The sequence below is a fragment of the Arachis stenosperma genome, chromosome 9 (genome assembly GCF_014773155.1).
Source record: "Arachis stenosperma cultivar V10309 chromosome 9, arast.V10309.gnm1.PFL2, whole genome shotgun sequence".
NCBI classification, from domain to species: Eukaryota; Viridiplantae; Streptophyta; class Magnoliopsida; order Fabales; family Fabaceae; genus Arachis; species Arachis stenosperma.
In genome coordinates, this window is record NC_080385.1 from 151,841,877 (window position 1) to 151,913,965 (window position 72,089).

The following is a 72,089-nucleotide window of genomic DNA, read 5'->3' on the forward strand; positions in this document are numbered from 1 at the left end:
CCTAAGAATTAACACAAAACCCTAATTCCCTCGTACCCAACTCTAGCCGCCATTAACATTTTTCTTATCACACATACAACAGTAAAAAGAAGGAAATAAGAGAAAGGGGAGAACGGAGAGGAAGACATGGAAACAGAGAAGAAAGAAAGAAAGAAAAAAGAAAAAGGGGGGAGAGACGGGGATCGGGGAAGTTAGGGAATGGAGGAGAGCCGAAGAGAACAGGAGACGCCGCGTTTTGTTCCGTTGACATCTTTGCGGAGGTCCTTGCCGGCGTTGTCTTCGTCACAAGTGTGTCACTACCAACTGCCACTGCGCCACCGTTGCGTCGTGTCGCCGCCGCAGAGTCCATCATCATTGCTGGTCATCGTGCCATCAACGTGTCCAGCTTGCCACCAGTCGCTGCCATTGCACACCAGAAGAGGAGAGAGAGTGAGTTCGAGTAGAGAGAGACACAAAGTGGGAGAAAGTGCACACGGTGCAGGATGGCGTTGCTGTTGCCGCCGTTAGAGTTGCCGCGAAGAAGAGGAGGAAGGGGTGTTGCTTCATGCGTCACCGTCGAGTTTGGAGATGGGGAGCGGTGGCCTGCGCCACTGCCGTTCAAGGATTTGTGCTCCGTCGCCGTCTTGCCACCGTCGAACCGCCTTGCCGCTACTTGGTTCAGCTTCTTCTTAGTTGCGGTAAGCTTTCCATTTTGAAAAGTCCTTTTTGTCACTTCTCTGTTATCTTAGCTGAGGTTTTGGCGGTGTAAATTGTTATAAGATTGAGTTTCGGTTATTACATATGGCGATTAGAGTTGCTGTGAAAGTGGTTTGAAGTTGAGGTTGTGGCTGTCGCCGTTGCGAGCCGAGAGAAAATAGAGTTTTGTCGCGTAATTGAGTCGCAAACGAGGTAGGGGCTTTTTCAAAGAACTCAATTTTATAATTTGGAATTGTTATAAATGGATAATAATGTGATAAATATACTTTCAGTGATTGTATAAGTCTTATGTATTGTCGGCTGTTTTAAGATGAATATGATTGTTGTTTGATTGGATTGTGGGTTGATTTTGTTAAATGGATGGTTGCTGCATTGTTTCTTTAAAGTTTTGGAAACAAGTTTGGTCCATTGAAATAAATTGAGTTTAAGTTTTTTTTTTTGAAATATGAGAATGATATGAATTTTCGGAATTAGTCTGATTTTAAACTGATTTGGTTTTAAACCCGCGAAAGGGGTTGCGGAATGATTTGGTTGGAACCCAAAAAGGTGGCAAGTCCAAGTTTTAGGGGAGATGTGACAAACCCCATTTTGACGGTTTATCTTGTATTAATTTTAGGGGATTTTATAACCTTTTACCCTCATTTATCCATTGAAATGGCATGGTTTTGTGATTGTCTCCTTATTTGTGCTTAGATGTAAAAACATGCTTTTAGACCCTTAATTTGATGGTTTTAATCTCCCTTTGATTCCACTAGATGCCTTGATATGTTTGTTAGTGATTTCAGATTGAAAAGGGCTAAGAATGGATCAAAGGAGTGAAGAGGGAAAGCATGCAAAGTGGAGAAATCATGAAAAGTCAAAGAAGTTGAACTCGCCCATGAACGCGCGCGCGCACCTGGCGCTTGCGCGCACCTGCGAATTACCCCATGGATGCGTACGCGTGATGTGCGCGTACGCGTCGGTGTTGGTTTATGATTTTTTAATGAAAATGTGGCCAACGAATTCTGAAGGGTTGTGGGACCCAATCCTAACCAACTTTGGCGCCAAAGATGCTATTTAAAGCCAAGGATTGAAGAGCAAAAGGGGGATTCCATTCATTACACACACATTAGGATTAGTTTAGAAGTAGTTTCTAGAGAGAGAAGCTCTCACTTCTCTCTAGAATTAGGATTAGGATTAGGTTTAGTTCTTAGATCTAGAATTTAAATCTTTGCTTTCTTCTACTTCTACATTTCAATTCTTTGTTGTTAGATTCATCTTCTTCTACTCTTTTGTTGTAATTTCCTTTATGTTGTTCTTACATTTTGTTGTAGATCTAGTATTATTCCCTCTACATTCATTCAATTCAATAAGAGGTAATTCATAATAATTGCTCCTCTTTGCTTTTCTATTATTGATCTCTTGCCTTTATAGTTAGATCTCTCTTTAATTCTTGCAATTTATGTTGTTTACTTGTATTGCACTCTATGTGTTTGTTGAAATGCCTCTTCTAGATTTAGTGTAGATTTTGTTCCTCTTGGCCTAGGTAGAGTAATTAGTGACACTTGAGTTATCTAATTCCTTTGTTGATTGATAATTGGAGAGATTGCTAATTGGTTTGGAGTGCACTAAAGCTAGTCTTTCCTTGGGAGTTGGCTAGAACTTGTGGCTTAAGTCAATTCATCCACTTGACTTTCTTTTATCTAGTAAGGGTTAATTAAGTGGTAGCAATGAACAATTCTCATCACAATTGAGAAGGATAACTAGGATAGGACTTCTAATTTTCATACCTTGTGATGAGCGGATAATTTATACGCTTTTTGGCATTGTTTTTATATAGTTTTTAGTGAGTTTAAGCTACTTTTAGGGATGTTTTCATAAGTTTTTATGTTAAATTCACATTTCTGGACTTTACTATGAGTTTGTGTGTTTTTCTGTGATTTCAGGTAAATTCTGACTGAAATTGAGGGATTTGAGCAAAACTCTGAAAAAGGCTGACAAAAGGACTGCTGATGCTGATGGATTCTGACCTCCCTGCACTCGAAATGGATTTTCTGGAGCTACAGAACTCCAATTGGCGCGCTCTCAACGGCGTTGGAAAGTAGACATCCAGGGCTTTCCAGCAATATATAATAGTCCATACTTTATTCGAAGAATGACGACGTAAATTGGCGTTGAACGCCAAGTACACGCTCCTTTCTGGAGTTAAACGCCAGAAAAACGTCATGATCCGGAGTTGAACGCCCAAAACACATCATAACTCGAAATTCAACTCCAAGAGATGCCTCTACACGTGGATTGATCAAGCTCAGCCCAAACATACACCAAGTGGGCCCCGGAAGTGGATTTATGCATCAATTACTTACTCATGTAAACCCTAGGAGCTAGTTTATTATAAATAGGATGATTTACTAATGTATCAATCATCTTTGGTCTCAGTTTTGTTTTATTCTTCATCCTAAGAGACTATTGATCACGGTTTAGGGGGCTGGCCATTCGGCCATGCCTGAACCCTCTTTCACTTATGTATTTTCAACGGTGGAGTTTCTGCACACCATAGATTAAGGGTGTGGAGCTCTGCTGTATCTCAAAGATTAATGAAGTTCTATTTTCTTTTATTCAAATCTCTATCTTATTCTTATTCCAAGATATTCATTCGCACCCAAGAACATGATGAATGTGATGAGCTCATAACTCTCATCATCATTCTCACTGAGGAACGCGCGTGATTGACAACCACTTTCGTTCTACATGCAACACAAGCTTGAATGTGTATCTCTTAGATTCCCCAACAGAATCTTCGTGGTATAAGCTAGATAGATGGCGGCATTTATCTGGATCCGGAAAGTCCAACCTTGTCTGTGGTGTTCCGAGTAGGATCCTGGGAATCCGGAAAGTCTCACCTTGTCTGTGGTATTCCGAGTAGGATTCCGTTCATGAATGACTGTGACGTGCTTCAAACCTGTAACCTGCTGGGCGTCAGTGACAGACGCAAAAGAGGGATTCTATTCCAGTAGGGGAGGGAACCAACCGGTGATTGGCCGTACTGTGACAGAGTGCGTGAGCATTAGCTTTCACTGCGAGGATGGGATGTAGCTATCAACCATGGGTGATGCCTCCAGACTGGTTAGCTGTGCGAGTGACAGCCGCATAGGATATTTCCCCGTGAGGATTGAAAGTAGCCACAGCTGATGGTGAACCCCTATACAAAGCTTGCCATGGAAAGGATTAAGAAGGATTGAGTAGAAGGAATAGGAGAGCAGGCGTCCGTGAGCTCTACAGCATCTCCATTCCGCTTATCTGAAATTCCTACCAATGAATCTGCATAAGTATTTCTATCCCTTTTTATTAACTCCTTTTTATTCATTAACCATTCCAATAAATCCAATTTTAATCTGCCTAACTGAGATTTGCAAGGTGACCATAGCTTGCTTCATACCAACAATCTCTGTGGATTCGACCCTTACTCACGTAAGGTTATTACTTGCACGACCCAGTACACTTGCTGGTTAGTTGAACGGAGTTGTGACTTCAAAATAAGGACAATTATTGAATAAATCCAATCACAATGAATCAGATCAAAGAACAGTGATCACAATTTCGTCCACCAAGTTTTTGGCGCCGTTGCCGGGGATTGTTCGAGTATGGACAACTAACGGTTCATCTTGTTGCTCAGATTAGGTACTTTTCTTTTCAAAAACTTTTTCAAAAATTTTTCTTTTCTTTTTCGTTTTTCTTCACTTTGTTTTCGAAAATAATTAATAAAAATCCAAAAAAATTAGAAAATCATAAAAATCAAAAATATTTTGTGTTTCTTGTTTGAGTCTTGAGTCAATTTTTAAGTTTGGTGTCAATTGCATGCTTTTAAAATTTTTTCTTGCATTTTTCGAAAATCCCATGCATTCATAGTGTTCTTCATGATCTTCAAGTTGTTCTTGATAAGTCCTCTTGTTTGATCTTGATGATTTCTTGTTTTGTGTCTTTTCTTGTTTTTCATGTGCATTTTTGCATTCATATTTTTCATGCATTAAAAATTTCTAAGTTTGGTGTCTTGCATGTTTTCTTTGCATCAAAAATTTTTTCAAAATTATGTTCTTGATGTTCATCATGATCTTCAAAGTGTTCTTGGTGTTCATCTTGACATTCATAGCATTCTTGCATGCATCTTGTGTCTTGATCCAAAATTTTCATGTTTTTGGTCATTTTTGTGTTTTTCCTTAAAAATTAAAAAAATCAAAAATATCTTTTCCTTATTTCTCTCCAAAATTTCGAAATTTTGGGTTGACTTGGTCAAAAATTTTCAAAAAATTAGTTGTTTCTTACAAGTCAATTCAAAATTTCAATTTTAAAAATCTTATCTTTTCAAAATCTTTTTCAAAAATCATATCTTTTTCATTTTTTTCTATTTTTCGAAAATTTCAAAAATCTTTTTCAAATTATTTTCAAAATCTTTTTCTTATCTTTATATGTAATTTTCGAAAATTAGCTAACAATTAATGTGATTGGTTCAAAAATTTGAAGTTTGTTACTTCCTTGTTAAAAAAGGTTCAATCTTTAAGTTCTAGAATCTTATCTTAAAGTTTCTTGTTAGCTAAGTAATTTTAAAAAATTAAATCTTTTTCAAAATATCTTTTTTCTTAAAAATCTTTTTATCTTTTATTTAATCTTTTTCAAAAATTTTATCTTTTTCAAAAATTGATTTTAAAATATCTTATCTAACTTACTATCTTCTTATCTTTTTCAAATTTTGATTTCAAATCTTTTTCAATCAACTAACTAACTTGTTGTTTGTTTCTTATCTTTTTCAAAACTACCTAACTACTTTTCCCTCTTCTATTTTCGAAAATATCTCTCTCTTTTTCAAAAAAATTCTTTTTAATTAATTAATTGTTTTATGTTTTAATTTTAATTACAACTTATCTCTAATTTTCGAAAATCACTAACCCCTTTTCAAAAATTATTTTCGAAATTTCTCTTCTCTTTTCTTATTCTATTTAATTATTTAATTACTAACATTTTTCTCACCTCCCTTCATCCAAAAACCGAATCCATTCTTCATTCTTCTACCCCCTTTCTTTTTCTACTAACATAAAGGAATCTCTATACTATGACATAGAGGATTCCTTTTTCTTTTCTTGTTTTCTTCTCCTTCATATGAGCAGGAACAGGGATAAAGGCACTCTTGTTGAAATTGATCCAGAACCTGAAAGGACTCTGAAGAGAAAATTAAAAGAAGCTAAATTACAACAATCTAGAAACAACCTTTCAGAAACATTAGAACAAGAGGTGATGGCCGAAAATAATAATAATAATAATGCAAGGAGAATGCTTGGTGACTTCACAAAGCCAACATCCAAGTTTGATGGAAGAAGCATCTCCATTCCTGCCATTGGAGCCAATAACTTTGAGCTTAAGCCTCAACTAGTTGCTTTAATGCAACAAAACTGCAAGTTCTATGGACTTCCATCTGAAGATCCTTATCAGTTTTTAACTGAGTTCTTGCAGATCTGTGAGACTGTAAAGACGAATGGAGTTGATCCTGAAGTCTACAGACTCATGCTTTTCCCTTTTGCTGTAAGAGACAGAGCTAGAGTATGGTTGGATTCACAACCCAAGGACAGCCTGGACTCATGGGATAAGCTTGTCACTGCATTCTTAGATAAGTTCTTTCCTCCTCAAAAGCTGAGCAAGCTGAGAGTGGATGTTCAAACCTTCAAACAAAAAGATGGTGAATCCCTCTATGAAGCTTGGGAAAGATACAAGCAGCTGACTAAGAGATGTCCATCTGACATATTTTCAGAATGGACCATATTAGATATATTCTATTATGGTCTCTCTGAATTTTCGAAAATGTCATTGGATCATTCTGCAGGTGGATCTATTCACCTGAAGAAAACGCCTGAAGAGGCTCAAGAACTCATTGACATGGTTGCTAACAACCAGTTCATGTATACCTCTGAGAGGAATTCCGTGAACAATGGGGTACCTCAGAAGAAGGAGTTCTTGAAATTGATGCTCTGAATGCCATATTGGCTCAGAACAAAGTGTTGACTCAACAGGTCAACATGATCTCTCAAAATCTGAATGGATTGCAACATGCATCCAACAGTGCTAGAGAGGCAGCTTCTGAAGAAGCTTATGATCCTGAGAACCCTGCCATGGCAGAGGTTAATTACTTAGGTGAACCTTATGGAAACACCTATAAATCATCATGGAGAAATCATCCAAATTTCTCCTGGAAGGATCAACAAAAACCTCCACAAGGTTTTAACAATGGTGGACGTACTAGGCTGAATAATAGTAAGCCATATCCATCATCTTCTCAGCAACAGACAGAGAACTCTGAACAAAATAATTCTAATTTAGCCAATATAGTCTCTGATCTGTCAAAGGCCACTTTCAGTTTCATGAATGAAACCAGATCCTCCATTAGAAATTTAGAGGCACAAGTGGGCCAGCTGAGTAAGAAAGTTATTGAAACTCCTCCCAGTACTCACCCAAGTAATACAGAAGAAAATCCAAAAGGAGAGTGCAAGGCCATTGATTTAATCAAAGTGGCCGAATGCACAAGGGAGGAGGAGGACGAAAATCCTAGTGAGGAAGACCTCCTGGGACGTTCCTCAAGCAAGAAGGAGTTTCCTATTAAGGATCCAGAGGAATCTGAGGCTCACCTAGAGACCATAGAGATTCCATTAAATCTCCTTCTGCCATTCATGAGCTCTGAAGAATATTCATCCTCTAAAGAGAATGAAGATGTGACTGGAGAGCAAGCTGCTCAATACTTAGAAGCTATCATGAAGCTGAATGCCAAGCTGTTTGGTAATGAGACCTGGGAAAGTGAACCTCCCTTGCTCATTAGTGAACTAGATACTTGGATTCAGAGAACTCTACCTCAAAAGAAACAAGATCCTGGCAAGTTCTTAATACCTTGCACCATTGGCACCATGAGCTTTGAAAAAGCTCTATGTGATCTTGGATCAGGGATAAATCTTATGCCACTCTCTGTAATGGAGAAGCTGGGAATCATTGAGGTACAACCTGCCTTGTTCTCATTACAATTGGCAGATAAGTCCATAAGACAAGCTTATGGAATAGTAGAGGACGTGCTAGTAAGGGTTGAAGGCCTTTACATCCCTACTGATTTCATAATCCTAGACACTAGGAGAGAAGATGATGAATGCATCATCCTAGGAAGATCTTTCCTGGCCACAGCAGGAGCTGTGATAGATGTCAACAGAGGTGATTTAGTCCTTCAATTGAATGGGGACTACCTTGTGTTTCAGGCACATGGCCATCCCTCTGTGACAAAAGAGAGTAAGCATGAAGAGCTTCTCTCAGTTCAGAGTCAAGAAGAGCCTCCACAGTCAAACTCTAAGTTTGGTGTTGTGAGGCCACAACCAAACTCTAAGTTTGGTGTTCAAACCCCATATCCAAACTCTAAGTTTGGTGTTGGGAATACCACACTTAAATTGACCTGATCACCTTATGGCTCCATGAGAGCCACTGTCAAGCTATTGACATTAAAGAAGCGCTTGTTGGGAGGCAACCCAATTTTATTTATCTAATTTTATTTTATTTTGTTTCTTTGTTATTCTTGTGTTTTATTAGGTACATGATCATGAGGAGTCACGAAAAAAATCAAAAAAATTAAAAACAGAGTCAAAAACAGAAGAAAAAAATTTTCACCCTGGAGGACGCACGGGCTGGCGTTCAACGCCCAGAAGGTGCATCTGGCCGGCGTTCAACGCCAGAACAGAGCACCATTCTGGCGCTGAACGCCCAAAACAAGCAACAACCTGGCGTTAAACGCCAGGATGCGCACACAGAGGACAATCTGGCGCTGAACGCCAGAAACAAGCATGAAACTGGCGTTCAACGCCAGAAACATGCATTACATGGGCGTTGAACGCCTAGAACATGCACAAATGGGCGTTTGAACGCCAGAATGTTGCATGAAGGCATGTTACATGCCTATAGGGTGAAGGAATGGTATTTCTTTTCACCTCAGGATCTGTGAACCTCACAGGATCCCCCCTACCTCGCCCTATCTCTCTATATTCATGGTCATCCCTTCTGTTTTTCATTCACCACTCACCCTTTCCCATAAAACCCACTCACCTTCAAAATTCAAAATTCTTTCCCACCCAATCCCACCCATATAGCCGAATCCATCTCCCCTCACTCACCTCCATTCTCTTCCTCTTCTTCTTCTACTCTTCTTTTCTTTTTGCTCGAGGGCGAGCAATATTTTAAGTTTGGTGTGGTAAAAGCATAGCTTTTTTTGCTTTTCCATTACCATTAAGGGCACCTAAGGCCAGAGAAACCTCAAAAGGGAAGACAAAAGCTTCCACCTCTGAGTCATGGGAGATGAAAAGACTCATGTAAACTGGAATAGCTCAGTTGGGTAGAACATGTGGCTGCAAATCAAGAGATCTCTGAGATACCTCAGGGGATAAGTTATCCTCCACAAAAATATTGGAAGCAACTAAGGGGAGGAACACGAAAATTACTAGGAATCATTCAACAGAAGCAAGGAAAAGACATAGAGGAGCTCAAAGAGCACCATTGGACCTTCAAAAAGGCGCCACCCTCACTCAGGTGGATTCATTCCTTGATTCTTTATTTTTTTCTGTTTTCGGTTTTTAATTACTATGTTTATCTATGTTTTGTGTCTTTCTTTCATGATCATTAGTGTGTAACCATGCCTTAAAGCTATGAAATAAAATCCATTACTCCTTCACCTTTCTTAAAAGAAAAATGTTTTAACTCAAAAGAACAAGAAGTACATAATTTTCGAAATTATTAGTGAATTTAATTTAATTATATTGATGTGGTGACAATACTTTTGTTTTCTGAATGAATGAATGAACAGTGCATATGTCTTTTGATCTTGTTGTTTATGAGTGTTTAAAATTGTTGGTTCTTGAAAGAATGATGAACAAAGAGAAATGTTATTGATGATCTGAAAAATCATGAAATTGATTCTTGAAGCAAGAAAAAGCAGTGAAAAAAAAAAGAAGATCTAAAAAGAGTATATAGAAAAAGAAGGAGCAATAGAAAAAGCCAATAGCCCTTAAAACCAAAAGACAAGGGTAAAAGCAAGGATCCAAGGCTTTGAGCATCAATGGATAGGAGGGCCCAAGGAAATAAAATCCAGGTCTAAGCGGCTAAATCAAGCTGTCCCTAACCATGTGCTTGTGTCATGAAGGTCCAAGTGAAAAGCTTGAGACTGAGTGGTTAAAGTCGTGATCTAAAGCTAAAGAGTGTGCTTAAGAGCTCTGGACACCACTAACTGGGGACTCTAGCAAAGCTGAGTCACAATCTGAAAAGGTTCACCCAGTTATGTGTCTGTGGCATTTGTGTATCCGGTGGTAATACTGGAAGACAAAGTGCTTAGGGCCACAGCCAAGACTCATAAGTAGCTGTGTTCAAGAATCAACATGCTTAACTAAGAAAGTCAATAACACTATCCCAAATTCTAAGTTCCCCCAGAGACGCCAATACCTCTAAACTACAAAGGAAAAAGTGAGATGCCAAAACTGTTCAGAAGCAAAAAGCTACAAGTCCCGCTCATGTAATTAAATTAATATTCATTGATATTTTGGACTTTATAGTATATTCTCTTCTTTTTATCCTATTTGATTTTTAGTTGCTTGGGGACAAGCAACAATTTAAGTTTGGTGTTGTGATGAGCGGATAATTTATACGCTTTTTGGCATTGTTTTTATATAGTTTTTAGTGAGTTTAAGCTACTTTTAGGGATGTTTTCATAAGTTTTTATGTTAAATTCACATTTCTGGACTTTACTATGAGTTTGTGTGTTTTTCTGTGATTTCAAGTAAATTCTGACTGAAATTGAGGGATTTGAGCAAAACTCTGAAAAAGGCTGACAAAAGGACTGCTGATGCTGATGGATTCTGACCTCCCTGCACTCGAAATGGATTTTCTGGAGCTACAGAACTCCAATTGGCGCGCTCTCAACGGCGTTGGAAAGTAGACATCCAGGGCTTTCCAGCAATATATAATAGTCCATACTTTATTCGAAGAATGACGACGTAAATTGGCGTTGAACGCCAAGTACACGCTCCTTTCTGGAGTTAAACGCCAGAAAAACGTCATGATCCGGAGTTGAACGCCCAAAACACATCATAACTCGAAATTCAACTCCAAGAGATGCCTCTACACGTGGATTGATCAAGCTCAGCCCAAACATACACCAAGTGGGCCCGGAAGTGGATTTATGCATCAATTACTTACTCATGTAAACCCTAGGAGCTAGTTTATTATAAATAGGATGATTTACTAATGTATCAATCATCTTTGGTCTCAGTTTTGTTTTATTCTTCATCCTAAGAGACTATTGATCACGGTTTAGGGGGCTGGCCATTCGGCCATGCCTGAACCCTCTTTCACTTATGTATTTTCAACGGTGGAGTTTCTGCACACCATAGATTAAGGGTGTGGAGCTCTGCTGTATCTCAAAGATTAATGAAGTTCTATTTTCTTTTATTCAAATCTCTATCTTATTCTTATTCCAAGATATTCATTCGCACCCAAGAACATGATGAATGTGATGAGCTCATAACTCTCATCATCATTCTCACTGAGGAACGCGCGTGATTGACAACCACTTTCGTTCTACATGCAACACAAGCTTGAATGTGTATCTCTTAGATTCCCCAACAGAATCTTCGTGGTATAAGCTAGATAGATGGAGGCATTTATCTGGATCCGGAAAGTCCAACCTTGTCTGTGGTGTTCCGAGTAGGATCCTGGGAATCCGGAAAGTCTCACCTTGTCTGTGGTATTCCGAGTAGGATTCCGTTCATGAATGACTGTGACGTGCTTCAAACCTGTAACCTGCTGGGCGTCAGTGACAGACGCAAAAGAGGGATTCTATTCCAGTAGGGGAGGGAACCAACCGGTGATTGGCCGTACTGTGACAGAGTGCGTGAGCATTAGCTTTCACTGCGAGGATGGGATGTAGCTATCAACCATGGGTGATGCCTCCAGACTGGTTAGCTGTGCGAGTGACAGCCGCATAGGATATTTCCCCGTGAGGATTGAAAGTAGCCACAGCTGATGGTGAACCCCTATACAAAGCTTGCCATGGAAAGGATTAAGAAGGATTGAGTAGAAGGAATAGGAGAGCAGGCGTCCGTGAGCTCTACAGCATCTCCATTCCGCTTATCTGAAATTCCTACCAATGAATCTGCATAAGTATTTCTATCCCTTTTTATTAACTCCTTTTTATTCATTAACCATTCCAATAAATCCAATTTTAATCTGCCTAACTGAGATTTGCAAGGTGACCATAGCTTGCTTCATACCAACAATCTCTGTGGATTCGACCCTTACTCACGTAAGGTTATTACTTGGACGACCCAGTACACTTGCTGGTTAGTTGAACGGAGTTGTGACTTCAAAATAAGGACAATTATTGAATAAATCCAATCACAATGAATCAGATCAAAGAACAGTGATCACAATTTCGTCCACCGCCTTGCCAAGAGCCTTTTAGAGTTATTAGTTTACTTTCATTGCCATTTACTTTCATGCCTCTTATCAAAACCCCAAAACAACTCAAACCAATAACAAGACACTTTATTGTAATTCCTAGGGAGAACGACCCGAGGTTTGAATACTTCGGTTTATAAAATTAGGGGTTTGTTACTTGTGACAAACAATCTTTTGTATGAAAGGATTTTTTATTGGTTTAGAAACTATACTTGCAACGAGATTTCAATTGTAAAATTCTAAACCGTCAAAAATCCAATGATCAAAATGGCGCCGTTGCCGGGGAATTGCAATGGTGTTGTGTTATTGGTTATTGTATATATGTGAATATTGTGAATATGTTTGCTTTTTGCTTCTTTGTTAGTTTTTAGTTTGTTCTCTTTAATTGTTACTATATTTTTTGTTTTTATCTTCTCTTTCCATTATGAATTCTCATTTTGGCTATGAGTGTGATTACAACTATGTTGTAGGAAGTGAAGATTACAATGAAGAAATGTATCAAGGATGGGATACAAAAGGTGGGAGGAACCATATGCCTATGATCAATCTTCTTGGCAACAACCTCCACCAATGAACTATGAAGAAGAGCCATTCCATGATGCATACCAATCAAATGGCTATGGTGAATCTCCTTGTGACTTTCAAGAACCACCACCATATGCCTATGATTCATATCCTCAATATGAGCCTCGACCACACTCACAAGCCTATTTTCACCAACCACCCTCATATGACCCTAATCCATATCCATCCTACCAAAAACTATATGAGCCATATGAACCACACATAGAGCCACCACCATCCCAACATCACCACTTTCAAGAGCCACCCCTTCCATATTATTACCAAGATGAACCACCTCCAATATATGAAAATTTTCAACCACAAGATGAATACTACTTTCCACCACAACCTCCCATGGAAGAATACTCATATCCATTGATCCAAGAGCCACATGATCCTAATCACATTATCCAAGAGGAACAAGAGTCAAGGGATCATCTCAAGGAAGCATTGGATCAATTTCAAGCAACCATGGAGTGTGTTGTGCAACAAGTGGAAAGAATGGAAAACATTGAACCACCACAACTCTGCCAAGAAGAACCACCTTCCTACTATGAACCCTTCCCCCAAAATGATGAATCCTTCCAACCACCCCAATCTCTAATGGATGAAACCCTTGGTGTTCTTGTTCAAGGGCAAGAAGAGATGAAAAGGGATGTGCAAAATTTCATGGCCGCCTTGGATGCGGTAACAAATCAATTAGCCTCCCAATGCTTGAACACTCAAGGAACTCCCATGGCTACATGTGGAGAATCGAATGAAGAACATAGCATGAAGGAGAGATTGGAAACTCCGGTGGGAAATGAAGGAAGTTGCTTTGTATTGGAACAATTGGAGGAAGCTTTAATTGTTGAAGACAAGGAAGAAGTGGTAGAAGACTTAGGAGATGCGGAGCCTCCATGGGAACATAGAGTTGAAGAAAACCCCTCCAAGATGATTGAAATTGATGCTAGGAAAGAAAGTGCACACCTTCCAAGGCATATTCCATATGAAGACTTGGATGGGATAGAGAAAGAATTGAGTTCCCTTGGAGATGGAGATCAAGCATCAAGTCTTAGTGGTGAAGAATCCTTTGAGCATGAACAACCTTCTCCGGTTGGATTTGAAAGCGTTAAGGAGGTAAATTTTTCTCACCCTCCCTATTATGATTTGAGTAAAGGAAAAGATTTAGATAAAATTGTTGAACAAAGGATTGAGATCAAGAGATCTTGTGAAGAGGTGGAAGTCCCTAGAAATAGAAGAACGAGGGTTGACTATGCTTTGTCAAGATCTTTGGAAGCATCTTTGCCTAGGTTGCCATCTATACCTTCATTTGAGTGGGTGAAATTCATTTCTATTAGTTTTATTATCCCACTTGAATATGGTTTGCTTGAAATGGATGGCCAACTTAGGGAAGTTTGTGGGATGAAGCGTAAGCGGAAAAGGTTTTGTGGTGGGCGTTGCAAATCAAGGCTCATCATAGTTGATGCATCAAACATGAGATATAAAGGTTGGAGTAGTGCTCAAATAGATGGGTCTAGGAGGATTGTTGGCCACTATATAGAGAATTCACCATACTCACCACCCGGTTGGACTAATAATGATGATCAACCTCAAAACGGGTGTGAAGATAAAGTGTGGGATCCCGGATCACAAGAAAGGGATCAACTTTGGGAGCCCTAAGCTTGTGAAGAACTCCATCAAGACTTGGCTCAATCCATGAAGAATCTTGGGGCACAATGGAGAACCAAGCATTGGTGGGAGTTCCAAGATGAATACAAGCACAAGCCACCTTGATAAGAAACTCCCCATAAGTCCAACTTAAGGACAATAAACAAAAGTGCTAGGTGGGAGACAACCCACCATGGTAAATTCTTTTCATTTTCCCTTTTTGTACATATTGATAGAATTAGTTTAATTTCATGTTTTATTTAGATAGTTGAGTTTGATTGGTAATATAATATGATAAATAAGGTTTTGGGGCGTTTTGGTAGCTGTTTGGAGGATTGAAAGGCTTGGATTGGTGCAAGAACTTAGAAAAATTTTGAAAAACAGAACACCATCCACGCGTGCGCGCACCTAACGCGTACGCGCACCTGAGCATTTTTCGACCATCCACGCGGACGCGCATTGTACGCGTACGCGTGGATGCAAAAATTCTACCCCAGCCAAAAACCCGAGAGTCAGGCCTGCACTGTGCGAACATTGGGCCTAGGGCACAAGTCTAAGCATGCGTGCGCGCACCTGGCGCGTACGCGCACATGATCTTAAATTCGCAATGCACGCGCACGCATACTGTGCGCGCGCGCGTCGATTGCACAATCTGCACCCCCGGTACTTTTACCCGAGAGTTGTGCCAGACTTGGGCCGACATTATGCCTCCGACCTAACTCGATGCACGCGTGCGCGCACCTGGCGCGTACGCGTCTTTCGACCAATGTACCCATCGACACGTAAACGTGCATGACGCGCACGCGTCGGTAAAAAAAAAAAAAAGAGTTTTTTTTTCTCCCCTTCCATTTTCTTTTGCTTATCACATTCGCATACTTCTACTCTTCCCATTCTCATTTAGTTTTTGTAGCATGTTTTCGTTTTTTTTTTTAGTCATTTTAATAATGGTGTTGTATCTTCCTACTTAATTGTTGAGGATTCATTGCATTACTTTGGTGCTTCTTGACTTGTTTCATATTGTTGGGTGATGTTTCTCTTCAAATCAATGCTTCATCTTGTATGACTCTTATGTCTTTGTGCATTGATATGACCTCATATTGTCTTTCATGACCCACTTCTTCTTATGTGAACTTGATGTGCCATATGCTCTTCATGCTTCGATTTTACTCTTGCATCAAGTATCAGTTAATATGCCATTAGCTTATATTGTTTTCTCACTTACATGCGTAGCTAACATGTAGTGAGAACCTTACTCTTCTTTGGCATTAGCCCCGCCTATGTTCTATTCGCTTCGATATCTTTGTTATAGGCTTAACTTTCTTTCTTTTTCTTTCCTTTTTGGTTGGCCACCAAGGAGGGAGAAAGGAAAAGCTTTTAAATGAGGCGACAAACAAGTCATCCGCACAACCTTTTGAAGGAGCTCATCAATTACAACAACCCATCCACCCTGCTCTTCTTTGTATGCACCGAGGACGGTGCAAACTTTTAAGTGTGGGGAGGTCGTCCGACCGATCGGCGATTTTGGGTGACAAATTTCTAATCCCAACACTTTTGCATTTCATTCTAGGATTTTAGGATTTTTACTTGCATTTTCTTATTTTTGCATATGTATACACAATAAGCTTAGTCAAAATAATGAATTTTTCAAGATTTCTATCTATAGGGCACCTTAATTGATTTGAGTGAAAACTTTTCATAGAACTTGCTTGAAATATATATATATTGTGGATCATATTTTTGAGCTAAGAACACAAGCAAGTGAGATTTGAGCCTAATGGTGTGGTTACATCCTATAACCACTTATTTTCCTTCTTGTGTGCATTATTCTCTTTCTATGAATGTAATCTTTGATTTGTTTGATTCTTTATGTCCATTATTTTGTGTATACATGCATTTATATGATTGAGGCCATCATTTCATTAGCTCACTTATCCAAATAGCCAACCCTTTTATATTCCTTTGTTAGCCAATTTGCGCCTATAATTAACCCACTTGTTCTTAAATTTTAGCACATTACAAGCCTTAAAGCGAAAAACAATAAATGCCCTTATTTGGATCCTTGATTAGCTTAGGCTAGAGTGTGTGAGTATCATTCAAGTGTGGGAACCTTGAGACATTGGGTGAATAAAAGGGTAATTTTGTATTGTTATTGAAAATATTGGGAATTGGGTACATACTTATATATTGATCAAATGTAAAACCTTATGCATTGAGATTCTTGTGTATAGAAAAAAATGAGAAAAACAAAAAAAAAGAAAAGAAAAATAATATGGAAAAGGAAAAGAAAAAAATAGAAAAAGAAAGAAAAAAATAGAAAAAGAAAGAAAAAGAAGAAAAAGAAAGAAATAAAAAGGGGACAAAATGCCCCAAAGCGAAGCTCAATAAGATCAATGCATAAGTGTTGAGAAATGAAAAGGGACACATGAGTATGTGAAAAAGTAAAGAATGGGTAGTTAGGTTAGCTTTGAAATTGTATAGGATGTCATAGGTTAGGTGGGAAGCTTAAGCTTATCAAAGATTCAAATTTCAAGCTCACTTAACCATATATGCATCCTACCTTGACCCTAGCCCCATTACAACCAAAGAAAAGACCTCATGATACTTGTATGCATGCATGAAATATATGTCGATTGTTAGAAGAAAAACAAATCTTAGAAAGCATGATTAGGAGATTTTATAACCTTTTACCCTCATTTTGACGGTTTATCTTGTATTAATTTTAGGGGATTTTATAACCTTTTACCCTCATTTATCCATTGAAATGACATGGTTTTGTGATTGTCTCCTTATTTGTGCTTAGATGTAAAAACATGCTTTTAGACCCTTAATTTGATGGTTTTAATCTCCCTTTGATTCCACTAGATGCCTTGATATGTTTGTTAGTGATTTCAGATTGAAAAGGGCTAAGAATGGATCAAAGGGGTGAAGAGGGAAAGCATGCAAAGTGGAGAAATCATGAAAAGTCAAAGAAGTTGAACTCGCCCATGGACGCGCGCGCGCACCTGGCGCTTGCGCGCACCTGCGAATTACCCCATGGATGCGTACACGTGATGTGCGCGTACGCATCGGTGTTGGTTTATGATTTTTTAATGAAAACGTGGCCAACGAATTCTGAAGGGTTGTGGGGCCCAATCCTAACCAACTTTGGCGCCAAAGATGCTATTTAAAGCCAAGGATTGAAGAGCAAAAGGGGGATTCCATTCATTACACACACATTAGGATTAGTTTAGAAGTAGTTTCTAGAGAGAGAAGCTCTCACTTCTCTCTAGAATTAGGATTAGGATTAGGTTTAGTTCTTAGATCTAGAATTTAAATCTTTGCTTTCTTCTACTTCTACATTTCAATTCTTTGTTGTTAGATTCATCTTCTTCTACTCTTTTGTTGTAATTTCCTTTATGTTGTTCTTACATTTTGTTGTAGATCTAGTATTGTTCCCTCTACATTCTTTCAATTCAATAAGAGGTAATTCATAATAATTGCTCCTCTTTGCTTTTCTATTATTGATCTCTTGCCTTTATAGTTAGATCTCTCTTTAATTCTTGCAATTTATGTTGTTTACTTGTATTGCACTTTATGTGTTTGTTGAAATGCCTTTTCTAGATTTAGTGTAGATTTTGTTCCTCTTGGCCTAGGTAGAGTAATTAGTGACACTTGAGTTATCTAATTCCTTTGTTGATTGATAATTGGAGAGATTGCTAATTGGTTTGGAGTGCACTAAAGCTAGTCTTTCCTTGGGAGTTGGCTAGAACTTGTGGCTCAAGTCAATTCATCCACTTGACTTTCCTTTATCTAGTAAGGGTTAACTAAGTGGTAGCAATGAACAATTCTCATCACAATTGAGAAGGATAACTAGGATAGGACTTCTAATTTTCATACCTTGCCAAGAGCCTTTTAGAGTTATTAGTTTACTTTCATTGCCATTTACTTTCATGCCTCTTATCAAAACCCCAAAACAACTCAAACCAATAACAAGACACTTTATTGTAATTCCTAGGGAGAACGACCCGAGGTTTGAATACTTCGGTTTATAAAATTAGGGGTTTGTTACTTGTGACAAACAATCTTTTGTATGAAAAGATTTTTTATTGGTTTAGAAACTATACTTGCAACGAGATTTCAATTGTAAAATTCTAAACCGTCAAAAATCCAATCATCAAGATGCTACTGAATTTTTATGAAATTAAGATTTTGTTTTAAAATATGATTTGGAAAAGGATTGGATTTGAGAGGTTTTATTATTTGATTCTTGATTTATTAAGAAATGGGTGTTTCGAGTTTAATCTGTTTAAAGAAAGTTTATGTTTTAAGATTGATTTAAATATGAAAGGACCTATGTTTTGAAGCAGGGACGGATCCACTCATGTGAGAGTGGGGGCAAGCGCCCCCACTACAATTTGGAATTTTATTGAGTAGTATATAATAATAATATTTATTTGCCCCCACTAAATTATTAAATTTGATCCCACAATAATTTTTTATTCAACTTTCAACACTTGATAGCCAATTTGAGAATTTCATATTAGATATTCATTATAATGATCAATTTTCAAATTTAAATAAGATTGGTGTTCTTTCTTAGAAATCGACTCGAAAGAAGATTATCTATCCATTTGTGTTTCTTCTTTTAAAATTAGCTTTAGTTTTCTTCATAATAACTTCACTAATTAAATGAACTTTTTCAACTATGAATATTATCAAGATCTAATTTGTATGAAAGTTGAATTTTAAATGATTGTTTAACGATATATAAAAAAAAAGACTTATATTGTCAAGGTTTCAAAAGATGAAATATAAAAAATTAAATTCTAAATTATATGTTATTACTTAAATTACTATTTTAATATTTTAATTTGTAATTATATATTTTAAAACCTAATCATATTTTACAATAACAAAAATATAATTATAATAATAATTATGCTACATATACATAAAATAATCACTTGTACAGATTAAATTTTAAAATATAAATTTGAAATACAAAATACATATTAAAAATAAGTTAAATAATATATGTATTTATACACAAATTTATAGTAGATAATTTGATAGCTAATGTTTTATGTAAACGTAATATTTTTATTATAAAAATTATTATAATGTTATATATATTTCGCCCCCACTATTAAAATTTTCTGGATCCGTCACTATTTTAAAGTTTGGTTAAAGAAGTACCTTTAGAAGGGTTTTAACGGATTTTAAAAGATATTGAACTTTGATTAATTAAATTTGTATTACCTTTGAAGTATTCTTTAAGATGTTGACTAAATGATTCCGAGCCTTTGGGAAGGTTTCCGATTTAAGAATGAAATGAAATTGATTTTTGGGCTTAAATAATTTTGGTTTTGAAATTTGTTCGGAACTTTTGGCTTACATGTCTTGGTTTTGATTTTAAATCTCCATTTTAATTGATTTCAATTTAAGTAACTATGATTTCGAAGATTTCTAAAGAATTTAAGAAATGAGGTAGGTTATTCTTTCCTAAAGTCATGAGACCTTGCTATGGATTTTAATTAATAACTTTTGATTTCAAAGTGATGGAGTGAATGGTTTAAAAATGAATGATTTTGAGTCTTTCAAAAGAGATTTTAAATTTGGCTTGGTTTTGAAGTTGCTTGGAAGTTTTGAAAAGAAAATTTACTTGGGAAAAGTGGTTCTTGGCAAGATGTAAACTTACGTTTGTAATTTGAAAGTAAGTGAGTCAAGAATGATTATTGAAATAAGATTTTGAGTTTGATTGATTGTGATATTACTGAGAATATGATGAGGGTTTTTGGCCTGGCAAGAATGGTGGTATAATCCCGTTTGCTCAGTGCGTAAACCGTTATGTAAGGATGGTAGTTTTATCCCGCCTACAGTGAGAATGGTGGTTTTATCCCGCTCACACATTGATAAATTATTTGGCAAAGACGGTGGTTTAATCCCGCTTGCGTGTTCCGAACAAGGATGGTGGTTTAATTCTGCTTGTTTATGGAACCTACGGATAAGGATGGTTGTTTAATCCTACATATCCGAGTCGGGTCTGGCAACATAACCAGCGTGTGAGCTCATGGTCAGTAGGACAGGCATGCATCATATGCATTTATATGACACTGTTTGGGTGTGCATATTGTAATTGGTTTGCTTATGTGAATAATTATGTTTAAGTACTAATTGCTCTATTTGATATAACTGCTTGATTGTGTTTGAACCTTCTTACTTGTGTTTGTGACTAAAAATTAGTTGGATTGTGGTGAATTAGTTGTTAATTGAGTTACTTGGGCTTAAAACCGTGGTTGATTATGAGATGGGCCGAAGGCCATGTTTGGTTTGTGTTTTTGGTTTAGAAAAGTATGACAAACTAATTTGTTTCAGCATAGACTTAATTAACCTATATTTGGAACAGCTTGGTCATTCATGCTGTCTAGGAAAAAACTTTTTAAAAGGTTTAGAATTTTTGAAGAATTAACAGTTTTCTCTTTTAAAATGGATTTCAGATTTTTGAATATAAATCTTTGGTTTTAAAAAGATACATAAGGAGGCTATCGATCACTGTACCCTGAAAACAGTTTCTATTTTACATATTTTATTATAGCAATTCTGTAACCTTACAGTGAGAACCCTTTCAAGGACGATGTTCTCACTCCCCTACAGGTGTTTCCTTTTCAGGATATGGGCAAAGAAGTCACGAAGAGTTTATTTCATTTTTATTTATATGATGTATTGTATTATTTTAGATATTATGTTTTTTCCTCGCCTTTATCTTTACACATTTGTAAGAGGGATAGGATTTTGTTTTATGTAAAGTTTGAAAGTTAATACTATGTATATATATGTATATGGTTGTAAGTATGGATTTATGTTTCGTTTTAAACGGTCTTTTGAAAAATTCGGTTTAAGTTTTAAACAGGCTCATATTTCAATATTAAATATTTTAAGAGTCGTCGTAATACTCGAGCTATCAGAGTGGGACAGTTGGAAGCGTGACATTTTGATAGTTAGGGTGTTACACACCTAAGGTGAAATTTTTCAAAGTTAACTTGTGCTTTTAAAAATTTAAAAGTTTAATATATTCTCGTATATTAACTAATTTTTGAACTTAATGCTTAAATTTATGTCTCTTATATTATTTTTTTATTTTAAAAGTTATTTTGTCAAACGTAATTGTTATTACTTGTGTTTATTAAAAGTAATTTTTAATTTAATTTATTAAACATAAATGCTATACTTTTTAAAAAGTAATCTTTTAAAAATTAACTTTTATAAACTTTGGATTCAAGATATGAAGCTTTTGGACCTTGCACTTGTTGATTGTATGTTCACATGGTTTAGGGATCAGTCGTGTAGCCGCATTGATAGAGTTCTGGTTAGTTTGGAGTGGTTGGAAGAGTTTCCTGAAACAAGGCTTAGAGGAGGTCCAAGAGGTTTATCAGACCACTGTGATGAATATTCCTCCTCTCTCCAGCCTATTGTTTTCGGAGCAGGTAGAATACTAGAATAAGGGTATGGGATAGATCCTATTCCCAGAATTAGCCATCTCCCCTTGTCTTGAATCGCCTGGTGTTTTTTGTTTCTTTGCCTGGGTCCCATTAATTGTGGATATCACAAGATTGGGAGGGGGGCCGAGACCTTTTCGGAGTCTGGATGTTTGGCTTACTCATGAGGGTTTCTTGCGGATGGTGAAGGAGGAGTGGAGGAATTTGGGCGACAAACAATTCATTGACAAGTTGAAGGCTTTGAAGGTCCGCTGGGTAAATGGCATAAGGAGAATTTTAAGGACATGGATATGAAAATTATGAAGATTGAATAAGAGATAAAGAAGGTATATGATATGGTTAGCAATGGGGTTGTTGATGGAACTGTGGAAGCAAGAAAGAGGGCGCTGGTGAGCTCTTGTAAGAAATGGTATATCAGAGAAGAGTTACATTGGAAGCAGATATCGCGATCCAGGCATGCCAAGGGGATAGATAAGAACACCCGCTATTTTCACAATCTAGCCTCAGCTCGAAGGAGAAACAATCGGATTGAGTCCTTATTTATTCATGGGAGGATAGTGAAAAATCAAGTAAGGATTAAGGTTACTATCAGAGACTTTTATAAGAATTTATATCATCAGGAGACCTCACCGGTGATAAGGTTCCATGATAATGGAGGAGGAGGCAGCAGAGTTGGAATGGATGTCGTCTAATGGAAAAATTAAGGATGCGGTTTGGGATTGTGAGTCAACTAAGGCACCAAGCAGTGATGGATATAATATGAATTTCACTAAGAAGCGTTGGGAGGATGTTAGTGGGGAGTTTACTGCAGCCATGATGGGATTCTTTCAGTCAACTGTTTTACCTAGGATGCGAATGTTACTTGGGTGGCTTTGGCGCCAAAGTTTGTCAAAGCTAAAGAAATCAAGGACCTTAGGCCAATTAGTATGGTGGGTTGTGTTTATAAGGTTATATCAAAGATCCTGGTTCGATAGATGCAGAAGATAATGCCAGGGTTGGTAGGAGAAACACAGGGTACGTTTGTGCAAGGTAGGAAGATACATGATGGGGCTTTGATTGCATGTGAAACTATGCAGTGGATGAAGTTAAGGAAAAAGAGCTCGGCAATTATTAAATTAGACTTCCAAAAGGCTTATGATCGAGTCAAGTGGAGTTTTGTGGATATTGTTTTGCAGAAGATGGGGTTTGGCCGTAGATGGAGGGAGTGGACAAAGGAGTGTATGTGTTCTGCGTCTATGTCGGTCCTAATAAATGGCTCTCCCTCTAAGCCCTTCAAAATGGAAAGGGGTCTACGACAAGGGTATCCTCTTTCTCCCTTTCTATTTGTGCTTGTTGTGGATGTTATACACAGGATGATTAGAGAGGCGGTGCGGAATGGACGTATTACTCTGTTGTTGGTTGGAAGGGATAACATTGAGTTGTCACATTTACAGTTTTCGGATGATACTATATTTTTTTGCCCTTCTGAAGATGAGATGATCAGAAATTATAAGCAGTTGCTGCTTTGAGACGATGTCAGGGCTGAGTATCAATTTTGACAAATTCAGCTTGATCCCGGTTAATTGTGAGCAAAGTTGGACACGACAGATGTGTCAAATGTTGGAGTCTAAAGAGGCGTATTTACCTGTCAAATATCTTGGCATTTCTTTGGGGGCGAATCCGAGGCTGGACAAGACATGGAAACCAGTGATTGATAATCTATGGAAAGTAAAGTCTCTGAATAAAGCGGGTAAGCTGGTTCTCATTAAATCTGTTCTTAATAGCCTGTCTATTTACTATCTCAGCTTGTACAAAATTCTGAAGGCAGTAGCAGACAAAATAATATCCTTACAGAGATGCTTTTTGTGGAGTAAGGAGAACGGAAGGGACGGGATGCCTCTAGTGAAATGGGAAGTTGTACAGGCTCCCAAAAAGGCAGGGGGTTTGGGAGTTGGTGACGCGGTAATTCGGAATGCATCGCTTCTGTTCAGGTGGTAGTGGAGATTTTTTAAAGAGGATTGTCCACTTTGGAAGAAAATTGTATGTTCCTGTAATAACATGAATCTTTTTGAGATGATTTGTCATCTTGTACCTACAATAGGGGGTCCTTGGAAGGATATTTGTCAACTACAAATCAGAGAGCCACAAGTGAGAGAGAAGATGATCAAAGGCTTGGCTATGGAACTAGGGGATGGCAGGATAATCCGCTTCTGAGAGGATAGCTGGTTACCTTGTGGTGTTCTGAAAGTTACTTTTCCAAGACTTTTCTCGGTCTCAAATCTTCAAGGGTCTGTCATAGGAGATTGTGGATTCTGGGATGGGTTAGAGTGGATTTGAAATTTTCAGTGGCGACGAGATTTATTTCAATGGGAGCTAGAACTAGTAAACCAGCTTCATGCGGTTCTGCAATTAGTGAAACTGACAACTGAGAGAGGGGACAGAGTGATCTGGAAATTTAATAAAAAAAAGGTGTTTATTCTACTAATTCCTTTGTGCAGGTATTGCAGGCAGAGGTACTTTCTACGGATATCACAAGCTATAGCTTCACTAGTACTATTTGGAGAGAATTCGCCCCACCAAGGGTTGAGTTGTTTACTTGGTACTGGTTGGTAGGGTGAATACAAGGAAAAGACTGTGTAGATTAGGTGTTTTTGGCCAGAATTGTAACAACCTAACTTCCAGTACGTCATGATCATACCAAAAGTAAGGCGTTACTAACCTACTTTCCTTATTTACTATTTGATACTGAGCCTTTAGTTCGATGTCGCGTTTCAATTTTTAAGAAAATGCCGAAAAATTTTGTTTTCTACTAATCAAAATCATATATCTAAGACCACCAAGTAATAATGATCACATAATTACTAATAATAATAAATGCTATACAAACAAATTTAATATAAAACTCGAGTACAATACCTATCCTCTGGATAAAATAAAATCTTAAACAACAAAGGCGAGGGAATTCTATGAAAGCAACTCAACTCATAAACTTAACTCGTAAATAAGTCTAATAACCGCCCACAGCTTTAAACTAAGTCTTCGAACCTGTGTCACTAAAAGGGTGGAAGATTTTGGGGTGAGAACAGACCACATATTCTCAGTAGGGAAAGAAAATTCCGTAAAAGTAAAGATTAAAATGCAAATAATTCATTTACTCAAGAAAACTATATTTTTACCAACCCTAGAAAATACTTTTAAATTTTACTTTAGATAACTAAACACTTTCTTTAAATTTCAGAGTTTAAAACAAAATCTCGTTCATAAAACTTATCTTCTTAGCTATTTCTCAGCCACATAATTAATTCTCAACAATCACAACAGCAATTCTTAAACACCTCAAAACATTCGCAAACTAATAGTGCAAGTAGAGATCCAAATCAACATACAAACAAGTCAAACAGCACAATCACAGAGAAGTAATACAAGCAAACACAATCAAATACAAATGTGCAAACAACATGATGCATGTCTATCTCTAGCGCAGGTCATGAGCTCATGCGTCGGTTGTCTACTTGCAACCCGACGTTACTCGGGGTGAACCCCAAATATGAAATCTTTACAGTGTCAGTCAGGCACAATTATCATCATGGGCGAACCCATGTCAATTAGGATATCTTGGCATCATGGTAAGAAACAGTGCTATCAGTTAGGTGAACATTCCTGCATTAGCAATCTTAGGCTATCAGTTAGGCAAGCACTTTCGCATTAGCAATTTGGCACAAGACCCATTCAACATACAATTCTCAACTTTTGTTTCATTCATTGCTTATCATTTTCTTTTATTTTCATTATACCTCCACATCACCACATACTCATACATTTGCATCACTATATTAGTAAATGTACCTCCGCATCACCGCTTAACTATATATACCTCTGCATCACCATATTATTCATTCACCTATCATGACCTCAAAACGTTTAGTTTCTAGGTAGCTAAACTTCTTTAACGTTTAATAAAAATTCCTTTCCTTAATAAACCGAACTCAAATTATTACTTAAAATGAACTCCCTTCTCAAAAGATAGAATTTAAAACATTATACCCTTCTTAATAAATCGAAGTCAAAATAGAATAAATATTTTTCCAACATAATAAGGCTCAAATAATTTAACTTTCCAAAACCAAGTCTTTTAAAATAGCATTTCAAAAAGTCCCAAATTTTATAAAAATTTTGGCAGCACTTTGCCTAAACTCGAGCTTAGCCACCCTTACAGGTTCTCACTTTCTGAACAATTATCAAACGGACGTTTCTCAATCAATCTGACATACACAATTTAACAAATCAATCATACTCCAATCTCATCAATTCATAATTACTTTTCGCATATCATATAATCCTTTCCAAAATTCAACTCAATCAACTAGTAATCCCAGAAATCAACCTTCCATAGTTCTAGTTATTTTAAAATCATTTAATCTTTAGCAAAGTTACTATTTTGATTTAAAAGTTAGTTTTCAAGAAAACATTTCAATAATTAAACTTCAATCTTTTAATAGTTCTCAGACTTAATCCTAATTATCCATGAATCAACATTAACAACCATTAAAACCAAAACCAACCAGTTGCAAGTCAGTTTCGCAGCTACTCTGATACATCAAATAACTACAATCAACCGCAAACACTTATTCTCAATAATCAGAATATAGCCACAACCAACCAATTCAGCATAAGCACATCAATAAAAATTTTCAACAATTATATCAAAATCAGAAAAACAACTTCAGTCACACCACAATTCAACCAGTCGCAATTCAATTTCGTCAATTAACCACTCACAACAACAAAACTAGTCACACGAGACATTTATAAATTATTTTCACTTATTCACTAAACTTCAATGGTATTCATAAATTAAAACGATTAATTTTAAAATAAAATTTCCTACCATAAATCGTCTCAGCCACACTGTAACATCCTAACTATCAAAATATCACATTTCCAGCTGCGCCATTTTGATAGCTCGGGTATTTCGACAACTCTTATACTATTTAATACTAAAATATGAGCCTGTTTAAAACTTAAATTGTATTACTGCTAAAGAGACTTTTTAATAGATGACATACATCCATACAAATATCAATACTTTCAAAGAATACCTATATATATATATATATATATATATATATATATATATATATATTAATAATTTTACAAGCATTATCTAGTACAATTCCTATCCCTCTTATAGAATTTATAAAGATAAAGACGAGGGAAAACATAATATCTAAAACAATACAATACATCATAATAACGGAAAATAGAATAAACTCTTCGTGACTTCCTCGTCCATATCCTGAAAAGGGAACACCTGTAGTGGAGTGAGAACATCGTCCTCGAAAGGGTTCTCACTATAGGGTTGCAGAATTATTATAATAGGATACGTGAAAATAAAATCGTTACAGTGATTAATAACTGCCTTATGCATCTTTTCAAAACCAAATATTTACTATTAAAAACCTGAAATCCTTTCTAAAGGAGGAAATTGCTATTTCTTCAAAAGTTTCAAAAGCCTTTCAAAAGGTTTTTCCTAAACAGCATGAATGACCAACCTGTTCCAAACATAGGTTCATTAAGTCTATGCTAAAACAGTTTAGTTTTTCATACTTTACTAAATCAGAAACACAAACCAAACACAGCCTTCAGCCCATCTCATAATCAACCACGGCCCTAGGCCCAAACAACTCAATCAATAACCAATTCATTACAATCCAACCAATTTACAATCATAAACACAAGTAAGAAGGTTCAAACATAATCAAGCAGTTATATCAAGTAGAGCAATTAGCAATTAAAAATAACTATTCACATAGGCAAACCAATCACAATATGCACACCCAAACAATGTCATATAAATGCATATGATGCATGCCTGTCCTACTGGCCATGAGCTCATGCGTCGGTTATGTTGTCAGACACGACTCAGATAAGCGGGATTAAACCACCATCCTTATCCGTAGGTTCCACAAGCAAGCGGGATTATCAATACGTGAGCGGGATAAAATCACCATCTTCACTGCAGGCGGGATTAAACCACCATCTCTGCACAACGACGAAGCAGAACGCGGCGTCTCCTCCTCTTCTCCCCGACTCTCCTCTGTTCTCTCACTTCCCCGATCCCCATCTCTCTTCCTCTGCTTTCTCTCTTTTTCCCCCTTTTCTTTCTTTCTTTCTTCCTTGATTTCCCTACCCCACTCCGTTCTTCCCTTTCTTTTGTTTCTTTCTTCTTTTTTTTCCTACCGTGTGTGTCTGTGATAAGGAAAATGTTAATGGCGGCTAGGATTGGGTACAAGAGAATTAGGGTTTTGTGTTTAGTTTTTAGGATTAGAGTTTGATTTGGGGGAATAATTGAAATTAGGGATATTTTGGCAAATTTTAAATCAAATTAGGTTATATTGTATAAATTTTAAAATTTAAATTTAATCCTTCAAAATTACTTTGAAAATATTATTTAATTATCATTTTTGCAAATCAGCATTTAATAAAATATTGTAATTTAAAATTAGAGATAATATAATTAATTTTTTTTATAAAAATTAAAGTATTAAATCCTAAAATTTCAATTATTTAAACTAAGTCATAAAATTCTTATTCTTTTATAACTACTAAGCTTTATAGTTTAAATATAGAAAATTAAGTAAAATTTCTATTTTAATTATTAGAACTTGATTTAATTACTTTTAATAAGGTATTTTATGAGAATAAAAATCTTTAATGAATAAATAAATTAAAATTAGCTCATAATAAGATTTTTCCGAAATTTCTAGATCTTACACACACGATTTAAACCAACAGCGATAACTCGTTTGTGACAACAACGATAGCAGCATTCATTTCTTATTGCCACGTCAATGACCACAGCACTTGGAGGAAATATTGGATTCAAATTGAATGAAAACAATAAGAAATAATACTGAAAAAATCCAAGGTAAAGAAAAGGCTCAATAAAATTAGAATGGTAGAATAAGGAAGTGAAGCAGATTCAAGGAAAAAGATCGTACCAGAATAGTACCGAGTTAGTGCCATCGGTGGTTCTAATAGTGCTTCTTTGGTGACGAAAAAGCCAAGACATGGCTAAGCAACTGAGTTAGAGTGGCTACCCCAAACAGCTTCAGCAACAAGGACGATAGTTTGGTTCACCGCCATCAGCGACACACAACTCAACGGCAGACTCCACCTGCGGCAATGGCGGTAGAGCAACAACAAGGATGCGGTGACAACGACAGAAGATCTGACCGGAATGGAACCCTTGGCGGCGACAGAACCTGACAGAGCCAAACCCTAGCAGTGGCGATGGCGGTTCGACGGTGTGAAGGCATGGCGGTGCTACCCTTCGCATATGAGTCTCCCTCTCCTCGCGTTCGTCTTCTCCTTCGCGAACGCTGCTCCTCTCTCCTCTGGCTCTGGCGACAGCGATGGCGATGATGTGCGGCTCGTGATGATGACGACGATGGCTCCACGGCGCCGAAACAGCGACGAAAATGGGTGACTCGACGGCAGCAAGGAGGCACGGCGGCTAGGTGACAGCACTGCCTCCTCTTCTCCCTTGAATCTTTATCTCTCTTTCGATCTTCCTCTCTCGCGCATGGCTCCTCCGTGAAGGTGACGGCGGCATCAAGACACGGCCGCGGTGCATGGGTCGACGGCAGCGACGGGAAGCAGCTCCTCCCTCCGCATCTTCCTCTCGCGGCTCCCTCACTCTTTCGGATCTCTATCTCCCTCTATGTATTTGTCTGTATGCATGCTTGTTTATTTGTTGTGTGTGGTGTGTGAGTGGCGGTGAGGAAAGGTGAACGTGTCTCATGGAAGAATGAGCAGGTGGTGGGGGTTACGTGTGTGTGGGTTGGGTAGAAGGGATTCGAGTTTTAATTTGGAGATTAGGATTTTGTGTATGAAATTGGGGATTTTGGGTAATTTTGTAATTTTAATAAAATTAAAAGATAATATAATAATTGAAAACTAATTTTGAATCCAATAATAATATCTATGAAATTATAATTTAAGCATCAATTTACAAATTATATTCAACTCAATACTCTAATTCAATATTTGGAGATAATCAAATTAATTTTTTTTAAATTATAAAATAGAGCTAAAAATTTAATTATTCAAATTAAAACATATAAAATTCTTATTATCATTCAATTCCTAAAGTTTTGAATCATATATAAGAAATTGCTTAATGGATATGTAAAATCTCTTAAAAATATAATCTCAATTAAATATAATAAATTATAAATAAATTTCGTATTTAACCTTTATTTTTAAATTCAGGGTCTTACAAGAATGATAATATGTGTGTTTTATGTCATAAATCTATTGAAATTGCTTTTCACTTGTTCATTGGTTGTGAGCTCACTTAGCAGGTGTGGTGTGCTTGGTTGTTCGCTCTTGTAAGGATATGGACTATTTCAGGTACACTCAAGCAACACTATAAAAGTTGAACGGATATATCAACGAGAAAGATGGAACGGAAGCGGTGGTTGGTTGATTTTTTTGCTAAACAATTTGGTTAGAAAGAAATGATAGAATTTTTAAAAATCAAGGTTCAAGTGTGGTGGATATTATTAACAGATCCTTTATAAGTTACGATGAGTGGATTGGAAGTGAACCTGTAGTTGTTGATGGCAATGTCGGAAATGGCTAGAAGTTATTATTTTTAGCGTTATGAATTTTTGCTTCTTTTCTTTTGCTCCACTTTATTATGTTGAGCTTTTTTATTTAAAAAAAAAAACTACTTTTAAAAAAAAATTTTACCAGCTAAATGATATTCTGCTTTTCAAACATTATGAAAAGAAAAGAAATAAAAGAAAGAGAGCTTGGTTAAGATGTATGTCGTAGCTTGTTTGATGTGAATGCTCTGTGTGTGAAGAAACTGGTAATACTCTGTTGGTGATTTTCCATTGTCATCGATTGATCGGAAAGAAAAAAGATTTAACAAGGAATACAAGATGGATAACGACCACACAATAGCAATATTCCACTACAATGCATAATATCAGCATTTTCCCAAGTTACATACTGCTGCAGCTTTTACTCTATTTATCTGTAGGTCACTAGGTTATTCACTTCAGGTTCACATCCAGAAAAAAATTTAGTTCTTTTCTTTTAAATAACTTTTTTCCATTTGATATGTGAACTTTAATGTTTGGAAATTCGATCGCATCGGATTAGACCGATCAGACCGAGAATCGTCTAACAATACAATTCGATTGGCATCGGATTTGAAGAGACTAAAATTTTTTAATTCTTAATCAATTTAGTTTGAATTTAAAAATTATAAAATGCCAAAATATATTAATCAAATGACTATAGTTATAACATAATAGAAATATAATGTAACATTCTAATTAATATAATAATAAGAATATAATTCAATTATTAGTATTTATAATTTTTGTGTATTTATTTATTATTTTATATATTTTTTTATAATTCGATTATTCTACTTAAATTATCATTGAACCAATTAGAAAATTGAACTAGTGAATCAGTTTCTAAAATGATTCAATTATTGGTTCGATTTTCAGAATTTGATCAAAATATTACTTCTTGATTCTTTGCATATGATTATTCCTTTTTTCTCCTTTTACTTTCTTAAGATTAAGGAAAGAAAACATCTCATTACTTTTTATAATAATAATAAAATTAAGTAATTAAATTTTTTTAGTCAATATTAGTTAATTTTTTTAAAATAATTGTATTTATCTTAAATCTAAATTTTAAATAATAATTATGAAAGAATTTTTAAACTTAAATTTTAGAATTGACTAATGTTAGCAAACTACAAATTATTTCCTATATTTCTCTAATAATAATTATGAGAGAATTTTTAGAGGTCTTCATTTTTTTTTTCTTTTTTGTTTTCTTTTTTTATTTGTATCTGCTGATTCTGATTATTCTATTGAACTGTTATTCACAGCTAATAACACCTTCCACAACTAGATACGGGTCTAAACCTATGTAATTCCTGAAAACTACTCGAATACTGGACTATTAGTATAGTAGACTACAATAGTAAGAAGTTATGCAAGCTATGGTAATATTGCATGGCATAAAAGGGTTTATGGTAGGCCTCGGAATGTTGCTTTCATTAGCTGGGATGTGCAAATTGTTTAAGAAATGTGCTAGAAATAGGAGGTGTGGTTAACTTAAAGGGACATCAAATTGTGTTGCATTCAGTAAAATCAGCAAGGGAGTTTTACTTTCTTACGCACAATATTGTTGAATTGACCGACTTCAATGAGCAGACTTCATTGATTTGGACGCGAAACTAAACCAATTTAGTCAAAGTATTCATGTGGTTTAATTATGCCAGAATCCGAATGATACTGGCTAATTACTTAGATTTTCTGGTCATGCATTAATTAATACCCTATTTTAGTAAGGTCTACTTTAAATCATGGGGTAATGTTACCGTGTTGAAAGCAAATTTTTTCAACATGTGAGAAAATAATGTGTTATAATTGAATAAGTGACAAGTATGAGTATGAATACTGTAGTTATACACACAGATCATTTTTGTCACACAATCAGAAAAGTGTACGAAAATAATTAGGTAAAATAGATTAATGTTATCATAATACATGTGATTATATTTATTGGACTTTTTAATGAGCTAGCCAAATTATTTTTATGTGTAGGCTAAGTTTTTAATGTTAATTTATAAAATAAAAACTTATTTGATTTATATTTTTATGATAATATAAAAACTAATTGCGTAAAAAATAACTGTATTTGTAATATATTATGTAATGATACAAGAAGCTTTTATATTACAAATAAAAAAACGTATGATTAATTTGTTACCGAATAATTCATTATTTATAAAGCGACGACATTTTTTTTCCAAAGAAAATCATGAAAAAGAACTTAAATAGGTATTTAAAATAAGTTTTTAAATGTATTTTATTTTAGTCAGAATTTTGAGTTTAAATTTAGCCTAAATATTTTATTGGTCCATAAAATAATTAAAAGTAGGTTTGGTTCAATAATAATAATAATAATAATAATATAAATAAAATCAAAGGTTTGCTGTGTCCACCCACTTTAATATTTTAGAGAGTTTTGATAAAATTAAAAAATAGTATTAACCTCTCAATTATTTTAATAATTGCCCAACTTTTTTCTTTCTCAAATTTTCGTCTAATTTAAATTTAAATCTCACTTTTCTTTCCTATATCTCTTTTTTTACATTTTGATTTTCAAATTTTATATAAATTTACGTGCAAATATATTAGATCTTTGGAGATACATTGACAATATAAAATATTTTACACTATTATGCAATAATGTTTATTTTTTTATGACTATTCATCACATAATCAATATAAAATATAGTTATTTTTAGGGGTAAGTATGGTTTTGGTCCCTAATGTTGAGGGTGAAAATCAAAACCGTCCCTCATCTAATTTTCAATTTAGAATCGTCCTTAACGTTTTTTTTTTCGTATTAAAATCATCATTTTAATTTTTTTCGGACAAAAATATCATCACCACTATCAGCACAATTACCTCCACCATCACCACCACCAACACCAACACCACTACCACAACCACAACCACAACCAGCACCAACACCAATACCACCACCACCAGCACCAACACCACCACCAACACCACCACCGTGGATAATGGAATCATAAGAACTCAGAACCAAAACTCACCACCACCACCCCCACCCATTGTTACTCCATCACTATCTGCATCACACCAACCAAAACTAAAAAAAATCAACATCATCATCGTCATCCTCACCAGAACCCAGAACTCAGATCCAGAACTCAAACTTAGAAAAACAACCCAGAACTCAAACTAAAAAAAACAAGAACTCAACTCAGAAAATCATCATCATAATCAGAACTCATAACTCAGAATCCAGAATTCAAACTCAGAAAAACAAACCTAAAACTCAAACTCAGAAAAATAAACCCAAAACTCAAACTCAAACAAACTCAGAAGAAGCAGAAGACAAAGCAGAAACAGAAATCGAAGCAAGAAGCAGAAGCGGCGAGGCAACGAGGAACAGTGGCGAGGCGGCGAGACGGCGAGGAGCAGCGGCGACGGTGACGCTGGCTTCCCTCAGCAGCGAGGCGGCAAGAAGCAACAGCGCGAGTCCTTCTCCCTCTTCGCGTCTTTCTCTGTTCGATCTCTCTCCTCTGTCGTGGGTGGCTGGCGCGACGGCAAGTTGGGCAGCGGTTTGGGTGGCGATGTGACGAGGCACGCAGCACGGGCTGGGCGCGGCGACGAGGTTTCCTGCGTCTTCTTCCCATTCAGCTCTCTCAAATCTCCCTCTCTTCTCCTGTCAACAGCAGTGGCGACGGCGGCAATGTCACCTACCGCGCCGCCTCCCTCTTTCCCCCTTCCTTTCTTCTTCTCGCGGCCGTCCCCTCCCCCCCTTTCCCTTCCCCTTCCCCCTCCCCCTCTTCCTTTCCCCTTTCCCCTTTCCCTTTTCCCTCCCCTCCCCTCCCCTCCCCCTTCGTATGCCCTTTTCCTTCTCCTCCCTTCCCCGACGTGTTTTCTCCCCCCTCCCCCTACACGGATTTTTTTATTTTTTTTTAAATTTTATAACTTTTTTATTAAAATAGGGGTAGTTTAGGAATAATATAAAAAAATATTAAAAAGAACGATTTTAATACGAAAAAAATGTTAAGGACGATTCTAAATCGAAAATTAGATGAGGGACGGTTTCGATTTTCACCCTCAACGTTAGGGAGCAAAACCATACTTACCCCTTATTTTTAGTATATGATCTTACGTAATTAGATGTACGTATAAAATTATTTTACACTGACAGTATATCAAATTAAATTATAAAAATATTCGTAAAAAACTTTTGATTAATTAAATATCATATTTTAAAACTTATTTCTCCATCATTTATGAATTAAACATTGTAAAAATTTCTTTACCTAGTCAGTAAAATTAATTTTAAATACCTGTTTAAATTTCTTATAATGATGACTTACTTTAAAAATATATTTTTTGTTGTCGTAAATAATAAGTAAAAAATAATAAAATAAAATAAAATACATTTAAAAACTTATTTTAAATACCTATTTAAATTCTTTATCATAATTTTCTTTGAAAAAATATATATATCCTTATTTTATAAATAATAAATTATTCGACAACAAATTAATGTTACGTTTTTTTTGTTTATAATATAAAAGCTTATATAATTGTACATTATTTATATGTTATAAAGACAAGGTTATTTTTCAATCGAATAAAATTTTTTTCATAAACTCAACTTAGCCCACATTTAAAAAAATAATTTGGCTAGTCCATAAAAAGCTCAATAAACATAATCACAAGTATTAAAATAACATTAATATATTCTACCTAATCACTCTTTTACATCTTTCTGATTGTGTGACAGAAATTGTCCGTGAGTATAACCACAGTACTCATACGTGTCACCCATCCAATAATGACACATCAATTCTTCACATACTGCAAAAAATTTGCTTTCAGCACATTAGCATTACCCTAAATCATGATGCGAGTAATAGAAATTACATTTTCACTAATAGCTATAACTTGTTATCTTATTGTAAACATTTGATTCAACAGTGAAAAAGAATACCTTGGATTGGATTCCAACAAGAATAGACTGAAAATTCTTATTCATGGACTCACATTTTCCCTCAAATTTTATACCCACACAGAGTCACACTTTATGGAAGCAGTTTTGTAATGCACAAAATAAAAGTGATAAGGAAGAGTGCAAGACTATCCAAACCAAGATAACAAGTCAAACCTTTTGTAGCAAAAAGACTTTGGACCATCGTGCTCATTCAAACCACAAAACAAAGACTTGGACCTCTTCAAAACTTAGGAGTTAGGAGGGTGGGGTGTAAGAGTAAGACTATTAAGATTGGGGTCCTAAAAGCAACAGGACATGCGTGACCCCAGCTTTGAACCTTTTTTACCCTTTGCCTTTTTTCCTTGTAAAGAAAGAAGTTTAAGGACCGTTCCATTTGTGTTTTTGTTTTCCATGTTTGTTTTTAAGATTTGGTAAACGTAGAAATAAAAATCACATTTTTTTATAAAATTGGTCTAATTTTCTGACTCATATTTCAGCTTCTTTTTTAATTTCTAAATAACCAATATTTTTGTTTTCCATGTTTGTTTTTAAGATTTGGTAAACGTAGAAATAAAAATCACATTTTTTTATAAAATTGGTCTAATTTTCTGACTCATATTTCAGCTTCTTTTTTAATTTCTAAATAACCAATAGGTCTCTCTGGAAAGAAAGAAAAAAAGGAAAGGTTAAAAAGCAGCAGAGAGACCTTTGCGCTCTTTTTTATGATTCTTCTCTTTTCATTAACCCGTCTTTTCTCTTTTTTTTTTTCTTTTATCTTTTCCTTTTGTTACTACAATACTACTTACTACCACCTCTCTACCCTTTTTGGAAGTTTCCCGTCAGCATCCTTGCATCATCTTCTACAAATGTAGTGTAAGACGCACTACTTTTTCATTTTTCTCCTTTCTCACTCTTTTTACATGTGTTACCAACTACTATTGAAAGGACAGTTAAATGTAGTTACCTGAAATTTATAGTTATTCTTCTTCTATTACTAATAAAGCACTTGAATAAACATGATTTAATGACTAAATAGTATAAAAATATAAGGAAAAAAAAGCGAGTGTTAGCGTACAGTGTGAGAGTGAGGCATTAAGGCAAGAGTTAAAACTTAAAAATAATAAAAAGAAAAAGAGGCAGCGTGTGATGAGTGTCTAAAAAGCAAAAGGGAGACTGGTCTCTCTGATTCCCCAAGCAGGCAGCACATTCAATGCTCTCTAGTCTCTCTGATTCACCCATCACCCAACATCCCTCCCTATAAAACCCACCCTAAGCTCGATACAGTTGAGTACTCTCTCTCTTTCTCTCTCTCTCTCTCTCTCTCTGTTCTTCCATGGACTCTCTGAACTTCCTCAAGTTCTGGAGGAACAACCCCAGTCCAATGACCACAACAACAGCACAACCTCACCTTGTGGTTGAAACCGACATTGAATCCGACGACGACGAAGAAGACTCCTTCTTCGACTTGGAGCTCACCCTCCATGACATGCAAACACCAAAACAGACCAAACACGACACCGATGATGTTCCCTCCATCTCCAAGCGAAAGGTGCTCCCAATCGAGCCTATTTCAAAGCCCCAATCCCCCATTGCTCTCCTTAAATCCGCTCCCAGCTTCAGAATCTTCACCTTCAGGAAACGCACCAACACAATGCAAAAAACAGAGGACAATCCACCACACTCTAGCGGAAGGCTCCACAGTACTAGTAAGGTTTTCGCGCTCAAGCTCCATGTACAAGACTTCCATAGCTGTTCTTCTACTCCAACACTCAGCAGAGTCAACAGCACAAGAAGCTTTGGAGCCAAACTTGGAACCGAGCAACCCAAAACACACAGATTTTCAAAGGAATCGTTGCAGAAATACTTGAAGCTCATAAGGCCTTTCTATGTCAGAGTTTCCAGGAACTATGGTGACACCACGGCGTCGCCTACGGTGGCCTCTGTTTCTTCAGGAAATGCAAGACACAGTAGTTTTCCGGCGGGGATGAGAGGTGTTTCTAGGCATCTAGGGAAGAGCAGGTCATCGCCGGCGGCGTTGGTCGGAGTCGGTTCTCTGGCCAGCAGGAGTGATGATACGCTGCTGCTGCAGCATGATGGGATCCAAGGCGCCATCCTTCATTGCAAGAGGTCCTTTAACTCCCGAGGTACTTAATTGGACTTTAATTTCCTTAATTAATTAATGATTGGTTTACTTAAGCTAATTATGGTTTTTTACTGGCTTTGTTTTTCAGAATCTTCAAACGCTGATTGTGTTGAAGAAAGGTCGGTGCCTTGGATGAGGAACTCCTTTGAAGACAAACACGCTCTTTAAATTTTGAAAATTGTGATCTGCCAGGAAAAGAGAACCCTACAAGATTGTAGTTAATGGTAAGAAAGAAAAAGAAAAAGTAGCAGCTACTTAGAAACCAAAGATGGTGGTTTTGTAAAGAAAGAATGAGATTAAGGTTTAGTGTAATATTAGGGTCTTTCTTTCTGTTGGTCAGTGTACACATTGATGGGCCATGATAAAAAGAATCTAATTTTATCTCTCATGTCAGATTCTCACTTTGTGCCATGCTTGATGTTGCTACTCCGTCATGGAGATCTTTGGATTACATAGCTATCAAATTCAAAATATTCAAAGCAACCTAAATTCCATTGATTTGAGTTTTATTAAATATAAAATCATGGAGGAGAACAACACTTCTGTTTGCGTATAAATACTTATTGTGTCAGTTTTTGGGTCCCTAAGTGAGTCGCAACTCCCAATAATGAATGCGTATGGCATTTGTATTCAAATAATGGACTGATAGCAGGTTGTGGAAGTTACTGTTAAATTAATGATGAGATTGTAGAGAAATTATAGAGGGTAGGCATGGCATGGGTGTGAGTTGGTTGGTGCATCGGATGTATATAATCCAAGTGACCTCATATATTGGCAGAGTGGCTTCTGAAAAACTTTAATTTGATCAGATGAGAACAGAGAGGAGAGGGGTATGCAGTATCTAGAAATAGTAGCCCTTGCTGTTGTAATGGAAAATTAAAGTAGTTACTAGTTAGCGCGAGAGACTGAGGTGGTAATAAAATAGTATATAGAAGCAGCATTGCATTTGTCTTCTCCTGCTTTGGGCTTGCATCATGCAACTGCAAAGGGATTGGATTCATCAATGCTTCTGAATATTACCAGCACCCATTGCGTGGTGTGGTTGGTTAGGTGATTTTGTTTTCCATGTATGACGAAATAGCAGAACCAAGACTAGCTAACTACTCCCCAGCATTTGCAAACAACGTACCTAACTACTCCAGTCCAGTCAGTACTCTTCATATTCCTTTAAAATGAACTCCATTATCTACTTATAATTAACAAAAGTTGAATTGCGAATAATAATCAATAAGAGCAATGCTAGGGGGCCAGCAATTTTTGTGATTGTTAGCCATCAACTAGTCATCAATGATGATTTGATGGTGTGAGATTGGTGTGAAATTTCATCCAATGGTTCACCTTCCTCTGCTGGTTACATGCTGGCCAAAATTCAATAAAACTGCTGGCCCCCTAGACTTTTCCAATCAATAAAGTTCTCCAGAAGAAAAGGAATGCTTATCACTTAGGACAAGTCAGCGCGCGCACATGTTTAAACGAGAGACAATGCAAATACCAAAGCTAGGTTCTTTGCACCAACTTATATTATGATATTTAACCTAGTGCTAGTTATCTATCATAAGCTATTATTAGAGGATACAACTAACATAAGGTGTAGGTTCTCTTAAATATCGAGGATCAGAAAATCTACGTGCTATGCAATGCAATGCGGATTTTTTATTTAAATAAATAAAATAAATATAATAATTATCGAAATAAATAATTTAAAAAATATTTATTATTTTGTATTTTTAAGTTATATCTCGTTTATACTGTAAACGAGATATGATACGTTAGCTACAACGTATCTACTGTAAATGAGATAGACCCCTTATTGCATTTACACTATAAACGAGATAAGGCCTATCCACGTCTATAAATAGAAATCGTTTACAGCGACAATTTGGGTCCCATTTTGATTGAGTCAACCTCTTTTTCTCCTCTTTTGTCCCTTTCTTACCCTATTTTAGACCGATACGGTGATGGCGTACCAGGCAGGGAACGACGGAGACATCAACAGGCTGAACGACACATCACATTACGCTGGAGCGGCCGACTTCGACATTAGTTGCGTTCTGTTTGTTTAATCTAAGTATGTGGCCGTTTTTAGGGTAGTCTTGAATTGACAACAACGTAGTTAAATAGTTTAGTGAGAGGTCTTTAGAAAGAATTTAGAACTCTATTTACTTGTATAAGGTTGTTATGACTTAATTATTGATTTGGAACTTTATTTTTCTTGTACTAGGTTGTTAGTATGTACAACGTTCTAATTATGAAAGGTATCCTGCCACATGTAATTTAGAGACATGTGTAGGCTAGAAACATGGAAGTATGTTCTTAATTAGAAGTAACTGTAAGTTAGATAGAAATATTTGCTGTGTATCACATGTTAAACGGATCTAAACACAAAAAATAAAAAAAGAGTAAAAATTCAAGTATGTGCATAAATTTATGATCATATCTTTATAAGGCTGAATTTTTATTTTATTGTTCAGAGGACTCGCCTTCTACTGCCCTGACGAGTGAGCCATACCCTTCCTCCACTGAACGCCATCGTCCCGTATCTGGCTGAGGCTGGATTCGGCGACACGGTGCCACTCAGTGACTTTATTTTTGACAATTCCCTGATTTCGGTATTCGTAGAGCGATGATGTCCGGAGATGCACACGTTTCATCTCCCGTGGGGTGAGGTCACTATCACCCTGCAGGACGTGGCGTACCACCTAGGCCTACGCGCACACGACAACCCCGTTGGGGTGCCTCCGTGACTTCGGTAGGTGGTACGACATGGAGACGTGGGTTATGGTGGAGCAGCTACTTGGTTCTAGGCCTCCAGTGGCGGCACAGCAGGCTACGCAGAGGAAGGAGTCTTTCACACTGAAGATGGTGTGGTTGCGGGATCGTGTCCGGCAGATGCCCCCAACCGACGACCCGGAGACCCTCCGACAGTACGCTAGGTGCTATATTATGTTACTGATCGGAGGGTATCTGATGACAACCTGGGGCACATACATTGGCTACCGCTTCTCTGGGACTTCGCGAAGTGTAGGGCGTTATCTTGGGGCTCGGCTGTGTTGGTTTGGACGTACCAATCACTCTGTTTGGCGCATAGCGGGGCGTCACGGACATCAGTCGAACATGGTCGTCCCCTTGAAGTCGGAATAGTCAAAACCGGAAGACTCCGTTACTCATGGGTGCCAGCAACCTATACGTCACCCTTCCGATTTCCCTCGCTTGTATACCACCGAGTTTGCTCAATATCAAACTCTTCAAATCCGACGTCTCCACACGCTGAGTGCGAAACAATATCGGATCCTTATACTCAAATGTCACCTTGTTGTCGCCATTTCTCATACGACAATTGGGATAAACAAGCACAACTATGTATGGACTATTACTGGCCATTAATCCCTTGTATTTGTGAGAATTATGAGACACAAAAAGGATAGAAAAAGTTTGTGAAAAATACTAAGAGTTAAACATCATTTTATAGCTACTGCAATTGTCTTCTATATATCTCGTTATACGATAAACGAGATACATGTCTATCTCATTTACAATATAAACGATATATATGTATCTCGTTTACAGTATAAACGAGATAGACACATTACAACTGACGTGTTATATCTCGTGTAAACGAGATACATATTATAAACAATATATGATTTAAAAATTCAAAACGATAAATATTTTTTAAATTATTTATTTCGATAAATATTACATATTTATATTTATTTTATTTATTTAAATAAAAAATCAATGCAATGCATCCATTGAACACTGTATGTATCATAAACATCGATCCAACACAATTTTTGTCTTCCAAGACCTTTAGATTTTCTGTGTTTCCGATCCTCGTCACTTATTCCTTATTATAATTGAATTGATTTAATTATTTAATTTTTATTATTAAATGAGATATAAAATTTAAGAAATGACAAGTGTAGGATCCAAAATTAATTTAACCAAATTTCATCTATGTATTAGTACGTAACTAGAATTAGTTACCTTGATGTGGAAGAATAGATATATAGAAAAGGAATTTTTTATTTTTTTTATCCTGATAAAACTATTTGCTAGTATTCAATTATTATTATTATTATTATTATTATTATTATTAGATTAATCCAATTCGATCAAACAAAAAATTATGAATAAGATAGGATATCTTCAGCAGCAATAACCTTTTATTTCCCTGTTCTGTGAATTCAAATCTAAAATCATTATATTGATTAACAAAACAAGAAAAATACACAAATAACCTGTTATTTATATCAACGCACTATTATGGATACACGGGGAGACTCATGTGAAACCGTTTTTCCGTATTTGCTTTCTACTTGTTTGGATAATCACATCCTCGTCAGGGGACAATATGATTGGGAATTGAATATAATGCTTATAGTTTTGTGTTCATTGCATTTGCTTGCATACCTTATTATGGCTTCATTATTAGAGGGATTTTCTTAAGCTACATAAATATAATATAATATAACATAGATAAGAGAAACTATTCCACATGTCACGATTTGCATCTATCTTGCTTGCTTTGTTTCGAGACTAGGGAAACATATCGTGGATTTAGTATGTTCTTGCTCTTAATAACTAGCACTAGCGTGAGAAATTATTCATACGCCTTACCGTGTGTTTGGATTTCAGTTTGTAAATGGGAGTTTGTATAAAAATAATTTTATAAAATTAATTTGGATAAAAAGTAAATTTGGATTAATGTAATTTTTGTTTGGCAATTTTTATATCAAAATTAATTGTAGTAAAATAAATATTGTTTGGATTTTTTTTTTTGTGACTAAATAGAAAAGAAAAAAAAAAGAGACAAAACTAAATTAATTGGCTAGGGTCATATCTAAATCTATTAGATGTTGAAGCTCACTCCATGGTTGGCTCCAATTCGAGTGAATGTCCGCGACAGAAGCAGCTGCTTTAGCCATACAATCTGCAACACTATTTGCAGTCCTCTGAATTAAAAGAATAGAGACTCTCCAATTCCAATTCATAACCTCCTGAATATGCTTTGCCAAATCCCATTCCGGAATATCCTTACTAAGCATTCTTTGGTTTACCAAGAAAAGAGCTTCTAAACAGTCTGTTTCACAAATAACCTCACGAAATCCACACTCTCCCAAGCAAGAAGTAAACCTCTCCAAATTGCATACAATTCAGCAAAAAGAACACTGCACACTTCGACTTTTCCAGTGCAACCTTTCAACCAACCCAGGATTGCGAATAATACAACCAAAACCAGCAAAGCCAGAAGGAGCAAACCAACTAGCATCACAATTCAATTTAACAGAATGAACTGGAGGTGGAACCCAATGCAAACAAAGTGAAGGAAGAGACAGAGATTGATGCATAGCAAAAATAGTGTGAAACTCCCTTACTGAACTATGAATCAAACTCACCACTTTACTAGCACTCCATGAATCATCAATATTAAATAAGTCATGATTCCTGCTTCTCCAAATCCATCAGATGGTCGAAAAGAAAAGAAAAGCATCTCCACTCCTTGCACCGCTGTAGAGCCAATCATGTAAATTCGAGTTATCTGAATACAGGCCTAAAAGGGTCCAGACCTCCTTGGCACTAGGGCACTCCCGAAGACAATGAAGAATGAATTCAGAACCATTCTGACACCGATGACAGGTGCTAGATAAAGCTAAACCACGACCCAAACGAAACTCTGCCGTAGGAATAGCATTATGAAGACTGAGCCAAATCAAGAACTTATACTTCTCAGGAATATGCAGACGCCATACCCACAACCAATTATCATGCTCATTCCAGTCAAACTTTCTTTTGGCTAGCCAACTGTACCCACTCCTAGCTGAGTAGAGTCTAGAAGATGCCACACCCCACGACCAACCCGAACGCTCTCCAGCATTCAAATCCGGATTATAAGCATTCAAACGCTGTTTGACATCTTCTGGAATGATAGAGAAAATATCATCGAGATTCCATTGACCATCTTTCCAAACGTCTCTAATAGTTAAATCAGAGTCAGATATGAAAAGGGACATCTTGAGTAATTGGGCCCTCAATACTCCAATTGTCAAACCAAAAAGATTGATCAAGTGACCCAACGCACCAAGAGAAGGCATCCTTAAGAGCACCAAAAGCCTTTGAGATACTCTTCCAAACATGAGAAGCATTGCAAGGGATAGGGCCATCTAAAACTCCCTCATTCCTCAGATACTTCGCCTTCAATAGAGCAACCCAAGGCTTGTCCTGACAATGAAAAAGTTGCCACACCAATTTACCAAGTAAAGATATATTAACACACGCAGGGTCTCTAACACCCAGGCCACCAAATTTTTTTGGAGTGATCACGGTCCTCCAATTAACAAGAGAAAGACCTCTACCATCAACTTGACCCTTCCAAAGGAACTGTCTCATCATAGAAAATAATTTATCGCAAACCCAATTTGGAAAAAAAGATACCAGCATATGATAGACAGGAATGGATGCTGCAACAGAATTGATCAGGCAAAGTCTCCCTGCTTTATTTAGAAGCCTTCCTTTCCAATTAGCTAATCTTCCCCTCACCTTTTCAATCACCGAATGAAAAGAAGCCCTACTGGTACGGGAATGATTAAGGTTAACTCCAAGATATCTTCCTAAGTCCAAAGCAAAATGTATTGAAGAAACACTAGTAAAATTATTTCTTCTACGAGCAGTCACATTTTTAGAACAAAAAGCTTTAGACTTTTCAAGATTCACTTTCATGCCAGATGCCTTGCAAAAAATATTAAGAGAATGCATGACCATTTGGACCTGACTTTTTGTAGCCTGGCAGAAGAGTAAGAGATCATCTGCAAACATCAAATAAGAAAATTTTGGGCCACCCCTAGTGACAGAAACTGGTTTCCACACACCCTCGACCACCTTATGAGATATATAGCAGGCAAGTCTTTCCATACAAAGCACAAATAAGTAAGGAGACATTGGATCGCCCTGTCTAAGCCCCCTTCTAGGAGCAAAACTATCCAATCTATTCCCATTCCACATAATAGAAAGAGAGGATGCACGGACACAAGTCATAATCAAATTAACAGTGATGATAGGAAAACCAAAAGCAATGAGAGTACTCTCCAAAAACCTCCAATCCACCCTATCATAAGCTTTTTCAAGATCAATTTTTAAAGCAAGAGTACCTTTCTTGGATTTTGTGTGCTTCATGAAATTCAAAATTTCTTGGGCCACAATAATATTATCAGGAGCACCACGACCCGGAATAAAACCTCCTTGTAAAGGACTAGCAATATCTGGAAGAAAAGGCCGAAGTCGGTTAGTCAATACTTTGGTGATAATTTTATAAACAACATTACACAAGCTAATAGGCCTGAAATCCTTCATAAAGGTAGGATTATCAATTTTAGGAATAAGCACAATCAGAGTTTCCATGATGCTAAGATTTAAGAACTCTCCCAAAAAAGCGCTCCGGACAATATTCCAAATCTCAGTGCCTACTATCTCCCAATATTCTTTAAAAAAATAAGCTTGAAAGCCATCTGGACCAGGAGCCTTAAAAGGGCTCATACTGAATACTGCTGACTTGACTTCCGCAAAAGAGACAGGGTCAATTAACCTAGCACAAGCCTCAGTGCTTAGAGTGGCATCGGAACATCCCCTAAACAATCAACCTCAACCTCTTCCGTTGTACCAAAGAGATTCTTGTAAAAAGAGAGGGCTTCTTCCTGGAGAATATCTGGATCAGACCAAGACCCCTCTCTAACATATAATCCATGTACTCTATTATGGTTTCTACGCACCAAAGTCTGAAGATGAAAGAATTTAGTGTTTCTATCCCCATACTTGACCCATGCTCTCTAGATTTCTGGTACCAAAGTTCCTCTTGCAATAAAAGCCTATTATAATCTTCCCTCAGTTCAGCTTCTTTAATTCTCAGAGATAACACATCGGTAACCTCCAAACGCCGTTGAATCTGATCAATCTGATATTCTAGCTTATTTTTTTGCACAAAAATATTTCCAAAAATCTTTGAGTTGAAGTCCAAAGAAGCCTGTTGAACCATCTTAAGCCTTTCAGTAACGCCTCCAAACTCTTGATTCCAAGCCTTACTAATAACATGTTTATAAGAAGGATGTGTTGCCCACGCAGCTTGGAACCTAAAAGGACGAGAACCTTTCACTCTGGGGCTACCATGACAACGAACCAAAATAGGACAATGATCAGACTGAAGCCTGCTAAGAATTTTAGAATAACCCTCAGGAAACATTGACATCCACGCCTCATTAACTAGAGCTCTATCCAACCTTTTAGCCAAGGCCCTGCTAGCCTGAACTGCTCTATACCAAGTATATCTCCTACCAGTCACTTTAAGATCAAAGAGCTCACAATCATCTAGAGTAGTAGCTAATAGACTAGCTCTGTGAGAAGAAAAATAAGCACCTGTACTCTCATCTGGTGCCACAATCTCATTAAAATCACCAATGGCCATCCATGGTCTATTATGGCCTGAATTAATAGAACGCAAATGATCCCAAAGCATACATCTTTTTTCGAATTGAGGACTCCCATATACTGCACTACAAAGCCAAACTAAGTTACCCACACTCACTTTCACTGTGATACATTGGTCAATTTGATCAATAACCACACAAGAAGCATTAGCAATAGAAGATAGAAACCAAATGTCACCCCTGTGTCCTACTGCTTCCTCAATACCAACACAATGAAAACCCAACTTATCCCAAAAAATTTTTAAATTATTAAACATGGTATGAGTCTCAAAGAGAAAGAAGAAAGATGGTTTATATATTCTCACCAAATTTTTGCAATGCACACAGGCCATCTTGTTAGACGCACCCTTCACATTCCAGGCTATGATATTGAAACTATCCATAAAAAACAGCAAAAAGGGAGCTCCAATAACAAACCCGAGACTCAACATGTTGTCCCTGTCTTCGACAATCCTGCCTTTAATGGACTCTCAAGTGGCAGCCCAATTTTCTCCGTCGAAACTTGCACCATACCTGCCGTTGATGCTCCATCCTTATCTACTAGTGAATTCTGCAAAGAGTTTGGGCGAGGACGCTTTCGCACAGTGCCATTTGTTGTCTCACATTGCTGCTGATGATGAACATTGTGTTGGGTCCCCGAAGAAGCCACACTAACCGATTTTCCAATATTGATGCCCCTGCTTAATTTTACTTTGGATCCAGTAGCATGTGTTGTACGTTGGTGGTTAGGCCTTGTCCAAGTACTGGTAGCCTTGTTAGGAGTCTTCTTTGCTTTTGGTTGGACCTGATGGGTACTAGGAGAAGGCTTTTGACCCATTTTATACTTTCCTTTCCTAATCACTTGAGTCCAACCTTCCAAATCCTCATGTTGTGCATGGTCTACATGAACAGCATGCAAATCACTCTCCACCAAATCCGGGACAGTAACATTTACAGTCTCATCTCCAAGATTCTTACCAAAATGAAAACTTGCCTTTTCCACATACACTGGATTTTTTGAATTTGAGCTTTCTGGCTGTTTTGCTACATCGCTGATCACCTTGGCATTAGTTCCTCCTCCTGCATTGCTGTCAGTTTTGCACACCTTCATATCATGACCAAACTTGAGACAGGAGCCACAAATAAGGTGAAGACTTTCATATTCAACCTCATATTCAACACCTTCAACAAGAATCTTCTTAGTCACTGGCAATCCTAAATCTATCTGAACACAGGCTCGAGCATATCGTCCTCTTTCAGCTAATTTTGTTGCCAAATCAACCTTAACGGGAATGCCAACTGCAGCCGCAACACGGAGCATTGCATCTTCTTGGTAGCACCAAATTGGTAATCCAAAAATTCTAATCCACACTAAAGTTGCTCCAAAACAGTTTTCACTTTATCTAAACTCTTGATCCCAAGGCTTCACAGCCACATAATTTCCCTCAATCATCCATGGACCTCCTAAGAGAACCTTTTCTCGCTCCTCAGCCACATCAAACTTCACAAGAAAGTAGTCAAATCCCACGTCCAATAATCAAAACCTCCCTTAATCCATACCGTTCGGAGTTTATGAGACAATGCAGTGTAGCTATAATGTTTACCTAGCACCTTAATCACTATAGCATCCTTATAAGGTTCTGCCAAGCAATTCTTAGCTTCTTGGGTAAATGTGACACTCGGTGGTAAGAGATCTCCTTGCTTCCGAGAAACTACCGCAATGTTATCTCCCGATAAAGTTTCAACAAGTGAAAAAGCTTTAGCAATCTTGGAACCCACAACTTTGTCCCTGAAAGAAACCTTCAAAGGCTTAGAAACCCCTCCCGAAATATGATCCTCCTTTTCTCCTGATGCAATCCCTCCTCCGCTCTCCCCCTTATCTCTTCCGCCGACATTATCGGCTGTCTCACCGTGTTTCACCCTCAAAGTCTCTTCCCCGCTCACTCCACCGCTCATCTTCGATTTTCTATTGTTTGAATTATATTACTCAAAATCACTTTTAGATAAAAAATTATTAAAAGAGACATTAATTTAAATAATTTTTTTATATATGCAAAATCAAAATACTAACAAAAATAATATAAAAATATTTATCATATAAATAAAATAAATATAATAAAAAAATAAAAATATAAAAGAGAGTACTATAAATTTTATAATGCCAAACAAAAAAAATATTCTATAATTTTTTAGTACTGTTAGTACTCTTTAATTTAGTATTATTTTTTACTATAAATTTTCATTATTTATGGTTTTGTTGTTACTTATAATTAATTTCTTATTTATTTTATCCTTTTTTATAGGATCATAATTTATATTATACAAAATTTTGATAATAAACGTAGTATATAATAATTACAATTACAAATTTTACAAAGTCAGAATAAAAAATAAAAAAAATTAATACAAAACAAAAATAGAGTACTTCAAAGAATAGAAAAAATTATGCACATAAGAAATAATAAAAATTTCATAAAATCAACAACATATATCATATGAACAAAAAAATATAATAAAAAGTAAATAAAATTTGTATGAATAAAATTAAAAAAAAATAAAAAATTTCATTTGCAACATAAATATAATGCAGTAAAGGATAGAAAAAAAAGAATTCATATAAAAAAAATAAAAATATCTTAAAAAAAGTCAACAACATTTGTCATATGAATAAAAGAAATACAATAAAATAAATAAAAAAGCCAAGCAAAAATAAAAAAAATTTCATAAAAAATATACATATAAAAAATAGTATAATAAATGATTAAAAAAACTCATAAAAACATAACATGAGAAATCAGAACACTACACAAATAATATAAAAATATTTATTATATAAATAAAAAAATATAATAAAAAATATAAGTAAAAAATACAATAAAAAACATAAAAATTAAAATATAAAAATGAGTATTAAAAATAATAAAAAAATTGAAATATTCAATTTGCTAGTGATTAAAACAAATTTGAACTATTTTAATAAAAAAAAATTTGGAACGAATAACTATGAAGAAGTAAGAAGAACTAAAAAAAATTATTATGGAAGTAATAGTTACTAGTATTTTTTATAGAAGAAAATGAAGGGTAGGGTTAGTAAAAAAGAAATAAAATTTCACCTAATTTTCCAAAGACAACAAGCAACTATGAAAGTGAAACGCAGAAGCTACAAATTTTAGCTTCTCCTAAACATGCGTTTAGAAGCAAAATCACTTCTGCGTTCAGGAAGATAAAAATGGCTAAACAAAAAAGTGAAACTTTCAAAAAGTTCAAACGTGCTTCTCTCATTCCCAACGTGTTTGCCAAACACACCCTTAGTTATTTTGTGTCTTTAAAGAGTATATATTAATTATAAGGATTTGTTTATCTTGTATTCTAAAAATACACGTTTAGTTTATAAATTAAATTTTTTTATAAAAAATAAAAAATATTTAAATTTTTAATGTATTTATTTTATTTTTATTAAAGAATAATACTATAAATTTAAGTTTTTTTTTGTTAATTAAGTCTAATAAAATTGGTCTAATATCAATAAAAATAAATTATAGATAAAATTACTCTAAGTCTTATATATTGTATAATTTGTTTAGATTTGTTCATAAAAACCTTTAATGTGTAGTATTATTTTTTATTAAATAAAAATATTTAAAATTGTTTATTAATAATAAATTTATCATGTGCCTTAAAAATACATGTTAGTTAAATCTTAATTATAATTTAAATTTTTTTATTACAAATATAAAAGATTTTCATAAAAAATATAAAAAATTTAAACTTTAATATATTATTTTATATTTATTAAAAACAAAATCTAAAATTTGTATTATAATAATAGTCTTATCGTATGCTCTAAGAATGCACCTGATATAAATTATTATTCATATTAGGGATATTGTTAATATAATAATCTTTAATTCATCTACATCTCGATTGAGATGAATAATTAATCCAGGTGTACGCAAGAATCCATAAGTAAATTAAAAGGAATATGAATTTTCGGATGGAATCCTGGTTTATAAAGAAACCCACATGCTTAATAATGTTGGTTACTCTATAGTGATCATCTAATAATTAAATGAGGACTAGATGTTGAATTTGGATCCTTTAAATTTTAAATTTGTACTTTAGAGAGTAAAGTGTGATTTTCTACCCTTGAATGGTTTTTCTCTCATATTTATTCTTGGTCCCACCTATAAAATAAATGGTAAGAGATCACACTTTATTCTCTAAAGTGAAATTCAAACTTTAGAGAATCCAAATCCAGAGATGCTATATGTGTCTAAACTTCTTCTTGCATTGGCAGGCAAATTTTCAAAATAAATAAATAAATAAGTTCCTGAATTTTTGTCACGTAAACATTTAAGTTGTTAAATATTAAAAAATATATTAATATATATCTTTGATCTTTTTAAACTTATGATATTTAGATCTTTTCATTTAATTGAGCGTGTGAAACGTAACGAAAATAACTTATGTCGATTTTATTCTGCTGACATGACTGTTACAAAATGTCATGTGAATGTGTAGAAAGATTTAAAAACAAAAAAATTTCTCATTTAAAAAACGTCGTTCGATTCTTACTCTTAATATTATAAAAAGGTGAACGAAAAAAATTTTTCCACTCCATCTCATGACATTATAATTATGCTTGTATGTATCTTGTAGGGTCAGGATACTCATAATAATTATGTTCACAATCTAACTTTTCAGCAAAAAATTTCTACTGTAATAAAGAATTATTTTGTCAATATTTTTTGGATATGTAAAAAATTCATGCATGACTTGTGCTTGTCTCTGTGAGTCGAATTGTTTTATTTTATCAACAACTCTAGAATATAGTAATTTCAAGCGACCTAAACTCGACACTAAGTCCAACAACAACAAGGACAATATTTGTATTTTTGTAGTAACACTATCAGGATTCAGGACCAACACCAATTTTATTTACAGCAGAGGCCCCTACTTTAAACACTTTATTTAGGCCTCCTGCCAAAATTTTATTTGTAGTTCAAAAAAGAGTTCAGTTGAATCTATTCAAGTCTAAAAAGCAGAAAGTCTTCAGACCACCTGCTCCACTTGGCCAAGTTTCACTCCTATCCAACTCTCAGGCTGCAACACAAATTTAGATTCTCCCATCAACACTAACTCAGCATCTAAGGAGACATGGTAGCATCAACTTCTGCTATAACAAAGCTGTTTAAGTTCATTCTCAATTCTTCCTCCAGTAATGTAAAGTGAAGAATTGTGTCTTTGTGTTTGTTTAGGGTTAATGTGTGTTGTGTTATGGTTTATAGCAAATTTAAAAACTGTCTTTTATATTACTTGTTTTATGTTGTTTGATTTTGATCAAAGTGAACTTGTTAAATGGTACATGTCATTTAGCCATATATATATTATTGGCAAACTTGTTTTTTCTTTTAAAGTTTTAGATTTGAATGTTTAATTTGACAACTATAATATTAGTTCTTGAATAATTCAAAGTATTTTATGTTTAGAAATTTTATTGCATTTTTCACTTACACTACAAAAGACAAGTGTTATGAATATTTTAAATGGCGTTAATCATTACACCACATATTAGCCAAAAAAAAAATTATTCTGTATTGTCATTTTTTATTTTAAACATTACTCAATTATTACACTTCATAACAATAACACACAGAGCGCAAGTATAACAACATAAACGCACCATCCAATTGTTTTTTATTTAATCTCTAAAGCAACAAAAACTAGTGATTTTATTTTCCAGCATATATGCCGTGCGATGCTCTTCAACATTTTCGGTATCCTTCTCCCCCAACATCCTTGTATCAGAGCTCCTGAGTCTTGCAATGTAGTCATCAAGCCAAACAAAAAATTTATAATATGATTCTCTTACCTATACAACATACCACACAGCTTGAAAATTATATAATATTTTAGGTGAATCTTAGTTAATTCAAATCCAACAAAATTTTTTAGTTACCTTATAAAATGGGTACTCCAAAAAGGTTCTGTTAAGATTTTTGTTAGTATTCGACATAAACATGATTACACAAACTCCACAAAAGCACCTCAAGGAGATGCCGCCATCATTCTCATCTCTTGTATGCAACACAAACGGGCCCGAACTCGTAGCGGACCATTCTTGTCTTCCTCCTTCTCCTCTACTTCTTCTTAAACTCGAGGTCTCGAGGATACACCATCAGTAGTCATGAGAAGTATCAGAGCCCCAATTTTTGTTCATCCTTTTGTAGGATTAGGACTAAGAATCGAATGCTATCGTTTTTGGGTGGAAATTTTTTAATTCCTAAACCTTTCTACACATCCACATGGTATTCTATAACGACCACGTTAGTAGAATGAAGTCTATATCAGACATTTTTATAACATCTCACAAATTCATTTGAACGAAAAAATCTAAATGTTTTTATTTTAAAAAAATAAAAAGCATTATTATATTTTTCAATTTTTAAAAAATTAAATGTCTGTGTGAAAAAAATTAGAGACTTCTTTACTTTTTTTTTTTAAATTTCAATTTCCAATATCTTTCGCTATAAACTTAGTAAGAATTTAAAAAGCAAAAAGAAACATACATGGAGTTTTTTTTTATTGGGTTCAGGATATATGGGGTTTTCTTTTAATCCTTTGGAAGTCTCTTATATAGGCCGGTGAGAGAAAGGATTAAAAAAACCCACAAAAATGGAGATGACGATCAAACAGGATAAACTAGTTAGTTAAAAATGAAATTAAACAAATCCTTGTCATCACTAGATCATGGTACAAGTTATTGGCATAATATTAAGAGCTTGTGAAGGTTGTGATAGGCTTAGAGAAGAAGGGTTGAATCTATGCCTATCTTTTAAGTTACTGAAATGCCCCTTTAATGCAAACTTTGAATTCTAATTCTGTTTGAACTCAGCAGCGGAAAATTTATGAGATAATTTATTTTTGTCTCATGAATATCAGAAAACAGAACATTGCAGAGAAGAGAGAAGCTAACACCAGCATGTATTCTAGTTCGGTTGCGAAATGGGAGCAGCCTAAACCGTGAAAACGAGGTTATTCTATAAATTTAATTATATTAAATTGATAAATTTTGAAAGTTGAATTCAATTTCTATTTTGAGATTTGTTTTTGACCCTCCCTTTTCAATTTTTTTTTCCAAATTCAAAATTATCAAAATTATATATATAGATTTCTATTATATTAATAGGGAGAATTAAAATCTGCAGTTCCTAATGGAATAGGTAACAAAGCAACTTTGCCCCCCATTGCCACTAAATCACCACCGCCCCAAGTCAAACTGGTGCTTGTTGTTGCACCAGGAGCCGTTGTGCTATGCAACCTACATCCAGTCTCCTCCACAACGATGGAGGAATTTCTACTATAGTTAAGAACATTACATACACCAATTCCACAGGATTGACACAATTCTTTCATACTCAAGTTCTAACCTAACTTGACATTGACTATGCTAATACCTAATTCTTCACTCTTAGTGCTCATCCAACTAAGAAATAGGTACGTCACTGGTACTGGATACAAGACACAAACTTATCTAAAGAAATCTGAAATAACTCTAGATTTTTCTCTCAAGTGTATCACTCAGCCTCTTTCCACTCATTGGCTTTTACTTGAGCTCTCTCATTATGTCTTTTCACTCAAAAAATTACAGAAAGATAAACATTGAAAAGTAAAATACAATCTGTAAAAACATGAAGGAGATTGACTCTTCAATAACATCTTTGCTATGTGATAAACCAGATTTGCTAGCCTCTGATTCAGTTCTTCATTCTGGCGGAATGCTCCTTTGACTAGGAAGCACTGTCCAAGTGGATGAACTTCTTTAGAGAGCTCTTCTCAGAACATACACCTCAAGAACACTGGTTATCTTTCTTTGGCTTCTGAATGAACAAAAATCTTCTTTTATCTCTTTGCATGTTGTTGGGTTGCTCTTCTTAGGTCAACTTCTTGAGATGTGTGCTTCCAGCTTACCACGTCATTTTTTCAGTTAATTCCCAAATTAGAAATTTGAGTCTGACTTTTTTTTGTTTGACCGAAAGCCTCAAGAAAGCAAAGAAAATTATTTTCAATGGTGAACCCAGATCTAAACTCTTGAGATACTTCTTGGTTCTCAAGAAACAATCTTGACCATTGATGTACATCAGTGGTGAATAGAGATTACTTTCTTCATTTATCCCAAATTAGAGATTTTCAAGCTGTCTCCTTTTTTGCTTGACCGAAGACATTTGAGTAGCAAAGAGAAAGTTGTTCAGTGGTAAATCCAAATCCGAACCATTAATAATCTGCTTTGGCTCCAAGAAATTTTGTGAACCATTGATTTACAGCAGCAGAGATCAAATACATCTTTCTTTATTTAACCAAAAATGGTATCGCAAAAAGTTGGAGAAGGAGTAAAGAAACTAACATGCATGCAAATGGAAATAAATCACCTTTAACTTTTGACTCAACTTGATGGGTTTGATTTGTGTGATTAAACATTTGCTTTCTTTGATTAAGCTTTCTCTTTCTTTCTTCTTTGATAAAATGGGCAAGAAGAAGAACGAAGCTTTCTTTTCTTTCTCTCTGAGGTTCTGACCTAAGCAAACTAGTGAGGTGCATTGGAAGGCTTCAACTTGAATGGAGTAATCTTGGGCTTGTGTTGGATTTCATTCATTTAGCCCAACTGTTTTCTTGACATTGTTTTCTATGGACTTCGTTGGTTAGAAAGACCAGCATTATTTTTGTTTCCTTGCATTTGGGCTGCTGTTTCTTTCTATTTTGGCGTGCATCACTTTATCAAACATAATTAAAAACTAATTAGTTGATTAATCCAATAAAATAATGTTTGTCATTATCAAATTAATTTAGTTAATTTCTTAACTCAACAACTTGAATCTCATAAAAAGCTTACTTATTATTATTATTATTATTATTATTATTATTATTATTATTAGTTTATAAAAATTTTATACTTTCATTTATAGGTATAATCTACACTATCATAGAGTTAAATTATGAATTGTTGATTTTTTTTGTTGGTGTCTATGAATTGTTTAAATTTATGAAGTAGTCAAACGAGATCTACAAATAAATGATCTTTTTGTAGATATAATACATGACAGAGCACAATAACATTGTTTGATTCATGTAACCGACCTATCTAATAGAACAAAATTTTGTTGTCGTTGTTGTTATTGTTTGATGTCTATGAATTGTTGAATTATCATCATCAACCTAACTGCTAGCTAATACAATTAAACGAAAATTTAATAAATGTAAACTAATTAAATATTCAATTATAAAATACTATGTACATATAATAAATCAATCATTATATATTTATGTATAATTAATACATATATAGTTTAATCTATTTTTAATAAATATTTTATATTTTAATATAATAATTAATTTTAAATTACTAATTTTAATATGCATCTAACATGATTAATAACATAATTAATTCAATAATGTTTGAGAAAATATACATACAAATAACTACAATAATCCACATTAACTAAAATTCTAGTGGAAAAAGCATACAAATAACTACAATCCACATTAAGCAAAACTCCAGTGGAAAAAGCTAAGAACTGATGAAAACAAATTCGTTTCTTGAGTTTTACGGCATTACAAAATCGAAGAAAAATAAGTACCGAACCGTATTTTTCTTGAATGGAATTCTTCTAAACAGGTAATCCGTTATCCACATCCCTTTGTAAGATTTTTTTTTTTTTTGTGAGATAATAAGTTGCTATTGAAGTGCATTCCTATTCTCTTTTTTTTTTTAGTTATACATACAAAATTTATGTTGATTAATATTTATTGTTTCGTTAGATTTATCTTTATGTTCAGTACTTCGCTCAAAATATTTGTCACACACTTATTTTTCTTGTATGGAAAGCTATTGGTTGAAGTTGCCCCCAATTAATTTTGCTTAAATTGTATCGCTTCTTTGTAAATGAACCAAAATAAGACTTATATAATAAGAAAAAGTATTAAACTATCAATTTTTTTTTTCTGTCGTCAAATTGTTATTATTTATTATTTTTAGATTTGGTGAAAATTAAATTGTCTGTATGAGCCAAACAGACAATTTAAGCAAAATTATTATTATTTGGTATTCATCGTTTTTGTTTAATATGAAATATTGTTTTATTAACAAAAAGAGAAATCAGCAAAGTTAGTAGTCAGGCCCAACAACTAATGCATCCAACAGTCTTTGGGTATGGAATCCCAAGCACCTGACCCAAAATAGAAGAGAGAAGTGTAAAGACAAATAAGGACTCCAAATAAAAACACACTAGAAGATTTGTGAAAAATATGTCGAGAGATATGCTTTGTAAAACTACTCTACTAGAGTATCATCTTTATACTTTTTAAGTAAAATTAAAATTAGAATTTTATCTTATATATATATATATATATTAATTTATTCACTAACAATAAATTTTTAAATATAACATAAATTCACATCAAATTCATCCTTATTTTATTAGGTTACAAGCTACAATTTATTGTTTAATTTTAAAAGATTCAATTCAATTAAATTATCTTGTAATCATAAGATAGTCGTTTCAAAAAAAAATTTATAATATTCATTATGCAACAACTTATATTTGGCTATTGTAGGTAATAGTGTCTGACAATTTGTGTGCCAAGCTTGTTTTAATATTTTTTTGTATATTTTTCTTTTTAATACTTTGATTGTTCTGATTCTAAAGATTGATAATCCTATAAATATGAAAGATTTTTGATCAATTATTATTCGTAATGTTATCTACAAAGTGATTATAAAAATGGTAGTGAACAGGTTGCATTTTTATTTATCTGAGATTATAAGATCACTGCAAAGTAGCTTTATTTTGGGAAGGAGAACTCCACATAACACCATTCTTGCACAAAAAGCTCTTCACTTCATGAAGAAGACTAAATCAAAAAAAGAAACTCTTGTTTTTAAAGTTGATAAGAAAAAGTATATGATAGAATTAATTGAAATTTTTTAGAACAAATTCTATATATGTTTGGATTTTTCTCTGTCGTCACTAGTCTCATTATGAGGTGTGTCAATGGTAATAAGTTGAATAACTTTCGACCCAAAAAGAGGGCTTCGTCAAAATGACCTACTATCTCGTTAACTTTTTACGATGTGTATGGAGTGATTGAGATACTATATTTCTCAGCAGGTAAAGTAGAGGCTATATGAACCAGTTGCTGTCTCTAGAGGGGTCCGACAATATCACACCTAATGTTAGCTGATGACTTGGTACTCTTCAGTAAAGCAACCAAGACACAGGTTCAACGAGCTATTCAAACCTTAAATTTGTTTTGTAAAGTCTTTGGAGTGAAGTTAAATTTAAAAAACCTAAAGCGATATGTTCTCATAATGTCTCAAGACAGAGAAAGAATATGCTCACAAGCATTTTTTCTATAATTTTTTTTATTATTTTTTGAAAAATATTTGAGAGTGGTGTTCGAAAACTCTAGAGCATCAAAGGTTGATTTCAATGAGGTGTTGGACAAAATTTGACAGTGTCTAACTTTATAGAAGGAATTTTTTTTTAATAGAGTCGGATGAATTTGTCTTGCAAAGTTTGTGGTTGCCTGCATTTCTATTTATACGATGCAAGTGAGCTTTTTTTCCATTACCACTTGTAACGAGATTGATAGATTGGTGCGTCAGTAGTGCAGCCATTATCCAGGGGCTTCATCTAACCTCTTGAAAAACTCTTACCACTTCCAAGAGGTTTAGTCGCTTTGCGTTTCGAAATTCTCACGTTGCTAACTTAGCCATACTAAAAAATTAATCCGCTATCTTTTTCAAAATCAAGATAAATCATGGGTTTGAATTTTGAGACGTAAGTATCTCTTAAATAGAAACATTTTATATTGAGCTAATAGTCAAAATGATCTCAAAAAGATACATCGATCTCTATTTTCATCCCAGAAAGATAAAGTTAATCAAAATAATCTCCGAAAGATAATCGAGTTATTCACGTTTGTCCTTCTGTCATCTCCCTTGCTGAGTTGGCTAACGTTGGCTGATGTGTGACGTTAACTACTACCGTGGCAGACGACGAAAACGACGCAGTTTTGATCGAATGGCCTCCAATCCCTGATGCGTCGTCGTTTAGTGTCCAAAAGAGATTAAAAATGTTGCAAAGCATCACCCCACCTCATAACAACCTTCTCTCTATGCGTCGTCGTCGTTTAGTTTTGATTGAATGCTAACCTCTAAACTTGACACTGCACTCACTCATCCCTTTTATCAACACAACATTGGCATCTTCTTTCACTTCAACTGCTTCTTCCGCATCTTCTTCACTTCCCACTCCCACAAAACCCAAACCTAAAATCAATCATTTTCGCTTCTCTCACTCCAACCTATCTTTCCGTCTCTCTCCTAAACCCAACCTTCCTTTCCTCACCAAGGTACCTTCTTTTCTCCATTTTTTCATTCTCGCTCTTATCAATGCACTAACCCATATCCAAATTCGCTTCCTTTTTCACTTTTTTCTTTTGGGATTTTGCTTAATGTACCACTTATTCCCCTTAACTTGCACTCTTATTTACTTAGCTAATTTTGGGAATTCGGCACTTGTAGATTTTATATCTCATATAATTCATGTGCTCTATGATTGGGGAGAAAAGAAATCAGCTTAATAATTTGTTTCATTTGGTAATGATTAGTGTAAGGTTTGAGTAATTAGGCACTAATTTGGTTCTGACATGCTGTGAAGGAATTGAATTGATGTGAAGAATTTTTTTGCAAGCATTTTACTCTATAAGATTTTCATGATATGATATGACATTATATGTTTATATGTATCTGTGTATGTATAGTGATCCCCACCATGTCAAATTGTATGTCCAATGGTGAAGGCACAATTGGATGAGGTACCATAACACTCCCTTTTGTTCCTATGAAGTTTTTCTTAATTTTGGTTAGGTATTGTGTTCCATGATTAAAAAAATGAATCAATTACCAAAAAGACGATTATACTTGTCGATTGTTGAATGAAGTGAATGATACATAATCTGATAGCCATTTCATACTATGAGAATTTCTTCCTCTTTCCATGTTTGTTTTCCATTTTCAATTATTTTTAATGCTCCTTTTTTCCATCTAGAACAAGATTTCTCTTAGTTATCTTCATCTTCAGTCAAGCACGAATTTTAATTAATCTTTTAATTATCTTTGTAAAGAATGCCATGTATGCATGCAATATCAGCAATACAGGATAAGAATGATAAAAGGACTTAAGAGTATTGTCATGACTGGTTGAAGAATATTGTCATGACTGTGCAAAGAAGAAGGATGTGGATGCTAAGGAACATGCCAGACAGATGCAGCTGCAACTGGCAGTTGTTGCCCCTGGTACAAATGGGAAAGCCAGACTTAGGTCCTCTCCTAAACCTACTGTAGCCGCACCAGTGGCTATCTCTACTGAGATAATCAAGGGGACAAGTTCAGCCACTGCTAAGAAGTTGGCCAACTTTATGACCTTCGTACCTACTCCAGGCTTCAAGCCCCCAAGGAAGACTAATAAATGACTTTGATTAGAAAGAAATGTATTCTACTTGACTTTTTTTTTGTATGGGGGTACTTGCTGTTTTTTGCATAGGGCAATTGAAGTTTCATATTAAACATTGTGATTAGCTGTGTATTTAAAAATTGTATTGTGCCCTTTTTATTTTGGTCTAGCTTTGTTTTTAGGTTTGTATCCTCATGTAAAATCTTATAAATTTGCTGTGGTATTTATCCTTAAGACAATGTGACAATTAGCCTTCTATGGCAACGCAATGTTAAGAGTACTTTGATGACTGATTGTGTTTATAGCTTAATATATCTTACTGCAGCAGAGATTCTGATTAGTATGCAACATTTGATGGATTAGTTTGGTCTTAATCTTAAAAAACCAAATAGAAACATCTATTCTCATTCAAGCCATTCAATTCATTACACCATGACATATCAACAGAATTTGATTTACTTGGAAGTACATAACAAACAACACAGGGTCACATTAATGACAACTACCACAAATATGAAAATTATTAGCAGTTTCAAAGCTTTAACTTCAGCTTCCAAGCTGCCCAGTCTCCATGCCACCTTCAACCTCCATTTATCATAGTCACTTTCAACCTGCAAATCAATTCTATAATTTTTATTTGTTCCACCTTCAGGCACCCCTTGATAGTCATCATCATCGACCCACTTAAAGTAATTGCAGTGACTGATTGTCCTTCTGCAAATTAAAAAATCAAAAAACAAAAAATTGAAAAGTATCTAACAACACAAAACAAGATGGAAAACCTTTAGCTTTTTCCAGAACACTCACCCGGTACTTTGGACATGCATGGAATAATCTATTTGGGTTCTCTGCTGTCCCAAATTTTTTTTATCACAGCCTTCAACCCACAGAAATATGATTCCTCAAGAGTTTTCCTCCTGGTTCGCATTGAAGCGCTGGAACCATTACTGCCATTCGACATAAATGAAACACCACCACTACGACCTCTATTTCCTACCTCCATCCTCGCTGCAAACTAGCAATTTCAAGGTCTACCTAAGTATATGGCCCTCTGATTATTGAAGGTGACTTATTTATCATCGAATTAAAGATTAGGGTTCAAACACTAAGGGACTGATTTGAACTGTTTCAGCATAATTACCTTTTCAGCAATAGCAGGGGACACCTAGGCATCTGCCACGGTGGCAGTTAATGTCGCACGTCAACCAATGTTAGCCAACTCAGTAAGGGAGATGATGGAAGGACGAACGTGAATAACTCGATTATCTTTCGGGAACGACAATGGAGATCGATGCATCTTTTAGGGACAATTTTGACTATTAACTCATTTTATATTCATGCGGCAAGTCAATCTTTTCCAATTTAAAAAGTAATTATTAAAACGATAACTACACTAAAGGATTAGTTTTCTTGGTTAATGAGGTCTTTGAAAAACTACTTTTGATTTTACTTTTGAACGAGATATGAGGCAGTTGGTAGTAAAATGAAAGTTATCAAAATAAGTGAAACTGATTATAAGATAAAAGATGTATTTGTAGATAACTCTTGGAAGTTGAATCATACATACTCTTATATGCCGGAAGATCTGATAAATGATTGAATAATCAGATGTCTTTAAATGCTGCATCAGAGTCTAGTTACAAATGGGTAAAAGGATCGTATACTGCAAAATATGGTTATCTTTGGCTATCGCATAAATTTGTTGATTGGAATACTAGAAGGGATTGGAGGTGGCTATGAAAACTCTGTATTCTAAAGAAACTAAGACTTACTCTCAGGTTAGGGGGTTCACAATGTGCTTTCTACCACCACTCTTCGATACCAACAAAAGTTAGTAGCGTAAGATCTTTGTCTGAAAGTGTCGAGCTCATCTAGAAACTACTTCCATTGCTTACGAGATTGTTGAATTTTTTTGGAATTCTCAAACCCAAACTTTTTCAATACTCAAACTTTCAAGGAATGGATTCTTCAGAATTTTGGAGGCGACAATTTGTATAGCATTGCGGCAGGTTTAAAGTGCATTTGGGTGTACCAAAATGAAGAATTCATTACAAATAAGTGTTCTTCTGCTTCTTTAGTGAATTTCAAAGTGCGTGTTATAATAGAAATTTCAGTAGAGATTTTTAACACCCATAAGAATATTCAATTACCACATAACTTGTGGTCTTATTCGAAACCTGAATTTTTTAAATTGAAGTGCAACGGAAGTGTCTTCAAGGAAGAGAAATGGCAGATTTTGTATGTGTTCTTCGTAATCAACATGACAATTGGGTTCATGGAAAGTCTGGTGAGATGCTTGAGATGAGTATCATTTGTGCAGAAATTTAGAAAATTTGGTGTGAGTTGATAATAATTTCAGAGATTGGAGCCAAAAATGTTATTTGTGAAGTGTGCTTGTTTGAGCACTATTAAATTGATAAAAAAAAGGATTTTTTTAGTGTGTTTGATAAATTTCTAGTAGTAAAAGTAAAAGTACTAAAAAAAATAAAAAAAACATCTTTTTTGATGATATACAATTTACATTCTTTTTAAAAGATCTCTTTTCTTAAAAAATTAAGATATTTTTCACTTAACAAATAAATAAAAAAGTATTTTTATATGGTTATATCCAAACATAATTAATAAATAAAAAGATTTTTTTGCATGAGAATCAAAACATAAAATTACTTTTACTTTTTTAAAAGATCTTTTAAAAAAAAATTAAAAAATTTTTTTAAAAGCTCACCTAAATAAGCCCTGACGGGCAGAAAATTGTCAATTAAGAATTTATAATAAAAATAGCGTTGCGAGTACAGTTTTTAACTGGAGAAAATTCCACTTATCAATTTAGAAAGAGTTGTCACAATTAAGAATAAACTACTGGGAGTAGAATTCCCAAGTCGTTTCCCAACGAGTTGAAACAAGGTGTGAATTATTGATCAGGAATTTTTCTGAGAATTTTTTTTGATGTTGAAATTAGAAAAATAAATAACTGAAAATTAAAACAGTGAATGATAACAAGATGTGTTGTGTATTTAAAATAAGAAGCCTTGACTAGGAGAAAATTAATAGGAATTTCTATCCTTATTGGGTTTTCCAAGTATAATAGAGAAATGGTTGTTGCTTCTATTTGGTTATCCTTTAATTAATAAAGGAAAGTCAAATAGGTAGCCAATTTTGATTCACAAGTCCTAATCGCTTTCCAAGGAAGGATTATAGTTAATGATAATTCAATTGGCAGCAATTTCCAATTACCTATTAACACTTGAGCATTCCAACTCAAGGGTTCCCTATTAATCAACTCCAAAGTCAAGTTGGGAGCTCTACTCCATTGATATGAATGTCGTTTTTACAAACATATGAAGGGAGGAGAGAAAGGACATGGTAATTAAAATTAAAATTAATAAAACTAAAATTAGAGATGATAAGTAATTGAAAGGAATTCAACAAGCAATGGAATTAAAACTGAAATTGGTCCATTATATTAATAAACGTAAAATTAAAAAAATTATAACATGAATCCAAGCAATTAAAATGGAAAGCAGAAGAGTAAGGTAAGAGAAAAGCAAACTATAATGACGAAGACTTCCAACTAAAATAGTAGTAACTCTCTTTCAAGATCCAATCCAAGAAAAACTAAGAAAAATTATGAAAAGCTAAGAACCCTACGAGAGCAAGTATTTTTTTCTAGAATTTTCTCTACTAAAACTAAAATTAAGTGAGTATGAAAAGTGTCTCAAGTCTCAGCTACACCCCTGCATCTATTCTGGACTTTCGGGCCTAAAACTGGATCAAACAGGGGTCCAGGAATCGCCCCCAGTGAATTCTGATATGTAGCACGTGACGGCCTTCCACGCGTACCCGTCGTCTACGCGTGCGCGTCGATGTGCATTCCTCTAATCACGCGTACGCGTACTGCACGCGGGCGCGTTGCTGCTTTGTCTCCTAACCACGCGTACGCATGCTTTGTGCGTGCGCGTCGTTGCTCGCCCTTGAGATCTTTAACTCCTTATCTTCCTTCCTCTTTTGCATGCTTCTTTTCTACCCTCTAAGCCATTCCTGCCTTGTAGTCTCTGAAAACACTGAACACACATATCACGGCATCGAATTGAAATAAGAGAGGATTTAGAAAATAGTCAATTAAAGGCCAAACAAGCATGTTTTCAATCATAGCATCAATTTGGGAAGGAAAATGTAAAACCATGCATTTCATATGAATAAGTGTATAAAAGATTGATAAAATCCACTCTATTTAGCATAAGATAAACCATAAAATAGTGGTTTATCAAGCCCATACATTTTTTAGTAAATCATTGGTGCTTCTCTGAGGAACATAAAGAGAAGCTCTGAGGAACATAAAGAGAAGGGTATCCGTTTTGTGAATATTTTTAGAGAAGGCAACTGATGTGCTCAATAGCAAAAGAAACCTTAGTAACCATCCAAATGGCTTAATTAAAGACATCAACAAATGGAAAGGCAAGAAATGGAATATTCATTTTGTGAATATTTTTAGAGAAGGCAACCAATGTGATGATTATCTAGCACAAAAAAGTGTAAATCTAGAATTAGGACTCCACTTTTAGGACACTTCTCTTAGAGAAATAGTCCAGTTATTAGTAAATGATGAATAAAGGACATCTCTGTCTCGTATAATTAGTATGTAATTTTTTTCTGAGCTTAGACTCTGTTTACTACACCAAAAAAAAGAGAATGATTTTCTACAAAAAAAAAAACATTTCGAGCTCAAAAATCATAGAACTTGAAAGCTGCTTTTGGTGCTTATTCAGCAGAGTGCAAATGCTATAACAAACTAATTGGCAAAATTTGGAACCCATAATAACATTAAGACAATAGAATGCCTTCAACCATCTCCTTCGCTGCTTCGATTGCTCATAAATGATATACCTTAGGGATTTCGTATAAGTTCTTGCCTTTTGTTATTGTTTGTGTTAAGTCTAAGTTGATTTTGGGTTTTATAAATTATGACAAACATTCCTTGGGTTGAAAGCCCAATATTATTTAATGTGTTTTTATTGTGGCAGACCCAAATGTCCAAGTTCATGTTGCTTCAGCCCAAGACCAGCTCATACTTCAGCAATGTAAAGAGCCAAAGCTCCTCCCTGTTTTACCGACCAGCAATAAGAAGCTTATGCATTCACTAAAAGGGAAATAAGGACAACTGGACAAAGTAAGGACAAGTGTTGCTCTAATAAAGCAAGAAGGACACAAGGACACCCCACTAACCCAAGGACATCAGCAGAGCACCATTGTGAATCATGGTTGAGCAAAACACAAACGAGCAAAGAACAGTAGCAGCAGGGGTTATGGAGAAGAATGAAAAAGGTGTGCATGCCAAGGAAGAAAGGAAATTAAAGTAAAGGACCACAGAGGTGGTGGACGTGCTCTCATCCAGCAGAGGTAGTGGAGCATGATGAAGAAGGACTACTTGCTAGCTGTCACAGCTCCAACGGGCAGCAAAGACAAGCAAAAGGAAAAAGCAAAACTAAAGACAAGCTGAAGACATATAAAAAGCTTCATTCCATCATTTCAAAGCAAGAAAAAGAGAGCATACACTCAGAGTATCATCTCAAACATTAAGTTGGAATCTTTTTCTTCTACTCAAGCTTAATTTCTGATCTTTTTGTTTTGGCTATCTTGTGTCATTTTCTATTTTGAAAAGGCAATATTGAGAGGTTGAAAAGCCAAGAGAGAAAAGGCAATATTGAGTTGTTGAACTAGGACTAGTTCCCCTTGCCAAGTTGGGTTAGCACTTGGTGAGTTTGAATCTATTTAGATTCCCTTTCCTAGTTGGAACAGCACTATGAAAAGCTAAACTTTGGTGAAGAAAGCTTAGGGATAGATACTAGTTAAATTAGGGAATAATCCAATAATATTGGTAAATGTAATCAGTGAATTTTAGTGAAAATTCCACCATGGTTTGTGGTGGAGACTGGACGTAGGATTCATTGCACAAAGAATCCGAATCAGGATACATGCTGGCCTTTATCTTCTTTTCCATACTCTTTACTTATTCTATGCATGAGGCAAAATGAAATAATCTCTTACAACTTTAACTTTTGTTAAAACATGAGTTTAAAACTCAAGTTTTAAACCAACTTGAATCAACCCCTCCTTCTCAAGTTCAAGTACAACCATCAGTTTGCTTTATTTCCTCTTTTCTTTTGTTTAGTCTTTACACCAAAAAGAATATATGATATACATACACACCATATTATTGTTAAGACTTTTTAGTATACTACATGTCATATCATGATCTGACTCTCAAACTCACAAGTCACCACTGAAAAGTCACAATAAACATTATTTTTACTGCTACTCCAACTTGATTTTTAATAATGCAACAATGTATGGTTCACGGATTCTAGCTAATAAGTTCTTTGTTCAATAATACTAATGTTTATTATTGTTATTATTCAAGAAGAATAAAATACAATTAATCCCAAGCCACCAAATATGGCAAAACGCCATTTTAGTTCCCTTTTTTATTTGTTATCAAAACGTTACATGAAGCTGATCATTGTTACATCCAACACAATTAACAATTCAGATTCTTCTCTCCAGTCTCCAACACCAACCCCCTAGACTCCATGGAAGACCAGCCACCAACAAAGCCATCACCAACAACGAAGACCTACAAGCTCACTGCCACTTCAATCTCCTACACTAAATCCACCACCACCACCACCACCACCACCACCTTTGCTGTACCACTCTTACTCTTCAAACACTGCACAACAACCCCACCAACCTACATCCTCAAAGATGTCTCCTTAACTGCATACCCTTCTGAAATCCTTGCCATTGTTGGCCCAAGTGGTGCAGGAAAATCCACCCTCTTAGACATTCTCTCTGCTAGAACACTTCCATCACATGGAACTCTTGAACTCAACAATTCCCCTCTTATTCCTTCCACATTCAGAAAACTCTCAGCATATGTTCCACAACATGATGCATGCCTCCCTTTGCTCACAGTGTCTGAGACTTTTGCATTTTCAGCACACCTCCTCAAGCCTAAAACCTCTGACATTGCAGCCATAGTTTCTTCTCTTCTCAGTGAACTGAGGTTAACTCATTTGGCCAACACAAGGCTCTCTCATGGTCTATCAGGTGGAGAACATAGAAGAATCTCCATAGGCCTTAGTCTTCTCCATGATCCTGCAGTGTTGCTCCTTGATGAACCAACTTCAGGCCTTGACAGCACCTCTGCATTCAAGGTCATGCAGATTCTCAAATCCATTTGCGTTTCACGTCACAGGACAATTGTTCTCTCCATTCACCAACCAAGCTTCAAGATCCTCTCTTGCATTGATAGGATCTTGTTGCTGTCCAAGGGTACTGTGGTCCACCACGGAAGCCTTGCATCACTCCAAGCATTCTTACACTCAAATGGCTTTACCGTGCCCCATCAACTCAATGCATTGGAATATGCAATGGAAATATTAAGTCAATTGAACGAGCTTAAGCCTATTACTCCACCAAGCATTCCTGAATCACCTGAAAGTTCATCAGCTGCAAGTTCCATATCTGATAACAATGGACATAGATCCAAAGAGATAATAAGGTACAAGAGCTCCAGAATCCATGAAATATGCACTCTATATGGCAGGTTTTGGAAGATAATATACAGAACAAGGCAACTCCTTTTAACAAACACCTTAGAGGCACTTCTTGTAGGGCTTGTTTTGGGAACAATTTACATCAACATAGGGTTTGATAAGGAAGGAATTGAGAAAAGGTTTGGTTTATTTGCATTCACCTTAACATTCCTACTATCTTCCACAACGGAAACCCTTCCAATCTTCATCAATGAGAGGCCAATCTTGCTTAGAGAAACATCAAGCGGGGTTTATAGGCTCTCATCATATCTCATTGCAAACACACTTGTTTTCTTGCCATACTTGCTTGTAGTTGCAATCATATACTCCATCCCAGTCTACTTCTTAGTTGGTTTATGTGCTTCTTGGATTTCTTTTGCTTATTTTGTTCTGGTCATTTGGGTAATTGTTCTCATGGCAAACTCCTTTGTGCTCTTCTTGAGTTCCCTGGCACCTAACTACATTGCTGGCACATCACTATTAACAGTGCTTCTTGCAGCATTTTTTCTGTTCTCTGGGTACTTCATCTCAAAGGAGAGTTTACCAAAGTACTGGCTTTTCATGCATTTTTTGTCCATGTACAAGTATGCACTTGATGCATTACTCATCAACGAGTACTCTTGTTTGGCCACAAGGTGTTTGATATGGTACCAAGAGAATCAAGTTTGTATGGTAACTGGGGGTGAGGTGTTGCAGAAGAGGGGGCTCCAAGAAAGTCAAAAATGGACCAATGTTTACTTCTTGATTGGGTTCTTTGTGTTGTACCGTGTGCTTTGCTTGTTGGTTTTGATTAGAAGGGTTTCAAGGTCCAAAACTTGAACACGGTTCTAAATTCAATGGCTGAATTGAAAATGTTATATCGTCCGAATGTGCTTTTGTTTTTGTTTTTGATTTGAAATACAGCCACAAAGAAAGTTTATTTTGTAGATATATGATGATGAAGTTGACTACTCTTGATTCTACTCTAGCTACTTAGTTACTTCTACATGCACATTTCTTGTTTCCTTCCCTTGGAAACGGATATTGTGAATAATATATTTCATTTTCTCGAGATACAAGTGGACAAGATTTTTTCTTTTAATTTTGTTTTCGTTTTCATGTACATACATCAATGGTACCTATATATGACATGCTAAATGCAACCTCTATAAGCATAAGAAAACATATTTAAGTATAGATCATTGGATCTAAATCATTAGGTATAAAAATTTCTTCTTGTCTTGTGGTTTTTAACATGAAAGAAAGAGGGAAAGAAAAACTAGAAATTGATTGGCATTAAAATGAGAGACATGAGGATGAGGGCATCAATAATTCTGTATTTCGTTCTTGTGTGACCTGGGCCACCTTTGATGGGTGGAAAAGAATATATTTTATATAAAATCATGAAATCTTAAAGCTAGCTAGATTAATATCTCTTCTCTTGGCCTATTATTTAATTTGTTCGATTTGTTTAACTTTGTTGTGTGTCACGGGTGTCTCTTACTCTCACCTTTGGTTGCAAAGCGAGGAAGAAGAATCCAAAAGCGTCCTTCTCATTATGAAGATGGAGGATTTTGTCGCTTGGCTAAATTGATTGCAGTTATTCTTTTGTCTGCTCTGCAGTCTGCACCATAGTGGTATACTATTTTGGGTTCACGGGTTACTAAATTGCTGTGTCCCGTGAACATAGTTTAAGGACTAATCTTCATTATTATTTATTAGAATCTTGGCTTATACAATAAGAAGTGTATTAATATGAAGTAACTGTATCTATAAATAAATAAATAAATAAATTTTACATTAAGGCGTTTTACTCTAATTTGAACCTTACATCGCAGAATCCACGAAATATGAGAAGAAGTACTTATGGATGGACATTTGCTTTTGTTTTTCTTCACAAATGTTACAGCATACTGCTTCCTGTAGTTTTCAACTGCTAATGAACTCCAAAGGGTATTATTTCTTCAAATGTACTATATATATACAGTATAGTAGTATACACACACCTAATTAATAACGAACAATATATTCCTCTTGGTCATTTACGGATCGGAATCGTGTTATAATCTTGATATTGATAATAAAGAATTATGATAGCATAATACCATATATATACCTTAATCGCTTGATTCATCAGTAGCTTTGCTAAGCCGAATTCTTTCGTTTTATTGTCAAAAAGTTAAAAGGAATCAAGCATGGTCTATACCATTCTCATGGTTGATGATATTTACAAGCTTAATTAATTCAACGAAATTTTACAATGGTCATAGACGACAGTAGTTCGACAAGTAAAACTGAAGCCCAACTAACATGACGTTTGTATACACAATACAGTATATATACTTAATAATAAATCCAAACCAATTAAAATTAAAATAAAGAAACGAACCAACTACCACCTTGATGTGCATAGTGCACATATATAGCTAGCTAGTAGCTAGTAACTGTCTCAGAAGAAATAATCATTTTCTTTTACTATTGCCTAATGAAGTTAGCGGCACAAAGAAACAATGAAATTATTTTGGTACTCCTTGGCGACAAGGTTTTCTCCGCTAAAAAAACCCAAGAAAAACTGAAAGACGAAAATCCATTTGTGTTAGATTGAGGAACATTCAGCTAAAAATTTACAATTGGCCAACCTACATGAATAACATCTAAGATTTGTGTAGCCCAAATTAAAGGACCTTGTAGCTAGATCAAAAGAAATTAGAAAGAAGCATGAAAACATTCAAGAATGACAAGGAGGTGAATTGTGTTAAAAATCAAATCCTCTCCTTGGAAGGCATCGATCCAGGCAGCAAAATCAATATAAGGAATTATAAGTGTAGAATGTTGCTAAGATGGAAGCTATGCAAATGAAGAGGGAAGGAAGAAGGGTTAGATTTAGGAGCCTGCTGACACCCACGTAGCCAGCCAGTGTGATGGTTGCATCAGCTATCACTCTTGCGATTGTGCCGGCCTCCGTTGAAAGGAGCCCTCCATTGTAGGTTCCTCGTGAAAGCCTCGATGACATCACTCTTGAAAGGAGTGACAAGTTAACCCCTAATATGATCACCACACATGCAGATCATTATTAACTACCGTTGCATTCTGTCACATTATTCTGAGTAACAACTGCATGATTAAATTTCGCTTCTGATCATTATTTGTAAGCTAATAAATGACAGATAAAATCTTACCTTCAAGTACTTCAGCAGAAACAAACATCAGCAGGCCTGAACAGATGTATTGTGGCTCAGAATATGGAAAAAACAAGTTGAAGCTAAAGATTATGCCTATGAAAACCATAATTTCTGATGCCAACAGGATTTGCCTACAAACAGGTCAATAAAATGGTGTTAGTCCTTCTATTGCTTTGTTTTAAGAACGAAAAATGGGAAATGTATTATCATGCATCTTTCTGAAAATTCCAAAACCACGTCATAAATTATCTTCGTAAGTGTTTTTTTTCACACGATACCTGTCCTCAAACATATTGCTTATATAGTTTCCAACAACAATGTTTACAGGAAGAACTGTCAGGCCGAGGCACGCAAGAAAAATGGCGACTGTGCTTGTTGACCAGCTGAAATAGTATGTTGTGATGACACTAGATTCTGATAGCAAAATCTCCATTGCATATTTGAGCATGAAATATATCAATAGCTGAACCTGAAGACATGACTTAAAATTTCTCAGATGAAATATGTATTGCAAACATCAAAGAAGGATAAGGGTCAAGCCATATAATTCACAAGTTCTGATAATTAGTAACGACTACTAGGTCAAAAAGCAAATAGTATCAACTTAATAACTTGGCAAAAATATCCTATGAGGTTGTGCGAGGCAACCTCGTTGATAAGATTGTATAGATAATTGTTAAAGACTTCCTATTGCCCACTAAGTTTCTGTAGTTAGGGGTCATATTGTATAGGTAAAATATTCAATGAGATTTCTAAAGAGAGTCTCATTAGATGAGGGTGTGTATTCATTTGCTTGGAAGCTCCTAGTTTAAACTTCGTCTATTTATAATTTGGCAGTCGCTCGTTTTTAATTATATTACTCAAATTTGAGACACAACTAAGCCCATTTAACCATTTTTTCCTTGTCAACCTTTTCTTTTCTTCTTTCTCTCTGCCCCTCCGTCTCTGGGTGTGGCGCCAAATTAATGACAATTTGAAGCCACATGTCTCTGTTTGCCAGTGTCATATTCATCAGCATTTGGCATCCCTTGCCTACCAATCTCGTGATCTCAATTGAACATCTTTTCTCACCTCGTTATGGTTGTTTTGAACCGGGCGATCTAATGGTTACTGGAGCTGAGGGAAAAAAGAAAGAAAAGATTCTTCGGGGCTTGCCTACGTATCTTAGATTTGTGTAATTAAAATTTGGGTAAAGATGACTGGCTACCAAATTGTAAATTAAGTTTGGATCAAGGATTTCTAAGCATTTAAATAGCACAGCCTCGTGTAAGTTTGTAACATGTATAGTTTATCACAAACCTTTACAGAAGGAGTAAGGAGTCTATATGCTGATCCAATTGAATTTGCTGGTTTACGCGATTCCTGTGGAGCCTCTTCACTACCATCACAATCCTCCGGAGCTTCTTCATCTGCTTTGTTTTCTGAACTAACCAGCAATGGTTGTTTTTGGCCTTTTTCAAGTGCACTGCTTTCTGCTTGTGAAGGACAAATGTGTCATTTTCCATTATTTATGCGATGGTTAATAGAATGAACAAACTTCTTAAACATAATTTAAGGCATACATGAATTTTATAAAGATCCAAGTGACTTAAAGCCATATACAGGGGCAACCCTATAATTTAGACAAGTCTATGATTCTTAAAGGATTACGTTTTGGCAGCAGATTCACCAATACCCTAATTAAGAAATTAGAGATTGTTACATTTTAAGGCTAACTCCCTCCCTTGCATACTTTATTTGATTGGTTCAGTAGTTGTGCTGTGTAATGCAAAG

At 35.3% G+C, this 72,089-nt stretch overlaps 3 protein-coding genes across 6 annotated transcripts in view; 2 read left to right on the forward strand and 1 right to left on the reverse strand.

The window, feature by feature from the left end:
• The first annotated feature begins 36,605 nt into the window (after window positions 1-36,605).
• On the forward strand, window positions 36,606-37,978 carry LOC130948124 (membrane-associated kinase regulator 5). Its single transcript, XM_057876838.1, has 2 exons — window positions 36,606-37,591; window positions 37,679-37,978. The coding sequence occupies exons 1-2, from the start codon at window positions 36,781-36,783 to the stop codon at window positions 37,756-37,758; spliced, it is 891 nt and encodes a 296-aa protein (XP_057732821.1). The 5' UTR covers window positions 36,606-36,780; the 3' UTR covers window positions 37,759-37,978.
• A 28,118-nt stretch (window positions 37,979-66,096) lies between these two features.
• Window positions 66,097-68,236, forward strand: LOC130950833 (ABC transporter G family member 8). Its single transcript, XM_057879429.1, has one exon. It carries the CDS (start codon window positions 66,148-66,150, stop codon window positions 67,972-67,974), a length of 1,827 nt encoding a protein of 608 aa, XP_057735412.1. The 5' UTR covers window positions 66,097-66,147; the 3' UTR covers window positions 67,975-68,236.
• A 1,597-nt stretch (window positions 68,237-69,833) lies between these two features.
• LOC130951829 (SPX domain-containing membrane protein At4g22990-like) overlaps window positions 69,834-72,089 on the reverse strand; it is a 4,320-nt gene continuing 2,064 nt past the window's right edge. For 2 of the 4 annotated variants that reach the window (XM_057880568.1, XM_057880566.1), the window contains exons 7-10: window positions 71,616-71,791; window positions 70,595-70,785; window positions 70,314-70,447; window positions 69,834-70,176 (exon numbers count right to left, since the gene is read on the reverse strand). In XM_057880568.1, coding sequence (XP_057736551.1) covers window positions 69,938-70,176; window positions 70,314-70,447; window positions 70,595-70,785; window positions 71,616-71,791 — 740 coding nt within the window. In that variant the 3' untranslated portion in view covers window positions 69,834-69,937. Of the gene's footprint in view, window positions 70,177-70,313; window positions 70,448-70,594; window positions 70,786-71,615; window positions 71,807-72,089 lie in introns of all 4 variants that reach the window. The other 2 variants (XM_057880565.1, XM_057880567.1) reach the window with 2 other exon arrangements.

Excerpts from the sequence above, each read along its gene's own strand:
- LOC130948124 (XM_057876838.1), top strand. The coding sequence starts at position 36,781 with ATGGACTCTCTGAACTTCCTCAAGTTCTGGAGGAACAACCCCAGTCCA. Across the intron at positions 37,592-37,678 it reads GAGGTCCTTTAACTCCCGAG|AATCTTCAAACGCTGATTGT; the intron begins GTACTTAATTGG and ends TTTGTTTTTCAG.
- LOC130950833 (XM_057879429.1), top strand. The coding sequence starts at position 66,148 with ATGGAAGACCAGCCACCAACAAAGCCATCACCAACAACGAAGACCTAC.